This window comes from Lacerta agilis, chromosome 6, assembly GCF_009819535.1.
Source record: "Lacerta agilis isolate rLacAgi1 chromosome 6, rLacAgi1.pri, whole genome shotgun sequence".
NCBI lineage: Eukaryota > Metazoa > Chordata > Lepidosauria > Squamata > Lacertidae > Lacerta > Lacerta agilis.
The window spans coordinates 60,540,495-60,600,882 of NC_046317.1; the positions used below are offsets into that span (position 1 = coordinate 60,540,495).

General features: G+C 44.0%; 2 protein-coding genes across 3 annotated transcripts; one reads left to right on the top strand and one right to left on the bottom strand.

Moving 5' to 3' along the window:
• The first annotated feature begins 4,816 nt into the window (after positions 1–4,816).
• Positions 4,817–23,926, top strand: MOV10 (Mov10 RISC complex RNA helicase). The gene is made up of 21 exons (XM_033152960.1): positions 4,817–4,949; positions 5,989–6,113; positions 7,414–7,637; positions 9,372–9,612; positions 11,506–11,643; positions 11,951–12,110; positions 12,698–12,852; positions 13,542–13,718; positions 13,918–14,065; positions 14,362–14,523; positions 14,693–14,796; positions 16,025–16,122; positions 16,593–16,712; positions 17,525–17,627; positions 18,309–18,426; positions 18,510–18,704; positions 19,603–19,668; positions 20,373–20,498; positions 20,717–20,805; positions 22,345–22,469; positions 23,297–23,926. Exons 4-21 carry the CDS (start codon positions 9,434–9,436, stop codon positions 23,359–23,361), a joined length of 2,328 nt encoding a protein of 775 aa, XP_033008851.1. The 5' UTR covers positions 4,817–4,949; positions 5,989–6,113; positions 7,414–7,637; positions 9,372–9,433; the 3' UTR covers positions 23,362–23,926.
• A 4,071-nt stretch (positions 23,927–27,997) lies between these two features.
• Positions 27,998–59,079, bottom strand: RHOC (ras homolog family member C). Of its 2 annotated transcripts, none has more exons than XM_033152962.1 (5): positions 58,981–59,079; positions 34,266–34,423; positions 33,447–33,567; positions 31,514–31,644; positions 27,998–28,845 (listed from the first exon to the last, which is right to left on the bottom strand). In XM_033152962.1, the coding sequence occupies exons 2-5, from the start codon at positions 34,419–34,421 to the stop codon at positions 28,672–28,674; spliced, it is 582 nt and encodes a 193-aa protein (XP_033008853.1). In that variant the 5' UTR covers positions 34,422–34,423; positions 58,981–59,079; the 3' UTR covers positions 27,998–28,671. The 2 variants fall into 2 exon arrangements, with proteins under 2 accessions (XP_033008853.1, XP_033008852.1); XM_033152961.1 differs by lacking the exon at positions 58,981–59,079 and adding an exon at positions 58,911–58,977.
• Between the last annotated feature and the right edge of the window lie 1,309 nt (positions 59,080–60,388).

Consider the following 60,388-nt stretch of genomic DNA (forward strand, 5'->3'; position numbering starts at 1 on the left):
GCCGTGTTTTCTGTAAAGTACCAGACCTTCATAGCACATTCCCTTCCCCACCCAAAATAATAACAAAGGGAACTACGGGAACTGTAGTTTGCCCATCCCAGCCTGTAATTCACAACACCTTTAACAAAGACAGTTCCCAGGATTCTCCACGTGGCCACAGTTGGGTAGGCTGAGGTTAGGAAGGCGGGTAAAATAAATTCTTCCTATATTCCCAAAATAAAGCTCTCAATACACAGCTTTGTTCTGTTCACCTCACTCTCCCAGTTCTCAGGCTCTAAATTACGCAGATGAAATGAACACAAGTGCTCAAACAAACCCAACAACACCCAGGACTCTCTATGAAAATTGAGCATTTGTGGTTTAGCGGTGCAGTCTAGCTGATGGAGGTATTGGGCACTTGCAGACAGTCACTTTTTGGGGGTGGGAGCCAATAAAGTACTTGCAAATTCAGGCTTTGACACTTGCGTGTGACCAGAGTCCTTACTCCACCAAAACAGGACATTTTGCAATGAGGAAAATGCACTGGAAAGTGTGGGGTAACAATTTTTTGATGCAACAGCCCAATTCGCTGGCATCTAACCTCCCCACAAACTTTATGCAAAGAAATTGGGGTAAATTCTTAATAAATAGGCCATCGGGAAGTGACCATAATAGGAAGTGGAAATGGCAACTCAAGAGTTCTCTGTAACAATGAGGCCCAGTCTCGGATGGTGAAAAGGCAGAAGATGCTAATGATTGTTCAAAGATTTTATAGATGAGTTAGATGGGATGGAGAAGCCACATAGTTTGGCTCATTGGATACAAGCCAATTTCTTCCTCTTGAAGCTGCTTACAGTGACTGTTGTGTTCCTATGCATCAGATAGAAGTGGACTATTGCTCATAGGCTGACAACTGCTTTTTTAAAAAAAGCAATTTTCCCTCTTTGGGAGGATTTTCTTAAATGACCATTTTGGATGTTGGCACTCACATTTGTATTGGGGGGGGGGGATGGAATGAGAAGAATGTTTTATAAGAATACATTCTGCTCAGAAGTCTTAAAAGAGAAAGGGATAGTGTAGGCATCCCCTGAGAGGGTGTTTTTAAGAATCTGGGAGCACAAGAATGTGGCCGGAGAATTAGAGTTTGGTTTGGAAATTGGAGAACTTGTTGGAGGAGAACCAAATGGTCTCCTTAAGATGTTGTAATTTCTAGGAGGAGGAATTTATTGTAGAAAAAGAGCAAAAGGGACCAAGCTGTGCCATGCCTTAAAAAGATTAATGATTAGTGTTCCTCAGAACAGAACCCTATCTGTGCAAATAGCATTGTTTGTCTTACTGGTAGGAAGGCTGTTATAAATGGTCAAGGTTTAAGCTGCTAAAAGTATGCGAGGGTTGCGATTGCCATTTCTAGTCTGAGGTAACTGGGCCTAGGACAGCAATATTCTTTTGACCTCCCTTCTCCTTTTCAGCAATGTGGAGGTGAAAAGGAGTGGGGTACCCACAGACAAGATAGGCATTTCTGCATTTTTGGAGGGCTCTTCATGGGGGGAGGGCTTCCATTGAGCATTGTGTATGCACAAAATCCTCCCCTATAAGCAGAGCAGAGCATTAGAAAAATCGAAAGTAAATCTGAGCAACAACCTACTGGGAAGAAGAGAAAAGCTAGTCAGCCTGATGAGAGCTCACTACCTCCAGCTGAGGTAGCCTTTTAATCCCCCAACTGCCATCACAGGCTAGCGAAAAGCCATTTTACCCTGAAGAGAGGACAGAGAAACCTGTCAGTTAACCTGATTGAAGAGAGCAGCATGAAAATATCAGGTAACAAGAAGGAACCGAGCTGCTGCTTAGGAAACAGTTTGTTGTTTCTTCTGTTTATTGTATGCTCACAGTGGAAAGGTGTGAGGGCAAATTTTCTCTTCCTCCAAGAGCTTTCCCAGGCAGCACAGGAGGAGATGCTCTGCAAGGACTTCCTTGCTCTATTTCATGGTCTAACCCAGAAACATTTCTTGTCTGTAGCTTTCAGGTGTCAAGGAAATACAGTAAACAACTATCTGGCTTTTAGAAGAAATCTGAAGGCAGCCCTGTTTAGGGAAGTTTTTAATGATTGAAGTTTTATTCTCTTTTGAATGTTCTGTTGAAAGCCGCCTAGAGTGGCTGGGTAGAAATAATCTATTATTATTATTATTATTACACAACCTGCACCTCACTTTTGAATACAGAGTGCATATTAATCTTCCCTCCCTGCACTCTTTCACTCAAGTTGGGGACAAGCTGGCTCATCAAGCCCTGAAATCTCCCCCCTTCGCACCTCAGTGTTACAGGCACTTTAGCACTCAAATTCAGGGCCACTGATACAGCATGGGGAGCGGAGCTTGTAAGAAACAACAACAAAAATTTCCCATACTGTACTGTATTGCTCAGGTTGAGGACTACAGCCACCAGGGCTGTCTTACCCATAGTCGCTAGGGTTGCGGGGTGCCAGGCCAAGAGTCCGGGGCCCAAGAGTTGAGTCTGGGGAAGGGCCCGCCCGTCGGTCGGAGCGCTGCAGCAGGCTCTTCTGCGGGCAGCTCTGCGCCGCGTGTTCGGGGGCGACTGAGCCAGCAAGACGCTGAGGCGGCCGGCCGGCTCTGCACTTAGCGTGTCTGGGACTGGGCAATCGGGGTGTGCGTGTGTGTGCCTGGCGGATCTTTGCACCCCAGCGCCACATATGCTTCAGCCAGCCCTGACAGCCACTGAGCTAGCCTTCCCCATATATTTTAATGGCTTGAAGCAGCTTCTCCTAATTTACCTGAACTGTTCTGTGCCAAATGAAATACACTTCAAAGAAATACTTTGGTTAGCTCCTGGCAAGACTGTATGCACAGGATTTTCAGTGAGTAGCTAAGTTCAGATAACTGGAATGTAAAAAAAAAAAAAGTATGTGGGGTAGGGAGTTGCAGCACAGTAAAGAAAACCCAAAATGGCACAAGATTGCTTTTTTGTTTTGGCTGCTCCTTTGGAATCTGTCTGATAGGAAAAGGCTCGCTTTTCAAGGTCATTTGCAAGGGAGTTCTGTCTCGGCTCAGTAAACAAGGAGAGGGAAAAGTCACATTGAACTTTCCCAGGTTTTTATTCTGAGGAGCCTGGGAAGCGACTTTTACATTTCTGAATATTTGCCTGAATTGTCTGGTTCATGTTCTCCAGGCCTGTTAGCTCCTCTCTTCCCACCCTGTCTTTTTAAAAAGTAATGCTAACTTTTTAATTATCCAAAATGAAACAGTACAACAAAATCGGAATTCTAAAACAGTTGGTTAATCCTGCCTTTCTTTCCCAGAAAGTCCCAAGTATGCAAGACACAATTGTCTAAATTAACAAGTAGGACATGAGGCAAAGGAGATGGGTAAACAAAACAATAATGGTTCCTTTCTCCCCTCAGTTTATATGAAAACCGCCCAAGCTGTTGCTACAAACTTTTAAGTTTTTATTAAAATCCTAATGGAGAGCAGAAAGTAGTTTAACCAGGTATATGTAGACAGTCATCCCAGAAAATATAAACTGTATACCAAGATGCATATGCTGTTTACCAATTTGCGTTTTTTGTTCATTGATTTGAATGTCATGTGTTTAATGTATAAGCTTCTCAACCAAACAGGATAAATAAACAGATTCAGAAAATAAGCCAAGTACTGTATTCAGAAGTTGCACAGAAACTCAACAATTGCACAATGATTTCTGCAACAATTGAGCTGTGGAGAAATTGTTTCTGGAAGTGTGGAGCTTCCCTGGAACTTTTACAATTCATTTAAGCTTCTTGATGTACATTATATTTTAATGTACAGTACATATAACATATTGGAGCAGGGGTTAATTCATGTAGGGTATTTGCTCATTTCTGCCCCCTCTTTGTTCTGTACCTTTTGGGGGGATGCACTTCCTCCTTTTTATGTCTGTATAATATTTTCATGTATATCTCCAAAGACTGTAGGCAATTAATGCGTTCACAAATTAATTGTATTTACTATATTTTTCCATGTATAAGACTAGGTTTCCCCCCTAAAAAATAATGTCAAAAAATTAGGGGGCGTTTTATACACAGAGACATCTTTCCCCCATTTTCTTAAATCTGAGTCCCCAAAAATAGAGGGCTGCTTATACATGGGGGTATCTTATAGACAGAAAAATATGGTATACAAATCTACGTACACTTCACTCTTTTGAGCTATTGGAACAGAATAATTGGGGGAGCATTGTAGTGTCAATTGAGTCTAGGATTGTTGAGAAAAGATGGCTGCTCAGGGGAGGGGGCCACTTCTCTGATAAATTCCAGAGGGGTAGCTCTCTTGGTCTCTTCAGCAAAATTACAGACATACCTTGTGGTACCTTTAAAGATGAGCATATTTATGATCCCATTAATTGTGGATTAGAGTCCCCTTCATCAGGAAAGTTCACAAAAGCTTATTCTAGAAAAGAATTAGATGGACTTTTAGTTTACCACAGTACTCTCTCTGCTTTGATAACAAAGGAACTTTGTTAAGAGGAACTTTAAAAGGGGACAAAAAAACAGTTGGATGAACCCTGAAAGACAAATAGTTTCACACATAAATAGACAGCAGATGTATCTGGCCAGCAGATTAGTGACTGCCTGCACATTCAGGGCAAGGCAAGGCTCTTGTGCCTTTAAAATACTGTAGAATGAAGGCAGAGTACAGTATTTGTAGTTTTTCCTGCTGCAGTGATGCAAGAACTTGCTAGGAAAAAATCCCTTCTATCAACTGTGTTGGAAAAGGGGAGTCCCAATGTGTACTGAATTAGATGTTAATCCATCAGAATGGTCCTGCTCAGTTTAGCTTCCTTTGTTGAATAACGGTCTTCTTTCTGTTTCTTGTGTTGGCAGAGATGATATTAGAGGACCCAACTTCTCCTCTGTTCTCTATGCACTCAGTCGCTTTGGCCTTGTCTGGTTCCGTGGGGACTCTGTGATATTTGGAAGGGTGAGAGATGCTTATCTTGTTGATTTTTTGACTCCTCTTCTGATGCATTGTGTTGAGAAGCTACTAGGCCTGAGGGAGACTGAAACATAGGTCTCTTGAGGCCTGTTAAAGTGGGAAGTGGTATGGAGGCACAGTACTGTATATCTTTAGGGTCTACCCTCTCCCACTCTCTCTTTTGCTGTACACATTTTTTAAAATGTAAATCTTTCTCAATTCACTTGAACAATAACAGTGAGGTCCCCATATATTATTAATTCATCTACTTCTTTAGACAACAAAATTAACTTGTTTGCCTGTACCATGTAGGGAAAAAAATGGTTCCATTTTGCATTCTCGGGAAAGAAGAAACCAAGCCACCTTGTACCCCAGATTTTCTGTGAGAGGGAAGCCTCAGAAGCCACAAGCCCACAGAAATTGAGGGAACATAGAATTCATGCAGTTAATTTACTGGTGCCTGCCATTGACACTTGGAAAGAGCCTCTGCTTGAGACTCCGGGAAGCAGCTACCAAATAGTGTAGACAGGGCTGAGTCAAATGCACTGTTGGTCTCACTTGGCATCTAGCAATTCCTTCTATACAGGACAGGGGCTGGCTGACCCAACAACTTTTTCTGTTCTCGAGTCTGCTTCTCCCTTAATTGCTGTGCTCAGCCCTTTTCCATTGTGCAAGAAGCTGCCAAAAGCAGAACAAAAAATATATATGCAAATCAGTAATTTATACAAGTAGATGCACTTAAATTATTTGACATGGAATCAGAGTTAATCTTGCTGCAAAAGTCTTGGATTTGTTCTTGTTTGTTTTAAACCAGAGAGGATACACAGCCCTGAACACAAGTTTCCATCTAGTATGTAGAGATGGGTTCTACTGAAAATATCCCCCAGTGGTGGGGCACTTTCAGAAGGCTCCTTCTGAAGTTGGATTGTATTGAATCTAAAGTATGTTTTTTGACCCATTGTGAATTCCCTGCTTCCTGCTATGAACTTTATTCTCGGAGTCTTCCAGTTGTTCATGGTCACTACCTTTTGCTCCCCTTGTGTAGGTAAAGAAAAAAGTAAAGTTTACTGATCAGTACTGGAGACCAAGGTATGATGCTGGAGATCAGCCTAACCAGGACCAAAGCCCAGGTGCTCCCCCACCTCCTCGCAGGTCACGTGCTAAGGACAGGTAACGAAGGAGATTATGAAGACTTAAAAGACTGGGATTGTGTGTGAGCACAACTTTCTAGTACTCTGCATTCCAGAGTTAGGTCTTTGCATTCCCTGAGTCCCCAGTCCTACCACATAACTGAAAATCGGGTGGGGGTTGGCCCTTGTTTTCAGAATCTTTGGAGTTTTCATCTTTATTTAAGAAAAAGTTTTTGGCCCTCTTTGCTGTGGAAATAAACTTGTAAACATAAACACTGAGCTCACTTTGACTAGCTCACTAGGGGTAGATAATCAGAATCCATCTAGCCCCTTATTCCTTGCTTATGGCTAGAGCAAGTGCAATAAATTATGGGAAATGCAAATGTCCTTAATTTACATAGTGCAGGGTAAGTTATTTATCTTTGCATGGAATTGGGATTTGTGTATGTGTGTCATAGTAGACATGCAGCCTTGGGGATGTGGAAAAAGAATTCTGGTCTTTGCCTTAACTCTCACAAAAGCTGGGCAGAGCAGGGAGCTCAACATGGTCTTGCAAGAAAATAAAATTTGAAAGCAACATTTTAAATCCAAGATTCTCAGGAAGCCAGTCACATTGCCAATAGCAGGGGCATTCCCAGGAGCCCCTCAGCTGAAGGGTCTTATGAAGACAGAAGGGCCTTCACAAGTATCCTGGTCCTAAACTTTGAAGGCCTTTGAATGTAAAAAGCCAATAATGACTCAATACTTCAAATTGGATGCAGTGTGCTGTAGAGGCAAAATATGATAATAATGTCCAGTCCCACTTAGTGCTAGATGAAGTTGTTAGATTACTAACTGTACTTTCGAGCAGCCTTCAAAGACATGCATAACACTCTACCATAGTGTAACCTGGAGAAAACTTTGGCATGGATAAGTGAGGTCAGACTATCTGCTGCTATTTATTTATTTATTTATTTAATTTATTATATCTTTATCCCACTCTTCCCCCAAGGAGCTCAAGGTGGCATACATAGTTCTCCTCCCCATTTTGTTCTCACGGCAATCTTGTGAGGGTAGCTAAGGCTGAGAGCCAGTGACTGGCCTGAGGGTCACCCAGTGAGCTTCAGGGCTGAGTGCAGATTTGGTTGGCATTAAAAAGTGTTGCTGTGATGGATTCAGTTCCCCTTTTTGAAACCGGGTCATTATATCTACTTCCTGCTGTACAATAATGTTAGAATATCATAGATACCCCCTGAATAACTCCACATCAGAACTTGGGGCATTATCTCGGCGCAATTGCAGATGTGTATATAGGACAGAATATTTTAGGAACTTGTTACCCTACTGTTTCAATTCCCTAGAGCCGAATTCGTCTCCAAGAAGAATGGAGTGGACATTGTTTCCACGTTTGATGTGGAGAATGGTAAAATCAGTTTGCATGTGTCTCCAAATGAGGCAAAGAATATTGTAATAGAGGTAAAAAATAATGGAGAAAATGAAGTGAAGCTGTCGAGGTTCGGAAAACTACGTGGATGTCGCGAATTTACCTTTCCTTATGTACAGCTACCTGTGGAATTACAGCCAGGTAACTTATGTGCTTATTTGTTGAAATGTATTGGTTAACCCATTGAAGGGATTAAGTTGGGTAACAATGAGATATGTAAAATATCTCACTACCATCCAATTAAATGGTTGCAAGAATATTGTTGAAACCCCTTAAAACCCCAAAAGTCAGCTCAAAAAGTGGTTTCCATTCATGTGAAATATGCTCAAACTTGGGCTTTAGTGAGCCTCCAAGGCAAAGTAGTGCCAGTGCAGAGACAACCAACTTACAAATTATTCAAGCAACTTCTTACCCAAACCGAAAGGACCGTGAAAGGACTTCTCTAGCCTTCAGGTTACAGACTCCGCTCACCCAGAAATAGTACCTTGGGTTAAGAACGTTTATTATTTTACTAGAAATCCGGTATAGTCATTGATATATATTAACAGTATTGTTGATATATATTTTCTTGGAACTTTGAGAGTATGTCACTGAATGGGTGCTGGTGGGTGTGGGGCAGTGTCTGAAATGCCATTGAAGATGAATTGAGGGTCAGATTGAGTTAGACCCTAATTCAGTTTGCCGCGGTCTGAAGTGGTTTGGAGGCTACCCAGTTTGGCTTGGGGTCCAAGGCAGAATCTACTTCAGAAAAACTAAGCTTAATTCTTCCCCCTTTTCACTACAGTGGTACCTCGGGTTAGAACTTAATTTGTTCTGGAGGTCCATTCTTAACCCGAAACTGTTCTTAACCCAAAGTACCACTTTAGCTAATGGGGCCTCCCGCTGCTGCCACGCCGCCGCCACGCGATTTCTGTTCTCATCCTGAAGTAAAGTTCTTAACCCAAGGTACTATTTCTGGGTTAGCAGAGTCTGTAACCTGAAGCGTCTGTAACCCGAGGTACCACTGTATATGGATTTCACCTTTTTTTACCTTTTGACAGAAGTGAATGAAATTTGCAGGCATAGTAACCCTTCTGAGTAGAGAAAGCCTACCAGATAATAGAGATATAGATTATGGGGCTTTTGTGCTGGACATATTTTAAAATTTATATATTTTTCCTCCCTCCTGAGGGGATGAATCCTTCCAAATTACAGAAGGATAAGGGCAACCTTTACTGTTTGGAAGTGTTACTCTCACCTAACATTATTTGGGCGGTTGTTATGAAAATAACAGACATGAGAGGTATCCCTAGGTAAGAATCCTGCCAAATTGCAGCCAAATAGGTTGAAGATTTTTGCTTTGCACTTTTTAAAGTTGGTGGAGAGGTGCTTTTTAAAAATTGGTGGCAAAAACAAAAAGAGTCTTGCTCTTTTTTGGAAACAATCCCCCCCCCAGTGTCATGGAATTGAAACCACCATGTTGGTGAAAGAAACTTATGTTGAGAAACCCTATTGGCTGCCCCTCCTCCTCCTCCAGAATTAAAAAAAGATATTTTAAATTGTTTCCCAATCACTACCTTTAAGATGACACATAAAAGCACACAAAAATTCCTAACATGTTTTGTTTTTTTGCATGAAGCAAATATTTTATATTCTGCTAGATGAAATACAAAATAAGTTATCACAAACCATTCACATCTTCTGTTTACTTGATACATTTTAAAACCAGATGACCTGTTAACAGTTAATATGCATTACATTCTGGAGGGGTATGTATCTCAGTCCCCTGATTTCAGAAATTGTACAGTAGTTAGGAATTACACTAGAAAAAGTGAGAAACAAGCACCCTCCTCTCTCCTCGTAGCTTGTACTGTAAAGAGGTTTTGTTACTTTCAGGAGAAACGTATGAGATCCGAGTGCGCTGTCTGACAGAGGACTATGGATACTTTACTGTCACCATGGTGTTTGAGTTTAATAGTGAGCTGACTGGACCCTTCACCATTGGACGTTTCATGTCTGCTGTTGCTCACAGTAAATTAGAAGAACAGCTGGCTCCCTCAGCACCGTATAAGCCATACCAAGCCAAACTGCACAAGCCACAGGAAGTTGAGATAGTGGATGGCATTCCACCAGAAAAGTATGTGGGGATTCTCTGTTAGTGTTGTGTTCTTCTCTTGCTTCTCTCTTCATCAAACCACTTCTCAAATTTATACTCTTTAAGAATTCTGTCCTTAACCAGTCTTCCTGTCTCCTAGCTGTTTTTCTCCTGCCACCCAACAGTCCTACCTACCTACTTTGAATTACTCAGTCTCTTAAGTGTTTTCCTTTCTGATGTCTTTCCCAGCTGTAGATACTTAAAACTCTCACCTTGACGCTGTACAGCACCTAGCTTTCCATCAGTGCTAAATAAATACACTGGAAGTCGAGCGGAATCCGTTTGGAAGTCTGTCCGACTTCCAAAACATAAGGAAACCAAAATGCAGCTTCTGATGGGCTACAGGAAGCTGCAGCCAATTGGAAGCTGCATCAGACATTTGGGTTCCAAAGAACATTCGCGATCACTCATTTCCGGGTTTGCGGCATTTGGGAGCCAAAACATCTGAGTACCAAGACATTCAGGAGCTGAAGTATGACTGTAATAAGCAATGTCTGAGCTGTTGGGTGGAGCTGGACTTCAGATAGAGTTAGAACTCTTGTTTGTTTATGTCCTTCCATAAGCATTCTGAAGTCTTCACCTCATTCTTCCTCCTAAATCTTCTTTGAGATAAGTCATTCATGAACTACCTAGGTGAGGGATTGATTCATGCATGTGTGTATGCACCTTAGCTCAGAGCTTTCCAAACTTTTCATGTTAGTCACACACTTTTTAGACATGCATCATTTTGCGATATAGTAATTCAGTTTTACTAGCAAACCAGAGGTTAAACTTAACTTCTTTCCAGCCCTGGGAGAAGTGCAGGGAGTGTTCCCATGACACACCTACACACTGCAGCCGACACATTAATGTGTCGCAACACAAGAGTTTGGAAAGCTCAGTCATAGTTTGGAAAGCTCAGCCACTTCTCATCCAGTGACTCTCAAACATGTGAATGGCATCCACAGAAAGGGATAATATTGTGTCTGAGATGTCAGGTGAAATTTTAACTTATGTATTGATATATATTTTTTACCAAGATTTGCTCTCAAAGCAGCTTACAACTAAAATGCACAGAAAGGTACAATTATAATACAGATAATTTTTTTTATTGCTATCTCTTCTAGTCTCTGTCACTTGATGGCATTGTCCATATTCCAGGGTCTTCCTACAACGGAGCTGCTGGTTGTAAATATACCACCTCACATCCAGTTATCTGCATCACTGCATATCAAAGCTCGTGTTTGATCTATTGTTATTGTTCCACAAATGCTAGTAACCACTTGGTATAATCATCAAGAGGTTGACGTGCTTCTGTGAATTTGGCCATTCATGTAGAGCTTTCCTGGATCTTGCAATTGCCCATTCTGGGAATTTGTGGGGCATTGTTGAACTTGCAAGTAAAGGGTGCAGACTGCCTACAGGGAGACTGTGCAGAACCTAACATTCTATGCCAAGGATCAGCAGCCTTTGGGGGCCTATGAGCACATCTGCAAATTGAGGAAACTGTCACAGCCACACACATGTACTTACTGGTGGCTGAGGAGTAGGCAAGTGCAAACGGATGCAATTACCGTAATTGACTTGCCTCCTAGCCCACAGACTAGATAAGAGTGCTTCTGCAGGATGGCAGGCCAAACATGTAAGGGTCAAAACCAAAGGGAGGTGGTGGGTCACCAGAGGGTGAGAGTGCCACGCCCTTTGATTTTGTATTGTTGAATTAATTATCCTGTAAGAGAAAGTGAAGTATTGCTTGGTGGTAACTGGAATTGTTTGTTTGCTGCTCAGATTGACAGCTTACGTGCTATATGGGAGTTAGCATTTCTACAACTGGGGGTTGTCCTGTTACACGTGACACTAATCAATAAAACCTTGCACTGCTTTTTACCCCTCTAGCACTTTGAACTATGACCTTGAGCAAAGAATACCTCTGCAGCCCTACAACTACCCGCGAGACCTGAAGTATCAGGTAGAATGCATGAATAAAGGTCACACACCCAACGATGGCACCCGTGAGAAGATTGCACAGCTCCAGTAAGTCCACCCCCCTCCTCCAATGTTTCTTCCCTTATTAAGCGCATGTTGCTATATTTTTACAAACTGTTAAACAGTGGAACAAACTCCCTTGGAAGGTGGTGGACTCTCCTTCCTTAGAGGTTTATAAGCAGAAGTTGGATGGCTACCTGTTGGGGGTTCAGTGCATTTCCTGGTTTAGGATGCTGCTGCAGTAGTGGATTTCCTGTATTGATAGGAAGTTGGGCCAGGTAACCTGTGAGGTTCCTTCCAACTTCATGAATTGAGAAGGTTAAATTTGATTTGATACTATGATTCATTTCCATAGGAGCGACCTGAAAGCTGACTTGCAGTTTGACAACTACAGTAGGAAGTTTCATCTGCTCCTTTACCTAGAGGAGATCCAGATGGAGGTGGACATTCGTCGATACGATCAGTCCAATGTTTGCATGGAAGCAGACAAGAATACGCAGTTTCTTTTCCTGAAGGTAAGCAGCAGACAAAGAGTTCTCTTAGAGAAGAGAGTTTCTCATATTGTGTGGATCATGTGTAGCAGTTAGATCAGGGATGTGGAACCTTTTTGGGCTTTGGTTGCATGTAGTGTGAGTTGGGGCACTTGCTAGCAGGCCTGGGCTCTCCTCTCCTGCCATGCACACTAGCACACACACACAAACTTCCCCCTCCCAGTGCATTAAGATCCCAGCACATCTCCTGTGCTCTTCAGCTGATGGGCACTAGGAGCAGCTGAGAAATGCCCTAATGTGCACTCCTCAGCTGTTTCCAGTACCTGGGGAGGTGAGAGGAGATCTCAAGGACTTCATGGTGCCCCTTTCCTTTGGTGCTGAGGAGGAGCATGCAAATTCAGTGCTGAGCAGTGAAGAGAGTGGTGGAGGTAAACCAGTTGGAGAGCAGGAAGGGGGCAAGCAAGTCATTGTAGAAGTCAGCTGAGGAGCCACCAACGGAAAGGACCAGATTGTGTGCAAGATGCCACCTTACCCTCTTCAGGTAATTATTGGGAGCATGAAGATAAAAGGGCATGGTCGTGTCTCAGGCTGGGCTCTGTTTTCTGCTCTAGGCACCTGGTGTGGCCGAGAACCGCCCATCAGTCCTGAGAGGTGATCATATTTTAGTAACATTGGCTGAAGAGCGCAGACGGCACCCGGTTGTCCAATACAAGGGCTATGTCCATGCTGTGGAATGGGATAAACTCAAGCTGGGCTTCGCTAGAAGGTGAGTCCTCCAGCCTGAGGCTTGGTTTAGACCTCCTTCCATTGAAAATGGAATTAAGATTTCCAACTCAGGTGTGGTTACTTGTAATTTTGTGTTTGTGGACATGAAGCAGATGTAATTCACAACACTGCAGAACCTGCTCTGCCTTTCTTCATCACTTGGCTGTTAAAAGCAAAGGGATATCCTTTGGGTCAGGAGCTGTCAAACCTAGATTATAGGGATTTTCACTTGCTGGAGACACCATCGGATGGACAAAACTCAAGAGATGCAATGTTGTAGGCAGGCAAAAGAAAGAAGGGAAAACAAAGCCCAGGAGGTTGGCAGTCAGTATTGGAAAGCAAATTAATTAGTTCCAGCAGATGAAGTAGAGCAGTTTTTGTCTGTAGCCTTTTAAAGAATGGCTGAAGCAGGTTGGGGGTGGGATTGCCCTGAAGGTTAAGGGGGAAATGGAAGAGGTTGAAAGGGAAAGGGAAGCAGCGCAGTTGGATAGTTTGACTCTATGATTGGCCTGAATTGGCAGGGGGTGGCTCTCAAGCGGATGGATTCAGCAGGTGGTATTGTGTGTTTGGAAGGGTATGCAAGTTGGAGCTAGAAAGGTTGATGGAAATTGGTAGCCTGCATAAGTGACCTGAGATCAGCGATGCCCAGAGCTTGTTGGTAATTTCTTCAGCACCCTTTCCTTTTCCCAGGTTGACATCTCGCTTCATCGATAAAATGAAGTTTGATGTGAACTTCACCTTCAATCGTCTCCCGTTACGAGTCCAGCATCGTGCCGTTGACCTTGCCCAAGAGAGGCAACTTCAGAACCTACTATTCCCATCTTTCTCACTGGGACAATCTCTACTCAGTGCCGGTCAGCAGCTCACGTGAGTGTACGGAAAGGAAGCAGGGAGAGATTGGAAGTGGGCAAAGGTCCGTTTCTGCTATGGAAATGCCCCAACAGTATGGAGGTCTTAGAGCTGAGGGTTCACATGAGTATGTGGTATGAACGTGCCATTTTACTTTCTCTTTGCCCTGCGCTTTGACACCTCTTCTTTTTGCTCACTCACACTTCCCACCTTTCAGATTATATGACCGGAATCTGGAGAGCAACAAAGAGCAGGTGAAAGCTGTCCGTCAGGTGGTAGCAGGCCTCTCCAGACCAGCCCCATACCTTATATTTGGGCCACCAGGTACAGGCAAGACAGTCACTATGGTGGAGGCCATTAAGCAGGTGAGGAGAGAACTTGATCACTGTGATAAGATTAGCATTCAGTATACTGTTAAATGCGGGAGAGAAATGGACTTGCTTAAGAGTATTGGCATGATGGAACCGGGATACTCACCTAATTCAAGAGTCTTGCAGAAACCTAACTGGTTTGCTGTCATCCCCATATTGCATCCTGAAAGTCTGGACCAGTCTCAGGGTAACTCTTGAGCCCTCTGAATGCTACCGTTCCTTATAAGCCTGGAAGTGTTTTCTTTTGGCTGGCCACCAATCTCCCAGTATTATTTCCCTATCCTACTCAGGTACTACGTCATGTTGAGGGTTCCCACGTGCTTGCCTGCGCCCCCTCCAACAGTGCCTCTGACCTGCTCTGTCAGCTCCTCCTGAAACATGTGGACAAGAGGGTCATCTACAGGATGAATGCTAGCAGCAGGGATTACCGCACCATCCCTGAGGATATCAAGGTATATACTAGTTCCATCTGTCCAAGCTAAATGTTCTGTCCTGCCTGGGGTTCTTTATTCACACCTCTCAGGGCAGTAAGCTTGTAGTACCCTCTTCCTGCTCAGAAACAAGGTGAACAAGGATGTTGCTAGAGCCCATCTTATGCCTAATGCTTGTTGTTGCTTCTAGCATGTCTGTAACTGGGACAAGACGCAGGAGTCTCCCGTCTTTCCTAGCAGGGAGACTCTAGGAAACTACCGAGTGATCATCACCACCCTGATAACAGCAGGAAGGTAAGAAGGCTCAGATACCATTCAAAAATGACATGAGAATAGGTGAGAAGTGAAAAACTATGTGTTTGCATATGTAGTGGGGAAGACATAATGTTTAAATGGAAAACCGTTTTGTTACCATTGTTGCCACAAAATTTCAAATAAACCCTTTCGCATTCTCTTGGCCGCGGTCACCACTGAAGGAGATGGAATACATAAATACATGCATCATTTTCTTTGTGTTCTGCCTTTCCATAGTTAAAACCATGCTCAAGGCCGCTTCCAACATAAAAAAGTTACATAATTACAAACATAAAGTAGTCCTAAGCAATAAATAAAACATTGAAAAATACACAACCAAGTTAAACATTTCCACATGAATCATAATAAGATCTAAAATGAAGACAGAAAAAATAATCAATAGCAGCAGCAGCACCCCCCCAAAAAATCCCTAAATAACAGCCCTCAGGTATTGCAGCTGGCATAAGTCAGGACTTTGCCCTCCCAGGCCAGGTAGAAATGGTCTGCAAGGAAGGGAGCAGGTATTCCAGGACTCGCAGCCAAGATGGTCTTTATTAGCTATTTGTGAGAGAAAACGTTTTAGTTGTCAGTTGATGCAATTCACCAGGACACCCAATCTGAAGCACAATTCATTCTTCTGAGCATGTTACATTGCTATCTGTGAAACCTAGAACAAGAATTAAGACCATAGTGACACAGCTGCTACTGAAGGCCCTGATTTAGTACTCAGGATGCCACATAACTGCTGTATGAAAGTGGAATTTTCATGGTGGCTTTTTGCCATCATGTGAATGGAATCCAGACCAAAACAGAAATGGCATTTTTGGTGGCAGCCATGTTACATAGAATCACAGACTTGGAAGGGACACCAAGGATCATCTAGTCCGCCGCCCCGCATTGCAGGAATCGCAGCTAAAGAATCGGTGACGGATGGCCATCCAACCTCTGCTTAACAACCTCCAGTGAAGGAGAGTCCACTTTCCAAGGCAGTCCATTCCACTGGCGAACAGCTCTTGCCATCAGAAAGTTCTTCCTAATGTTTATTCAGAATCTCCTTCCTTGGAATTTGAATCCACTGATTCTGTCCCTACCCTCTGGAACATCAGAAAACAAGCTTCTTCCTCCATCTTCCATGTGACCCCTCTATAAAGCTGCCACTTGATGTGGTTTTCCTCTAGCTGGGAAGTCAGATATCCTCCCTGTGCTCACTTTTGTTTCTCCTGGCTAGGGTGGTCTGTGCTCAGTTCCCTCCGGGACACTTCACTCATGTCTTCATCGATGAGAGCGGTCATGCTGAGGAAACTCAGAGCCTGATTGCCATTGCAGGTGTGTTTTCTACCCTGAAAAGGATTGTCATTTCTGTGGGAAACGTTTAGTTTTGAACATGCTGGTTTTTAATGGAACAGAACGCAAACTTTCAATTTATTCACTAAACTGATAGGGTTCATTGTGGGGCAGTTGCCTTGACATGTATGTTCTCGCTAGCATGTTTCCAGGTGTCACTATGTTCACCCCCCAGAGTTTCGGAAGGCCCTGGATCGAAATGTTTCTCCCTAAAACGTCCTTCACTCATTTTAAACAGCATTTAGCTTATCTTGTTTGCTTTCTGTATTTGCTTCCGCTGTTGATGATCAGGCTGCCTTTCCCAAAGCGCTTTCCAGGTCTAGGCAGTTCTGTAGTTCTAAACTTTATTCTGCTTTAGGGGAAAGAAGATTAAAGTTCAAGCCCCAGGACTCTGCTTATGGACCAAACTGAGCAAATGGCTAGAGCCCTGTCTTTTTCTCCTCTTCCTTTAGGCATCTTAGCCATGATGGACCCAAGGACTAATGCTAATGGAGGTCAGCTAGTTTTGGCAGGTGATCCCCAGCAACTGGGACCAATCCTGAGGTCTCCTCTGGCTATTGAGCATGGCTTAGGTGAGTAAGGAGCAGGTAGTAAAAATTTTTTAAAAAACCACTGACCATGTATTTTATTTTGCTTTGCGCTGGCATTTCATGCAAGTTGAAGTATCTGTTCTTAAGGTTGGGAGGAGGAGGAGGAGGAGGAGGAGGAGGAGCATAAAGCATTTGAGCTCTGTGCCTGAAGTCTTCCAAGTGGGTTAAGTGGGCAATGGTTGATTCGACCAAAGGAGTCTCTGTGCAGACTCCTCCCTTATTGAAAAGTCTGCTTCTAGGCTCAATTCATGCAATGCCAGCAATGCAGTTGTTGCAGTGGATGCAACCCATGTGGCAAGTTGAGGAGAAACCAAGGCTCAGTGATAAGAGAATGTGGGTTGCCTGCAGAAGGTCCCAGGTTCAATCCTTGGCGTCTCCAGATTAGGGCTGGGAAAGACGCTTGCCTGAAATGTGGGAGAGCTGCTGCCAATCAGTGTAGACGATGCTGAGGTAGATGGATCCTTGGTCCAGGCTCAGTATGAAGCAGCTTCCTCGGTGCTTCTTGGGCTGTTTCTGCAAAACTGCACCATACAGCTGGCAATTATGTTAAGTGCATAAACAAAACACTCTGAAAACGAGAGATTTTTGCAAGTTGACTCAAATTGTGTGAGCGTGCTTCACGCAAATGGCTTGCCCCTCCCTCTTGAGGTTGCACCCGCATCGTTCTTGTTCTTAGCAGCAACTGTGCTACAGGACAGGTGCATGAATTGGGCCTTAGTGCTGTTCTGAAAAAAGGGTTTAGAAAAGGATAGATAAGAGAATTCCCAGCCCCAATCCCATCTTGGCTCTTATAGGACTTTCCCTGCTGGAGCGGCTAATGCATCAAAACTCATTGTACGCAAAGAAGGATGGGAGCTACAATCCAGAGTTTGTCACTAAGCTGCTGCGGAACTACAGGTACATTCACTGCTCTGCCTCAGTATTCCAGCAGGTGGCGCACAAGTGTGCCTGTATGCCTTTTGCCTATTTAATTTAATGTAACACAGGTTACACAGCCTAGGTTGACTTGAGTGGGATTCCTGTGTTCCGTCTTCCCAATTCAGGTTGATAAGTGGAGTGGGCCAGCTTCTTAAGGGACTGTAGCAGAAGTGGGGGCTGGGCCAACGCTTTATACTAATTTTGCAGGAAGATTGCCAGTTACTGTTAAACAATGATCTTCTTGCCCTAAAACACAGACAGAATGTTTATTTTACTTGGGGGGTAAGATATCAAAAGAGTGACTTGGGCATGTTTTACAACTACTACTACCCTTTCCTTATCAAAGGGATGGCCTCCACACAGAGGCAAGTTTTGCCTCTCCCACAGCCTGTTGGCCCATTTCCAAAAAAGAAAAGCACTCGCTCGCCTTCACACACTCAGCTCCTGCCAACTTGTGACAGTTACTTACAAATGGCATGGCACGGAGGCCACCCATTTACCATTTGTATCTTAAGTGAAAAGGATCAAAAGCTGCTACAGCATCAGTGGGCCTGTTTTGTGTAATGTGGCATTGCATTATTATGAGCGTAAGAGGAAAGCGACTTCCCACGGTCCAAAGGAGCTTGTATGTGCTAACATATGGTCTTCCTTGTCCCCCAGGTCCCATGCTGCCATCCTCAAGTTCCCCAATGATAAGTTCTATGATGGGGAGCTGCAGAAGCATGGCGACCCCCGCATCACCGAGTCCTACTGCAACTGGAAGGAGCTGGTGAAGCAGGTGAGGAGCGGTAGGCCCCTGGGAATTCTGCCATAGGCATGAGCACAGCTGAGTCGACGTGTTTTCTTCTATTATTCTTGCAGGGGTTTCCCATCATCTTTCACGGAGTCTGCGGGGAAGACCAGCGTGAAGAGAACAGCCCTTCGTTTTTCAACACGGCCGAAGTTAAAGTGCTGACTGACTACCTCAAAAAACTGCTCCTGGAGGAGCAGGGTAAGAAAGGCATGTCTCGCATTTCCGCCAAAGACATAGGAGTCATCACTCCCTACAGGAAGCAGGTGAGATTTTCTGCTGCTCTCAGCTCACTGAACAAGATTCCCTTCCAGCAGTCATGGAAACTTGGAGCCTCTTCACTGGCCAAATTGTCCTCCAACTTACGTGGTTGCAACTAGTTATATGCATGCATGTGGTCACGTGGAAGGATGCACTCTTCTGTAGACAGATGCCACGGCTGTTACGGTTGGAGCAGCTAAAAATGTGGTGTGGCAGTCATATGCCTTGCTTTTGGGTGGTTGCAGCTAGTAATGTGTGGCCCAGGTTATGTCTTGCATTCTCCATGTGGATGCTGTGAATAGTTGTGCTGTGTAACCCCAAGGCTCCATCATGTCCTGGGTTTCTGCTAAAGGTAGCAGTGACTGCAGGGCCAGTGTAGTACAGCCTTTGCCCAGGGTCTGAATCCTTCCTGCACCACTCCCGTCATCTCTACCAGGAATATCAGACCAGTTACTCCCACTGCATCAACAGAATGAAACGTTACTCTGCCCATTTGCGGCTGGGAAGATTTCTGAAGCCACCACCCCTATTTAGTGGCCCAAAGGAATTCGTCCATTTGCTAAGGGCATTAGACCAAGGGTCAGCAACCTTTTTTAACTGTGGGCTGGTCCACCGTCCCTCAGACCATGTGGTGGGCCAGACTATATATGGGGGGGGGGTTGTACAAATTCCTATGCCCCACAAATAACCAAGAGATGCATTCTACTCATGTAAAAATACTGATTCCTGGACCGTCCATGGGCCGGATTGAGAAGGTGATTGGGTCGCATCTGGCCCCCGGGCCTTAGGTTGCCTACTCCTGCATTAGATTGCGGGCATGCAGCATTCTTGCCTGCTAGAAACTGAATCGGACAATAAGAATGAAGGGGTGCATGAATAACTGGTTTTGCTTTTCTCTCCCAGGTGGAGAAGATAAGAAAAGCCATTGGTCTGGAACTAAAGGGTGTGAACGATATCAAGGATCTAAAGGTGAGACTTAAGTTTTCCTTCCAGTCGTGCCAAGGGAGAAATGGTTTGGATATATATCCACATCAGACGTGGTGCATCTTAAATTAAGAATAGCTTTGTTGCACCTGACCAAGAATCCATCTGTTCTACCACTTGTGCTTCCAGCAGTGGCTAATCGTATGGTCCAAAAAAATTCACAAGTGAGGTTTTGTATGATGAAGTATGCCTTCTTCCATCACAGTGCTGTGAGAACAGAGTAAGCACTGCATCAAGGACAGAAACACAGGAAGTTGCTTTATCTGGAATCTGACCATTGGTCCATCTAACTCAGTATTGTTTACACCAGGTCCTTCCAAATTTGGCTCTCCAGCTGTTATTGGACTACATCCCTAGCTAGCAGGACCAGTGGTCAGGGATGATGGAAATTGTAGTCCAAAAGCAGCTAGAGACTCAAGATTGGAAAACTCTGGTCTACACTGATTGGCATTCAGGCGGGAATTTTTCTAAGCCTTCCTGAAGATGCCCTCCAGATGGTGATTGACTTACAACTACAGCATAGCCAATGATCTACGTTGATTGGAGTGGTTGTCCTGCAACATCTGGAGGGCAGCAGGATCAAGTATATCAGTACTACGAGGAAGAAGGTCCCCAGCCTTTCCTGAGTTTGGGATTTCAAGATTTATTTTCCTAATCCTTGTTATCTGGCTATTCTTCTCTCCCTCCAGGTTGGCTGTGTTGAAGAGTTCCAGGGCCAGGAGCGACGTGTGGTGCTCATCTCAGCAGTGCGCAGCAGCAGCAATTACTTCAATATTGATGCGGAGTTCAGTATAGGCTTCATTCAGAATCCCAAGGTACAAAGTTGGGCACATCATCCTATAATCTTCAGAAAGGCCCTTGTCGCCTTTGGGACCCGGGACATGTCCAGAACACACTACACCTCCCCTCCAGAGATTGCGAGAGAAGCAGTACCATTTTGTGGCTTGGTCATAGTGTGTTTCTGAATGGCATCTTCACTTACTGCCAGGCCAGGTGTATTAATTTTTCTTCTTTTTACTCTCTCCTCTTTCAGCGCTTCAATGTGGCCATTACAAGAGCCAAGGCACTCTTGATAATTGTAGGAAATCCGGCTACTCTCAGCAAGGATCAATACTGGGGCGAGTAAGTGTTGCCCTCCAGCTCCTACACCCGCTTGCCTGCTTCCATCATCCCCCTCAGCCATTTCAGCCCGCAGTCTTCTCTCCCTTTGTTCCTTTGTGGTTTGAGCAAATAGGGCTAAGGATTCCCTAATGATTCCGCGAGAGTTTGTGTTGATTGGCCTGCATGTGGTGCTCCTTCTGTTCAGCTATTGACCCGAGTGCATTTATGACTATTCTTGGACCAAAACCCTGCCAACAGTAGCAACAAATTCACCCCATAGCCTTGATATTTCTCCATAATGTGTGGGCCATGCAACAGTGCTTAATTCAGCAGCTATTGTGTAATGTTGTATTGTGTGGCTTGGCTAACCGAAGTGAGTTACCCAAAGCCATTGGTTCTGCCAGCACCTGAGGTGGGCCTCGTCACTCTCGCTTTCTAACAGTGGTGCATTGTGATCCAGACTGCAGAGTGTTGTGCCTGTACCCTGGGCGAATAGATCATCCTGCCCCTGTCAAGGTGTTGCATTTATATAATAGACCTTTGGTTCTTTATGAACCAAAGTATAGCGTCTAGATCAAGGGAGGTAATAGTACCACTATATTCTGCTCTGGTCAGACCTCACCTGGAATACTGTGTCCAGTTCTGGGCACCACAGTTCAAGAAGGATACTGACAAGCTGGAACGTGTCCAGAAGAGGGCAACCAAAATGGTCAAAGGCCTGGAAACAATGCCTTATGAGGAACGGCTTAGGGAGCTGGGTATGTTTAGCCTGGAGAAGAGAAGGTTAAGGGGTGATATGATAGCCATGTTCAAATATATAAAAGGATGTCATATAGAGGAGGGTGAAAGGTTGTTTTCTGCTGCTCCAGAGAAGCGGACACGGGGCAATGGATTCAAACTACAAGAAAGAAGATTCCACCTAAACATTAGGAAGAACTTCCTGACAGTGAGAGCTGTTCGGCAGTGGAATTTGCTACCAAGGAGTGTGGTGGAGTCTCCTTCTTTGGAGGTCTTTAAGCAGAGGCTTGACAGCCATCTGTCAGAAATGCTTTGATGGTGTTTCCTGCTTGGCAGGGGGTTGGACTGGATGGCCCTTGTGGTCTCTTCCAACTCTATGATTCTATGAATGTGCCATATCTTGAATCAGACTGTTGGTTCATATAGCCTGGTGTTGTCTACTCTGACTGGCTTCAGCTTACCAACACCTCAAAGTAAAGTCTTTTCCAGCCCAGGTATTTGAAATGCCAGGAACTAAACCTGGGATCTTGTTGTTGCAAAGTAGGCGCTAATCTCTGTGGCTCCCCGTCCTTGGAATGTATGTTTCTAATCACAGCACACTCTTTAAGCAAGAACTGATGTTGAAATATACTTCATAGCCAATGGTTACTTGAGAATTAGGACTTGGGCCATTTCAGGCAGCAGTGAGCTACGTCTGAGCAAGAATCCCCTCAGCTATTCTGGTTTAGCGCAAATATATACTTTTAAAATTATTCTGACTTCCTCTAAAGCTCATGGGTCAGGCTGGTGGCATTAACACTACTATTTTATTGGCATCCCTAGGTTTCTCAAGTATTGCAAGGACAATAATGCATACCGAGGATATCGGTATGAGGCAGATGAGAATGAAGAGGATGAAGCGCTGGTAGAAGTAATCTCTTCTCTCTCCTTGAATAGGCAGCCAGAAGGTAAGAGGCTAAAGTGACCTAAATTGGACTCGTTATAGTAATCCTAAATGCATAGCAAGTATCCTGAAAAGCCTTTTCAGAGTTGGGGCAGCCCAAGGAGGCTGCTCAGTTGACATTTGTAGTAATTCTCTGCTGGGTTCCATCTGTGACTTGGAGACTGGATGAGCAGTTACCAAAATAAATGCAACCATCTGAATCTTGATGAAATACTTCTATGGCTGTATTTTATTTTTTTCAATTCCTGTGTGCTGTACAATGAATAGGGTTGCAGAATCCACCTTTTCTACCTCCCAACTTTATTTAAAAAGAGAAAGATCAGCATTTATTTCAGCCACAAACCCATTTGACCAAAGCCAATATTCAATTTTATTTTATTTTTGCACATTTTCAGCAAGGGCTCAACATCAATTTTCATCCAAAACATTTTTCATCCAACACACAAATGTGGACTTTCACTGCCAACTCACTTCATACATTTTGAGGAATAAGGATTGCAAAATAACATAGCGTAAATGATTTTTGTTGGACAAAGTCCTGTGTATTTATTTTAAAGAAGTGCCTATCTTTTAAATACCCCCTGAAGGCTGCCTTGTCATTGCAAGGGGCTGCACACGGTCAAGGTGATGGGTGCTTGAGCAGAGGAAAGTCCTGGCAGCTGGAGCTTGGTAAGTGCTCACAATGCAGCACAGGTCCTTCTGCTATAACATATTCCCCACCAATAAATTGGCAGCACTGGAGCATGTCAGATCAATTTGGAAGCAAGGGCAAACATAAGGAAGCACTTTCTTTTGCTCTTCACCTCTTCATCTGGTTTTCCTTCTCTGCAGGCAACAATTCTGGTGAGAGTCACATCCAGCAGCAAGCACATCCAGAATGGAGACATGAGCACTGAGGACCTGTATTGTCTTAAATCTTGGTACTGCTACTGCAGCCTGCATTCTTGAATAAGTTATTTCTCCTGTTTACATACTGAAAAAAACAGATGATGGCCCAAACTATAAATGAATCACGTTTGAGCTCCCTATTACTATTTATCAGGGGGTTAAAGCCAGAATTTTATAAAGAAATCCTAATTGTGTAAGAGGGAATGCAGTGTGCAGTTACCTGCATCCACCTAATGCAGTGTAAATTCACTTTATTGTTGTGCAAGACTTCTCTGCCTTCCTTACTTCCGTGTCCAGCGGTGTATGAGAAAAGACTGGGGAATGGGACCGAGTGCAGAGACTTAACCTCTCCTTTTGAAACTGGCAGGAAGAGCCCCCCCCTCCCTTTTTTGCAGTTCAGAGACTGACAGCTAGATTTCTATTTTCAGCTGCATTTAAAGTTTATCATGAAATTGTCTTGGGGGACCAGGAGGAAGATGAACCTTAACTCTTAAACCCTTCCCATTTCCAAGACTATATCAGATTTTATCAGGTGTTTTTTCTACTGGATTTTCATTAAAGCTTCTAGAATTTGCAACGTGTATTATGTTATTGAATGAGACACTGCCCTGCTTTGACTTTCCATCCACTTTCCTGTTGTAGTACTGATGGAAAAAGAGAACAGGGGCAGAAGGAGAGTAGGTCAAGTACACATTATTTTAAGTTTCAAAATGCATGTCTTAGCATGTTATTGGGACTGCCCCTGTCGTCTTCTTTGCAAAAAAAAAATGTTGTGGCTCTCAGTCTGGATCAGTCACAACAATGTATGCAAAGAATTAATTTAGCCTGCACTTGTGTTATGCTCTTTTCCTAACTTCTGCCTCTGATGCAGCCTGGTGGAATCTGGAATTTCCAGCAACTAAGGTATTGGGTTACCCCATGTTTGAGTATTGAGAGGGAAATAAAACAGCCCCTTGGAGAAATATTTTTCCTGCAGCAACATGTATTGTAAAAGGATGTTATGCTGTAGTTTACACAAACAGGGGTCCATTTCTTCCAGGAGTTGGGAAACGTGCCTTTTTCTTCTTCACCCCATGCATAAGTAAAAGCTAATCTCAAAACACTGCTCAGCTGAAGTGGCATTGTTCCTCCCCTGGGGAAAGATTATGCTTTATTGCCATTGTGCCATTTATTATTTCTGCCTGCTGAGGAGATGACGCTGTGAATGGTACAAATAGCAACTATTATTCACTAAGCCTTTGGAGATCTGCATGTTAAGGGAGCAGCTGGTACAGTTCGCAGATTGGAGCAGCGATGTTTGGCTCTTTGCCTGCCTCTGAAGTAAACAGAAGAGTAAGAACGTTGGTTTCTTCTGCAGTTCCTGGCACAACTGTGGCCATAAATACTGACAAGGAATTTGCAACTAGGGGATAACCAAAGTGGTGCAGCTCTGTGGAGAGCTGTAAACTCAGAAGTCCTACTTGAGGAAGAATTCCCTAAAGGTTGTGGCTGTTTTCTTTCATTCTAGTGTAGTCTTACTGCTGTTGCTGCTGGCGGCGCATGTGCAGTTCCTTTTCTTGGATCGCGAACTGCTGCCATAATTGGTAATTTCAAAATACAAAAGAAGAACCAAGTTTACATCCAGAACAGCTGTGACCCATTGCAAACCAGTAGCACGGTCAGGGCTGCTAGTGGTACTCCAGCAAGCATCTGGAGGCCCATGGCTTCCCACCCACTCCGAAGTCTTCTCTATGCACCAAAATGAAAGGATCCTGCTCGCAAAGCTCCATCTTACAGTAGCAAAATGCAAGGAACATGGTCTTATCTGCTGCCTCACCTTGCCTAAAGAGGCCAGCCAAACTGGCTGAAGCTGCAATCCTAAGAATGTCTACTCAGAAGTAAGGCCTACTGAATTCAGGGGCTTACTCTGAGATAAAGGTTTAGGGCTTCAGCTTTAGATTGCTGTGGTCTAAACCACTGAGCCTCTTGGGCATGCCGATCAGAAGGTTGGCGGTTCGAATCCCTGTGATGGAGTTAGCTCCCGTTGCTCAGTCCCAGCTCCTGCCAACCTAGCAATTCGAAAGCATGCCAGTGCAAGTAGAAAAATAGGTGCCGCTGTGGCGGGAAGGTAAATGGCATTTCCTTGCACTCTGGTTTCCCTCGGTGTCACGTTGTGCCAGAAGCGGTTTAGTCATGCTTGCTGGCCACATGACCCGGAAAGCAGTCTGTGGACAAACGCCGGCTCCCTCGGCCTGAAAGCGAGACGAGCGCCACAACCCCAGTCGCCTTTGACTGGACTTAACCATCCAGGGGTCCTTTACCTTTACTTTTACAGACAACCCAGCCCATTCCTTCAGGGAACTCAAGGCAAGGCACATGGTTCTCTCTCAATTTTATCCTCCCAACAAACCTGTGTGACAGGTTAGGCTGAGAGAGCAATGGGCCTAAAGGGGAGCTTTGTGGCTGAGTGGATGTTGGGACCACCATTGCTGTACTGACGGTTGCTAGGAATGTTGCAAGCTAAAAATATAGTTTATGGGAAGCTATGTTTGGCGAGTTCCAAGTCTATTAAACTAAACACTAGTGATCTAGAGAGTACAGCAGTGTGCAAAGCAAGGAAGAGTTAAAATAGATTGTTTTCTACTTTTTAAGTTACATATTGTTGCCCACAGAGGCAGATAACTTGGTTTATCTTCTGTAAACATAGGCAAGGCAGTAATGCATTGCTTGTTCCACAGCAATGGATTTTGGAAACCTATTGTGTTAAAGCAAGAGAACCCACGAGGAGTTTCAGTTATTTAGGAAAATCATATTTTAAAAATATAAAGTCTAGTGCCTGCTATATGAATTCTCTCTCTGATCGGGATTAAAATGTGAGAATTTTTTTTAAAAAAATAAAAAATAAGAGAATTCCATTGCTGTTCTCAAGCAACACAAAATTCATCCACCAGATGGCACCATCTACAGTTTACATGCTCAATAGTATTTGAGGGTTGCTAATGAAGGGGGTTCCTGTCCCATGACAACAGAGGTAAAAAATGCACTTTAGTTCCGATTGATGTGTATAAAAAACAATCGTTTCTCCCTCCTCTTCTCCCCAGAGCCTGCTTTTTCTATCTGCAAAAATAATCTGGCCAGTGTTGAGGTCAGGGGGGAAAAGCCATTCAAGCAGGATAACCCTACCAACTTTCTCACCTTTTGCACGGGGGGGGGGGGGATTTCTATGTTCCCAGCAATGCTTCATTCTTATTGCTATGTGCTCCTTGTTCCTCCCTCCTTACCTGCGAACCATAGAATCGCTCACTCTGAAAGGAATGCACAAGGTCAGTCTACATGAGAAACAAAGCAGTTGTCGTGAGGTGATAAAAGCGTTGTCCGCCCGCCGCTATCAGAATAGGCTGCGCCATGGTGTCAGATTGCAGGACTGATCGCTTTTAAGTTTCTAGCCTCCCTTTTCCCCCCAATGGCAGGTGGTACACATGGGAGTCCCAGGCAATCTCCTATGCAGTGTTTGAAACTTCCATTGTTCTAGGCGCATTTTGCGACAGGGAATGTCATTAGCGTGAGCAGTTTCTGAGCTCTGGGCGCAGTACTGTGCCTAAGATTTCAGATTAAAACTGCAGTGGAAGGAAAGGAGGACCTTTTTCTGCCTTCCCACTTTCAGCTACTCTCTGAAGACTGCAGAAGAGACCCTCTTAAGAATATTGGGGGGGGGGCATGAAGAGGACTAGACCATGTGAAAAATACCATATTTTTCTGTGTGTAACATGCCCCCATGTATAAGACGACCCCTATTTTTTGGGACCGCAACAAAATTTGGGAGGGGGAGATTGACCAAAATTGTTGAGCTTTTTTGGGGGGAGATTGCCAACAGTTGAGCTTCTTTTTGGGGGGGTCACCGCCGACAATCGCTCTACAGCAGGCGTGGCCCTCCAGCTGTTTTGCGACTACAATTCCCATCATCCCTGACCACTGGTCCTGTTAGCTAGGGATGGGAGTTGTAGTCCCCAAACAACGGAGGGCCAAGTTTGGTCATGCCAGCATGTACAGCATGCCCGCAATTGCACACATCGCCCATTATTTCTAAGAGGAAAATATCTTCTTAAACACGGAAAAATACAGTAATATTTTAGCTGCAGTTCATTCATTTTCGGCTTTGTATTCTTGTTACTAAAAAAAGCACGCTCAGACATTCTGTTGTTGTACCTATAACCTCTGTTTAAGGTGCCATTTAGCTCTTAGCTTTCATATCTCAGTTTCTAACACTGCTCCTATCCCAGCACTGGTAAAAGAGCTGAAATGGAACACCTTCCCCCCTACTCTGCTAGCTTTTGAACTACTTTAAGGTGTGGATGCATTTTTTAAAAAAATGGTAGCAACTATCTGGACTCTGAAGCAAAGCAGTTCATCATTCTATGACCTTGGGATTCCTAATACCCATCACCACCCCTGTATTAATAGATTTGCCCAAAGATATGGAGCTGAGTTGCTACACTTTATGGAATTGTGAGGGAGAAGGTAACAAGACTCGGATATGATGAAGCAGCTGAGAAATTTCCAACACAGGTTGACTGCCCTAGTGATGCTCAGCAGAATCAACACAGCTTCATACACTTCAATGTGCAGATGGACAGCCATATAGCATCCACAACAAAAGAGTCGAGCTCAAGATTGAATTAATTTAATGAAGTGAGAATACAGTGTTGCCAAAACACAAGGCACTGCTGCTCCAAAGAGAAGCAAAGATTATTTCTGACCACTACAGAGCACAGCTCCTTAATGTGAATACAGGAGGCCATTTTGGCAAGACTAACCCCGCTTGCTTTAGCACATTTGTGGAGAGAAGCAGTGCATTCATTTGTAAACCAGAGGGAGGCTCCACATTCTCAGATTGCGATATTCAGAAATCTAGCTTCCGTAATTTGTAAGAACAGGAAGACAAGGGTAAGCACTGGTGAATCTGTACAAAGCACTGAAGAGTAGGATTAGTATAAAATGGGAGCAAAAAACTACAGTTAGTTCAAGTACACTGCCTGCCCAATACAAAAAGGACATTGTTTATAAAGAGGATTCAAAAAGACACCTCTGGCCCTTGAGAAAGCTGGAAAAGGCAGCATGGGCATGCAACACAGGAAGAGACCGTGTAGATGCCTATATTTTGTGTCCCAGGAAGCTTTACTGTGCAGAGGGATGAAGGACATAGCCAGCATGTTAAATTTTTTATTCTAGATAGAGCGAATAGCTCCACCTCTCCACCTTGACCCCATCTGTGGAGTCCATGGGAAAGGGAAAGATACACTTCAGACAGCACAGTCACATCATCTGCCAATACGCCCCTTTTACAGGAGGGGGCAACCTTTGCGCTTTTTGTTCTTCCTGACTTGCAAGGCGGCTCGAGTTGCCATTTCGAACACTTCCCGGACACCATCCTTCGTCTTGGCTGAGCACTCAAGGTAGCCAAAAGCATTGATCCTGTTTGCCATGTCTCTCCCTTCCTCTGGTTTCACTGGCTCCTTACAAAGACAAAGAAAAAAACACAATCCAAATCAATGAAACTTCTGCAAGGCTCGATTTAAGGAAGGACTCGAGTTAGCACAAGTGTAACACCCTATCCAGCACAGCTCCTTGCAGAAATATGGGTGGCCATTTTGGCAAGACTGAAAGGACATTCTCACATGAATTGGGCTGGGTGGGGGAAAGAAGACAGTCCACATATAGAAAGGGTCAGCAAGGCCTTTTCCATGCTCAAATATGTACTCCGTGTTTGGAAGGCCAGAGGGCTGGGCAGTGCAAACTCGGGGGCAGGGCCAGTGCTGTGGCCCCATTGGCGCTTTCTATATGTGGACCCCCTATTCACACAATTAACACTTGAAGCAGATTTTAGCATCCTTCTTATAGTCATACAGGGTAAGATGGGGCTTAATCTTTGTACCAGAGAACTTTGTACCAGAGATCTGTCCCAAGCCATCTGGATGCAAGGGAGAGAGGAGAGCGAACATGTACACGTCTTAGCAAAATTTGTTATGGGCTTCTGCAGTGATCAAATCTCCTCTGGACCGCTATGCCCTGCAGGAGACTGCCCCATCATCAATCTGCAATCTCTTTCATCTACCTTTATGGTGTCTCTGTCTTGCCCAGGTGCTAGGCTTGTGGTCCTACTGAAAAGATCAGGGAGTCAGTCCCTCCCTAGCCAGGCTCTGACTCCACTGTAGGTTTTCTGTATCTCATAGGGCTTCAGGAACCCTGCTTCCAAGCAGTAGTTTTCCAACTTTTAACTCCAGCCTAGACCCATCATCTTCTTGTTGCAGTACAAACTGCCTCTCTTCCCTTCTCACCCCAAAATCCTTTAATCCACTTCTGGGTGTTAACCAAAGATATTGCCAAATTCAGAATTAGGAAGATTGGAGTTCATTTAGTTTTTAATTCCTTCAGCTCAAAATTCCCTGCACGAACCCCCTCTGAAGTTCAGTTCACAATGGTTTCACCACCAGGTAAAACCACAGAGCAAGGAATCTTGCACTCTGCACATGCCAGTCCACCCTTTCCCCCTTTGCGTTGCATATACACCAAATGTTTAAAGCACATTTCATCCCCCCCCCGGCAAAGAAATTGTGGGGACTATAGTTCACCCTTACAAAACTACCCTGCACCCTTAAACTACAATTCCCATTATTTTTTTTGGGGGGGGGGTGCTTTAAATATGTATGTATGTAGGAGAGACTTTTATCATTACAGCCTGAATATTTGATAACGCTCAGTAGCACTGAGCTATGTGAGTTTTAACTGTCAATACCTCCAGAAGCAACTCCTTATGCATCCCTGCCTGGAAGAGATTTTATTGACCCTGCTCAGAGGCAGCTTCACTACCAGTCCTCCCCTTCTGCAAGGGTTGCTGTGTTTGGGAAAGTGGAAGTAGGAGCAACTTCCCATGGACTTCTGTCTTTCTGGGCTTTCTTGTAAAAGCCCTGAATATCCTCCCAAGAATTATGAGGAATGTCAGATCAGGTTAAGAGCACCACTGGAGAAGGGCACTATCTTGCAGGTGGACCAAAGATTGAGAGCATGTGGCTGCAATATCAAGAAATAAGGTAACATGAAATCATAATGAAAGATGGTAGAATCAGAGTTGTAGAGTTGGAAGCTACTCTGAGGGTCATAAAGTCCCAACGCCCTGCAATGTAGGAACTCAGCTAAATCCATACGTAATATTCCAGAATTGAGACGCTTGCATTAACCTCCTAAAAGCAACCCAACATCTTTCTGGGAGTGCTCCACTAAAGAGCAAATTATTATTCACAAGACATTTTGTTTTCTTAATCACCAATATAATATGAGATGGGAAATTGGGGGGGGGGGTTAGTATAACAATTCAAGTACTGACAAATCATTCTACAGTTTTGAAATAATATTCTGATCTCCCAGAAAGAAGAGATTCCCTAAATTTCTTGTGTGAAAAATCCAGAGCTTTTACAAGTTTCACCTAATACTTCAGAGTAGTATTTTATTTTATTTATTTTATTTATTCAAGAAATTTTATTACAGATTAAAAATGCATATAACAAATAATTACATATTACATTTCCATTAACATGAGATATGAATTAAATTCGAGATACAGAAATAAAAAGAATGAATACAGAAAGTAAAAAGTTACAGCATGAAAGAAGAGAAAGAGAGGAAAGTGAGACAAAAGAAACAGAAAAGATAGAAAAGTAGATTTCCTACAGAGTAGTATTTTAAATAAGATCCATGTATACTATTTAATTGCATTAACTATCTAATTCTCTTTTTTACACTTTTAAGTTTTTAATTTACTTTTGAAGATTTCTCATGCAATCCTGCTTGGAATAATGCTCCCTAGTTTGAGAATACACAAAAGGCACTAGTTTTATCTGAAAATCTTCAGTTATATCACCCATTTTAAAGGGTACTGGGTGACAAAAGGATAGGAGGAATATAGATTCTCCCCAAGATCACTTTACTGCTTAGCAGCAGCCATCAGAAATTCTGGTATGAAGAGTTCTCCAAGCTGTAGCAACAGCGGCTGCTGGTATGAAGCCTCCCCAGAAACAAAACAATGACACAAAATTATGTAAAACAAGTGAATTATTTCTCGCTTCAAAAACTCCACCAAGCTTTTCTTTTTTAAATAAGTAAATAAATACAGCAGGCTCCTCCTACCTGTTTCATCTTTGCCAGTTCCCTGCGGGTGTGATCATCATTCCGCAAGTCCTTCTTGTTCCCCACAAGGATGATGGGCACATTAGGACAGAAGTGTTTCACTTCAGGTGTCCATTTCTCTGGGATGTTTTCTGGAAAGGCCAATCACATTCTCATGAACCAGGTCAGGCCATGAAATTAAAACCCTCCTCCCAAAGAAGGGCAGATTCACAGGTATAATAATCCCATGGCACTTAAAAAGGAAGCTGTTTGAGACCTCTTCAAAACAGGCCACCCCCAGATCCAGTTTGTTGCCAAAAGCAAGACTGGATACAATGAGAGTCCTATTTCCAGAGCCCTGGCCAGCACATGGCTGAGAGCCTGCTCTCCCCTACCACACCCTGTAGCAGCTGAAAGGGAATACTGAACTCCCTATGCCAATGAAAGAAATAAAGTGACTTTGAATATGGGAAAGCTCTCCTCACCCAAATCCCAGAGCCACAGCAAAAAAAAAAAAAACACCATCCCTGCAGACGTGAGCAAGATCGGTTTCAGAGACAGAACACCACACAGAAGGAGCTGTGCAGAAAAGTTCAAAGCATCTCCCAGCGCACACACTTCTCTGCAGATTCCAGCTATGACAGATACGGTCACCATTATTAGAAGGTCTATAGCAGGCTTCCTCAACCTCGGACCTCCAGATGTTTTTGGCCTACAACTCCCATGATCCCTAGCTAGCAGGACCATTGGTCAGGGATGATGGGAACTGTAGTCTCAAAACATCTGGAGGGCCGAGGTTGAGGAAGCCTGGTCTATAGTGCTAGCAGATGGCCAAAGAGTCAACGCAGTTTAGTAGTTGTGTAAGGCCCAGTTAACTGTTTGCCCTCAAATGCAGAGGCAGGATCCTATCATCCTCCTCCAGCCAACAAGATGCTGTTTAATTCCTGTACAGAACTGCTCTAACATGGGCCTTGCTGGTTATATCCTGCATCACCTGCCAAACCCTGTATTCTTTTGAAGCATGTATCTATGTGTAGAGGCTGTTTAAAAGTGTCACTACCTGGAGTTTTAGAGGCAAAGTGTTATCTCTTAAAATGTGACAATACTGCGGTCCATAAAGTCCTATGAATAAATTCATAGTTAGAAATAGTGCTCCTGATTCTCAATTGTGCATTCGAAAGCAGTGGTTACTGGAATAAGGCTTCCCCCTTTTCAAGTGAGAAAAATACTGCAAGCAGCCAAACGTGTTTTCAAAAAGTCACTGGATGTCAGGGCAAGGCAGCTGCTTTCATGTATAGACCAGTAGACCTTTATTTATTACCTACTTATCTCATTTTTAACTTGTCCATGGTCAAACAAGGTGGGGTACCTCAAATAATATAAAATAAAACCAGCAATTCCAACAAAATCATTAACACATGAATCAGCCAGCATAACCTGTTCTTCCTTGTTTGTTCTACGGAGATCCAAACTTGAATCCAGGTCTTTCATTTGGAGGGGGGGGAAGACACAGGCCTACTCAAAAAAACGTGCTCTACATTGAGCTATGGCATTTCCCTTGACATTCTTAGACCAGCTGTGGCAAATCCTGGGAACTGTAGTTTAAGGGTGCTGGGAAATGTAGCTCTGCAAGCGACCTCCTAACAACTCTAAGCACCCTTAACAAACTACAGTTCCTGTGATTCTTTGCAGGAGGCTATGATCCTTAAAGTGTGCTTTAAATATCTGCCGTGAATGTGACCAATGTTTCCCAAAATAGCCATTTGCTTATCTGAATCCTGCAGGGACTGGAAGAATCACTACTTTGAAAGCTAAATTAAGTGTTTCAGCTTTCTCAACCCGCCTGCCCACAGAGTCCCCTTGTATCCTGTGGGTGTGACCATGAGCCAGCATCACATGCCCTGTGTACTCATGGCCTCTTACCTCAAGCCTAGAGTTTCTGTCATAGCCTTACCTAAACTGTCCGGACTATCAATGGAAAAGCACATGAGGATAACATCTGTGTCTGGATAAGAGAGGGGCCGTAGCCTGTCATAGTCTTCCTGCCCAGCCGTGTCCCAAAGGGCCAGCTCCACCTGGAGAGACAGAAGGAAGTTTATATCAGAGAGCAGCAGCATCAATACCACTCTGGATAAGAAATCGAAGCAAACAGGAACACAGACCCTTTTTTTCTTTCTCTCCCATAGTACATCTTTGTTAACAGGCAGCTTTAAAGGCAACCTGGCACAACATCTACCCTAATTAAACTGGCTGAGCCCAGTAATTGATTATGGCCATTATCCAGTGTGTTTTATAGGACTGCAGCGCTACCCTCAAGGGTGCCACCAAATGGTGTCAGATGATCATGAAGCTGTCAGGAGAGGCCAGGTCCAAACACAGCTCACAGCAACTTCTCTCCCAACCAATGTGGGATGGTCAGTTACAAGATGTGCAGACACGCAGAGATAACAGCATGACATCGATACCACGTTAGAATAGTTCTACTGAAGTTGCTGTAAACCTTTATTGAGTATTTATGAAATGGACAGTACACAGGTTGACCCAAAGGGAAAACTTAACTTGAGGCGGGAGTGGGGGGAGGAATAGGATGAAATCAGGGTTTTGGCAACAGGTGACAGAGCTGGGCGAGAACATTTTAAAGGGATTGGGTCAGAAGGACCAGCATGAAGTTCAGCATCCAGGGATGAACTGCAACAGAAACTGATGTGATACTTAGTTGGGGTTAAAAGCAGATGTAAACTCCAAAGGTGCACCTACTAGCAGAGAGAATTACCTGTTTCCCATCTACTTCAATGTCAGCAATGTAGTTTTCGAAGACGGTTGGCACATAGACCTCTGGGAATTGGTCCTTACTGAACACAATCAGCAGGCAGGTCTTTCCGCAAGCACCATCTCCGACAATCACCAGCTTTTTCCGAATCGCCGCCATGCCTGCAGAAAGGGAAAGAAGGCTAGATATGAAACACAGATCACAAAGACGCTGGAACCCTACAATAGGGGTGAGCAGAAAGTAGTTTGGGATCTACTGGTAAATTTCTCAGTGATTTGTAGGGCATTGGCAAACTTTTCTTACTCCCCATTGTTTAATGATAAGCAACAGCAAAACAACTTTTTTCTACCCAAGTTAGGCTGCTAAAATGAAGATAAGCTAATAACGAGGAGTGGACTTTCATGTGATGGGTTGGCGGCCTCAAATCAGTTCCAATATTGGAGGTAAATTCCTTGGCTCAGAAAGCTCTCAGAGGCACCTTGTTCTATAATTCTGTTTGTTTTCTGCACTTGGCTCTGATAGGTAGATCTTGAGGCTCTAATAAAAGCCCAAAGCAGATTGGACAAACCCCAAGCCTGCTCGCCCCTATGCTACTGGATAGCTCATAACTCCTCCTTGCAGGCAAGGCATATTCTGTGCCCAATATATGGCAACTGTTTATCCAGAAAAACTAAATCCTGCAATCGCAATGAATTATGAGAAAGCAAACAAGTAACCAGGCGCTATAGCACCCTTATATTTCAGAGTGGCCTGAAAATCCCTCCTGCTACCATGCAGCCTAAGGAAGTTCATTTTAAAATGTCACGAGTACTTTTCCAATCACCTCACAATTCAAAAAAAGCCAGCTTTTCTTGGACTGTCTCGCTGACTTCACTTGCAAGAACATGGCTGGGCTACATTTCAGAACAGATGTATAGATTAGCTACAAAAACCACAAAAATGTCACTGCACACCAGACTTTCTGCTGGTTTCAATGCAGCGGAAGATATTTTAGAAACCATAAAGTGCGCCCGGAGAGCACAGTGATGCAACAGAAGCAACACTCAACATGAATAAGCATTTATACTCGAGAAAGGTCCAGCTGAAAATTTCAAAATATTTAGGACGGCAATATTGTGCAAGCAAGGAAAAACAATTATCCTTATGACTTGTAACATGTATCACTGCCTTTGCTGGACAAACATTGTGAATACTATATATTACTGCCCTTCCCTTCCCCAGCTTCAAATTTTTGAAGCTGACCTCATTCATGAAGTTTTTTGGGGGAGGGGGTGCTCTAATATGTAGTTTCACAACCCCAAATCTGCACCTATTGGATTTTGGGGTATTATGCTAAAGGCACTGGTGGACTGTGCTGGGGAGTATGGCGGGGAGGGGGGGAGAGAAGAGAGGAGAACTTTGCTTTTTGGAGCAGAGCCAACAAAGGGATTTCATGGGGAATTCCAAGGGATGTCTGTAAGCACATTCGCAGCACAGGAAGCTGCAGCCACTTGCAACATTTCACCCTGCATATACTGTATGAGCAATGCTCCAAGATAGAACTGGTGTGGGCTCCGAGCACAAAGATAGCCAGAAGTCATTCTGAAGGCTGGAAGTCCTGTACAAATGCATTTCAAACCCAGAAAATCACACAGGTGTCTAAATTAGGCACCTGTAAACAGAAGGGAGATCAGTGATGCAGCAGAACACCTGCCATGTAATGAAAAATCAGGTTTAAAAAGGCGAAAACACCTGGGATATGAAGGCTTCAGAAGCTTTGCATTCAAAGTTCAAAGAACTATAGTGCTCGATTTGTCTGGATTTGTCTGCTGGATTAAACACTCTTGCAACAGAAGCCAGTGTACTCCCTGGCAATTATACACACAAACCCCAACAGAAACTCCCACCTAGAGATGTAAAATTTCCGGAAATTCTGAAGCTCAGAAAAAACCCCGGGTATTTTTCGGGGGGGGGGGACGGAAATTTTTGGAAAAATGGGGGGGGGGATGCTACATTAGCACTTCTTTTTTCTTTTCCAGATTGAAAGTCATTCTGTTACTTTAGAAACATAAAATATAGCTATGGACAATTTTAAGGGGCATAAAATTATCACAACTAGCATATTAAAAATATAGTGTATCCAAACAATTATTACAAACAGAATTTACTTTTAAAATAATATTTATTTTAACAAATGCAGCAACAATCTCCTGAACTGTTTACTTGTTTATGTGGAACAAAAACAACAACAAAAACCATGAAATTTAATCAGAATCATTTTCTGAGCTGTAATGATCAGTATCAGTTTCTGCTTCTGCATCTACTCTGTTGTGTCTGTCATTATCACAGTTATTATGGACTTCTAAAAACAATGTTTGCTCGGATTGAAACAATTTTTCCATTTTTTCCAATTTTTCGGGGAGAAAACAAAAAAGGCTTCAGGGAAAAAAACGGGAGGAAACGGTTTTTTCCAATTTTTCCCGTTCCCCCCCCCCCGGGCCTTCACATCTCTACTCCCACAACATAGGGGAAAGCACAAAGTATAATCAAGACTTGTGTCATAAATAATTAACTAATTAGATTCAGCTTCAAAAAGCAAGATGAAGTTCTCATCCATTTGTTCAGCACTCCTCCTACTCTGCCTGAAGCCAAGCTGACTATCAAGAAGGTTGCATCTAGAACATTTTGCCATAAACCTAGACCTCCAGAATACATGCAGTACTGCACTCCTTTCTCAGATACCAGACTTCTCAGGGGCAGCAGTGGTACAACTTTTATAATCTCCGGGGTTAAGATGACTCTGCTGTTTAGCATTCTGACAGTAAAAAGAGGGTGGAGTATTAACAGGGCTGAATTTAACCCTTTCTAGAGTCCCCAATTCTTCAGAATTAATACCTCGATTCAGCCAGCAAACACAGAAGATGTCATAAGACTTGCCAATTTGGAACAAACCCTGCCTGATGTAATGTCACAAGCCCCAACTCAAGACTATACAGTGGTACCCTGGGTTGCGTACGTAATTGGTTCCGGGTTACAGTTCACAACCCGAACAAGGGCACGAAACACCCGGAAGCAGCGGTTTGCGTATGCGTGAACTGCACAGAACGCTTCTGCGCATCCATGCACCACACACGCTCCGGGTTGTGCTTCTGGGTTACCGGAGTTCGTAACCCGAAAAGTACGTAACCCGGAGCATACGTAACCCGAGGTATGACTGTACAGTCTAGAGGTAATAATCTACACAAAGGCACAAGCATCAACCCACATGAAGGGGGGAAACACACCCAATTCTAGGTTTTTAAAAAAAATAAAACTAAACCTGAATCTAGTATTCAACTATCTGAGACGTTTCTCCAGCTCCCCAGTCATGAAACTGTTAATACTGTAATTGTTGGTTGCCATCTGTCTGTCTCAGGATACAATGGAAGAGTGCGCCTTCAGGGGTGAAGTCAAGCTGTTGGAGAGCTACAGCGCCTGCTGTGGCTGTAGAGACCGATATGGGAGAGACATGTTTTGTTGCAGCTGGGGCAGATGAAGGCATCCAGTTGTGCTGATGCAGATGTGCCATGGTATTTCTTCTCTCTGTGCTCCTCCCAGCAGTCATTCCTCCTCCTCTGGTCACTGCTATAGATATACAACCTGATTGTCTCCAGGTGTGTGTGTGTGTGTGTGTGTGTGTGTGTCATTTACAAACAACATTTCTTGGGTAAGAAGAACCTGTCACACTTTTGTCTTGGAATGGAGACATTGCCTGGTTCAACAGACCCCCGTCACTCCTTGAATGGATGTACACACCATCTTCAGTCAAGCTGAAGGCATAGAGTAACATGGAGAAGAATATGCTCAAGAGAGCTGAGGCAAGAACACTGTTTCACACCGCTCTTTATAGGGAAGGCATCCAAGGATGAGTCGTAATGCCTTTATACAAATCTATGGTGATACCACACTTGGAATATTGTGGACATTTCTGGTTGTCCTGTATCTCAAAAAGGGTGCTATAGAATCAGAAAAGGACAAGAGATGATCTGGGGCTAGAGTTAATTCCTAGGGAGTGGGAAAGGTTACAACTAAGGCTTTTTAGTTGTCTTGCTTTTTGTTTGTTTGTTTTTAAAGACAAGAGGATATGCTCGACATTTATATACATGTTTTAAGTTTACTAACTGCATTTATATGTTCCCCAACAACAAAATGTTTTCTTGATGGCTTCCAATAAAGGAAAAACAAATGCATATAAAAATAAAAACGAAACCAATAACCATAAAACCTAAGAACATAAAACCAGCAGCCAGAGGATAAAAGCAACGTAACAAAAACTCACAGCAATACCATAATTCTGAAAGTTTTAAAATGTGCGATAACATCGAGTCATAAAAGACACTGAAGATAAAAAGGTTTAAGAGCTTGATAAAATAGAAAGATCTTAACCTGGTGATGGAACACTAGAGCATAGCTGTCGGGTGAGTTGAGCAAGCATTGTGTGGAGAAAGCGCATAGAGAATAGACATTTAGTTCTCCCTTCTCTCATAATACTAGAACCTGGGGTCAACCAATGAAGCTCAGTGGTGGGTGATTCAAGACAAGCAAAAAGAGGCACACAGCACAGAACCAAACAATGGAACGCTCCACCACAAGATGGCTTTTCTACAATCAAGTGGTATACAACGTCACATAAATTTATCATAAACCCAAATAAAATACCTCCAAACAGGGATATTCCTAGATTATGCAACACTCTATTTCGTACCTTGGCCCTGATTCATGTTTTCTACTGTATCATGACTGGATAGATCTGTAATGTTGCTTTCACAGTGCAGCATATTAATATCTGCCTTTATGCTATTTTGCCTTGACAAATCAATTCAACACAGGTTGTTCTAGGGTGCAAAAACAACAACAACAAAGACCTCTGCTAAGATCTCAGGAAAGACCAGAACTTTATGTGTTTGCTCTAAATAACAGCATTTTGCCATAATTCTTCCATAACAGGCTTTACTTTAACTGATGTGCTTCAAATTAGGACAATCTCTTGTGTCCTTTTTAAAAACATACATACATGCATGCTTCTGTATGTGGTGGGGAGAATTAGCATGCAGACAACTATACAAACATGAATACTCCCCTCCCAAATCTCACAAAGTTGTTTGAGGTGTGGTGGGGGGAAACAGATGCAGGTACTGTTCGCAACACTTCACCTGACTACTTTGAACCCGTAAATATTGAATGGAAGGAGGAGACTTCCAAGTGTGATGTTGGCAAAAAGAGGGAAGACTTGAAAAAGTCAGAGCATATCCATATTGATAAGCAGCTTGTTCTCAGAGACAAAGCCAACAGGAGCTAAATATTTTATTCATCACATTCAGCCTGCAGTCGGTGGATAAGACAGATGGGATCATTGCTCTTAAGATACTGCCAGTTAAATGTGGAGAATTGAATATCATTCCTTTTCATCCAGCCTACTGCAAGAAATTATGCCAGAGATGGGTCTGACATTTGTCATCCATATAACACTTTTATTGAGCAAAGTGTTTTATAAACCTCATTTCATTCGTCCTCGGCTGGCCTTTCAGGGTGGTTATTTACATTTTATGGTTAAAAAATGCAAGCAACTTTATTGCTTAACCACTGGTCTTTACAATAATAAAAATAATAAAAACACAGTTTGCAGCACACAACATAAAGCCTTCTTAAAAACTCATAAAAAGCAGTACAGTGGTACCTTGGGTTAAGAACTTAATTCGTTCCGGAGGTCCGTTCTTAACCTGAAACTGTTCTTAACCTGAAGCACCACTTTAGCTAATGGGGCCTCCTGCTGCCGCTGTGCCGCCAGAGCACGATTTCTGTTCTTATCCTGAAGCAAAGTTCTTAACCTGAAGCGTTGTTTCTGGGTTAGCGGAGTCTGTAACCTGAAGCGTCTGTAACCTGAGGTACCACTGTGGTCTGTTGTAATGCACTCATATGAAGGGAAATTATGGACACCGCCATAGCTATAGCAGAGAATCTATGACTACCCTTGGGACTCGAATCTGAATCTTCAGTGATCCAATTTATTGGAGGTTTTAAAGCAGAGGTTGGATGGCCATCTGCCAGGGATTCTTTAGTTGTGCTTCCTACATTGCAAGGGGTTGGACTACATGACCCCTGGGGTTCCTTCCAACTCTACAATTCTTTTATTCTATTATACTAATTTTAGAGAAATAGGAAGGGGTAAGATGTTTAGAAGAGTTCACCTATTAAAAAAAGAGTTCACCCTGTGAACCAGATGTCGAAGAGAAAAACAACTACCAGACTTTTAGAAGACAACTGAAAGCAGCCCTGTTTAGGGAAGCTTTTAATGTTTAATATATTGTTGCATTTAATATTCTGTTGGAAGCCGCCCAGAGTGGCTGGGGAAACCCGGCCAGATGGGCGGGGGTATAAATAAATTATTATTATTATTATTATTATTATTATTATTATTATTATTATTATTATTTTATAAAATATCCATTTTAAAAAGGTGATGTGCTATATATATATATATATATATGTGTGTGTGTGTGTGTGTGTGTGTGTGTGTGTGTGTGCAGTGAAACACCATATCAAACAGCTAATGCAGATGCAATGACAAAAATGTTTTAACTTGCCTTTTGGAGGGTAAGCAGGAGAGCGCCAAACAGAATACATCTTGACACTGTGAGGGAGACAAACTGGGTGAAGGAGACAAACTGGGTGAAGAGCTAAAGACACTTTTGTTGCTTGGGGTGGGGGAGCTGGACAGATCTGGCAAACATAGGTGATATGTTGCTATAGGAACTCATTGTTAAATCACTGTCCTGAATAACTAGGCAATAAGTGAAAGCAGGCAAGAGGCATGTCTCTCTCCTCACCCCTTAGCTACAGAGGATGTCATCTACCTGCTTGTGTGTTTAAGTAAGCACAGCCTGCAGTTAGGAATTTTGGCTTCTGGAAACACAGGGTGCTGGCAGTCTTCCTCAAGATCTGGTGTGGGAGAAGTGGGGTGCTGAAGTGCTTGAGCTTTGTGCTTCCACCCATGTCCTCAACTTGTGCACATGCAAACATTACAAAGATCTCCTTCCTTTCCTTCATTTTGTTTGACCCCACTTTTTACAATCCAACCCACCCAACCATATATGGGGATATGGGTAGCCATATAAATTTTACTAATTACTAAGACTGGTAAAATGAGCTGCTATCTTCCTGGCACCTCCTTTAAGGTACATATAGAACTGAACTAGGACTCCCTAGAGGTAAAATAATAAATCCCCCCCCCCAATAGTGTTTTTGTGGCATTGATTTGCTATCCTCTTTTCCCTTAGCTCATGATCCATAGTGCAAGTGAAGCAAGTTGTATTAGTAGGTCTCTCTCTGCTTATTTTTTGCACACATGGAATGTGGGAAGCACCCCTGGGTTGCTAAAAACCACCATGTCTGAACATTTTGTTGGTTGGCATTTATAACAATACTTGGAGCCAAGATACTGGGGCCTTTGACTGGCACACTCATAAGACTACTCCTTCAGAGCAGCTATGGGACTAAACCAGAAAGGAAGCAGACAAATCAAGGGTTGGGAATTTATGAGTCTGTTCAAGCTGGAGGTATGGGGTGGCTTAAGGGATAACAAAGGGTTATCTCGAATGAACTCTATGTAAGTTTATTTGACGTTTTCAGCAATCCTTTATCTGTGGTGGTTTGGTATAAAACATTGGCCAGAGGTTGAAGACAAATGTCTTTGTTACTGATAACTTACATGTTCCCCCACATCCTTAGCCCCATTCCTGGTGTTGGGGGAAGGGAGAGACAAACTGGGTGAAGAGCTAAAGACTTGTCTTGCTGACAGATTGCTCTAATAGCAGACACAGCCAAAAGATGGATTATCAGAAATGTAGTTAATCGCATATGGGTTCTACAGTGCACTATGCATCTAATTAGAGGCCGTGCACTGCTCTGGTTCGCCAGAAGCGGCTTTGTCATGCTGGCCACATGACCCGGAAGCTGTATGCTGGCTCCCTTGGTCATTAACGCAAGATGAGCGTCGCAACCCCAGAGTCGGACACAACTAGACCTAATGGTCAGGGGTCCCTTTTCCTTAAAAGGGCATGGCACAGTGAGAAAGAAATCAAGGAACAAAAGGTTAGCAAGTGCAGGAATTACATGAACCTTGACCAAAGAAAAACTGAGCAGATCTTAACTCATCTCCCTGATGGGTTTTCAAACCTAATCACATTATTTTAGTCCAAGACTATTGTCCTCATGCTATCAATGACAACATAATCATGTTGCAGGACATGCAACAATTGCGATAGAAAAGCTCCCTTAGTGTCTCCAGAGACCATTAACACTTTTTTGGGGGGGGTGTGCAAGGGTCACATTCACCCTTACCCACCTCTCCAAGGGCTACATGCCAGTGGGAAAGGATCAGAGCAAAATAAAAATAAGTGGGGTCACTAGTCCATGACCAGGGAGAAAATAAATATTCATTAATGATTGATTCATGGTTTTATACACCCCAAAGGAAGGCAGAAAAATTGTACAGCAATTAACCAATCATGCTTCAGAAAATGAAATGATTTTATTCACTTTGTGTTGAATCTATTAGAAAATGGAAGAAGGCACCCATATCGCAATGGACTTGAGAACATTGATTGGTGTTTGCTAGTAGGAATGATTAATATGAGAGTGCCTAAGCCACATTCATTCAGTGCTGCAAAGTTGATAACTGGAAACAATCCAACTCAGATTCCAACACTGTAATTGACTGTGTACGCTTGTATGCATTGTGAAATGCCAGCCAGCCTTGAGATAAGCCAAATTTGAACAATTCTACCCCTAGAGATTTTGTTACCTAGGTTATGTTTATAAAGAGATGGCCTTATCTACAAAAGAGGAATTCCTAGTTATATATAACTGAAGATAGATAATAAAGGTACTCTACAAGGCTGATATCTTAAATTGTCATTGCCTTCTATCCTGCAGACACAATATGTTGGTCTTCAACACACTTAAGGAGCATTAAACAGTAGATCGGAATAATGTTATCAACACTTAGCGTTTTATATAGCACTCTCATGCACAGTACTTCATCATATACAAGATTTCAATAACTGTTACAGACAACCCTGTGAAGCGTGGCATTAGCTCGTTTCATGTGTGCAAGAGGTTCCACATGAAGAAAGAAACAGCAGGACTGTACTGCTGGTCCTGTTCCCAAATGTGGCATCTCCCAGCCCCATCTCTGACATCAGCACATCAGGTATGGACATCCTAGCTCAGGAATCCCCACCTAACGCCATGCATGTTTGGGAGAGGCAATGGCTTCACCCATTTTACACATGGATACTCACATGAAGGAACGTTTTGAAGACTGTCCAGAAACTTCAAATGGTCCAAAAATGTATCAGCAAAGGAAGCACACATAGGAGCACACCACAACAGCCCAGTACATGCTCACAGTGCTTAAAGAGATAGAGCAGCTACCAATTCATTCCTGGGCACAATTCCGAAGTGCTTGGCTTGGTCTACATTCACGTTTCCCTTTCCTCCGAGGCTTCTATCTCCTTTCTCCAGGAACCTGGGCAGCCCCTGAGTTGTTGGTTCTTCGGTGGTGGTGGTGGGGAAGCCGTGTGCCTTGGGTCAGGCATGGAAGGCAGAGAAGGAGGGCCGAGAGCAGTGGAAGCCCCAATCCCACTTCTACTTGTGTGCAAGCAGGAGGGGGTGGGGATCCCTCAGCTGGGAAGGGAGGCTTCCCATTGCCTAACTGTGAGATCCCCTCCTGCTTGCACCCAAGCTCTGATAGGCAGCATGAAGCCTCCCTTCACAGCTGAGAGATCTCCACCCCGCTCCTGCTTGCACCCAAGTAGGAGTTGGGAGGCTGCTCCAATAGGCAGCATGAAGCCTCCCTTCACATCTTAGTTGCTGGGGTCAGGGAAGGCTGCATCTTAAAGCCCCTGCACCACCATCATATGGGGACTTCCGAGCAGCTCTTGAAGCCAGCCACAGCCAACTGCTCCGGGCTGCTGAGACTGCCACTGCTGCGTTTGCCAGGGACATTAGATGAAATCTGGGGACATTCCAAGGGTGGAATTTGTCCGATGACTTATTCGCAAATCTGGGGACTGTCCCCGGGAAACGGGGATATCTGGTAACCCCAAATTATCTAGCAGTACCTTTGAGGGATTTCACTAAGCCCAGCCCTACGTGATAATGGAGGGTCAACGAACCACCAAAGGATGTGCTCTGCCACTCAGCTATTACCTCAAGATATGTGAAATATTAAACACCCTGGCTGTTAAGATCATCTTCAAAGTGTCTCTCCACCTTCTGAGGTGCAGCAAGCAATGCATGGAAGGGCTTCTTCAGTAATGGCACCTAAGATCCAAGTCATTCAAACAAATACAGTGGTACCTTGGTTCTCAAACTTAATCCTTTCCAGAAGTCTGTTCCAAAACCAAAGCCTTCCAAAACCAAGGTGCGCTTTCCCATAGAAAGTAATGCAAAATGGATGAATCTGTTCCAGACTTTTAAAAACAACCCCTAAAACAGCAATTTAACATGAATTTCACTATCTAACGAGACCATTGATCCATAAAATGAAAGCAATAAACAACATACTGCAGTCACACAATCAATCAATCAATCAATCAATCAGTTGATGAACTGGGTTCCACACAGTCACAAAAACGAAACAAAAAAGCCGCAAAAACACAAAATAAGTAGCAAAAACAGGGAGACTTCAGCGTAACACTCAAATCAGAAGCTTAACACTCAAAACGGAGCACGTTCGGCTTCTGAAAAAAGTTCGCAAACCAGAACACTTCCGGGTTTGCAATGTTCGGGTTCCAAGTTGTTTGAGTACCAAGGCATTTGAGAACCAAGGTACCATTATATTGCCATCCTTGTATTTCAGATGGAGTCTGCGAGAAAGTGGTACTGTATACCTAAGCTCACCTACTGGAGTTCATGATACTGGAGACAACTAGGAGAGCTGTTTTGTATAAGGGTTGGAGTGTCACACTGAGACCTGCTGTGTAAATTCTCTGGGAGACATTGGGCAGTCTCTCTCTCTCTCTCTCTCTCCTGTCTCACAGGGGGTGTTGCAGGGTTAAAGATTAAAGCTGAGGAGGGCCATGCAAAGTGCCCTGAGCTCAATACAATCTGAACCAAGGATAACCTGGTTTACAGCTCAGCCTCTTAACCTCTCCATCACACACCAGTTCATGTTTCAAAACAATTAAAAGCTGCAACATTATCACAATAACTCTGCACTATCACAGTTAGCTGCCTGAGCAGCACGGTGTTCTTAACTTGTGTGCCAGACATTCAGAGGTGTGACCCAAACTGCGGAAAGGGAAATAAAAGTAAGATATAGCAAAACAAGTCAGAGGAACTGGCATTCTAAGGTCAAGATGGTCCCTGCTATTGGGACTCTTTGTTCCTTTAAATATTATTATTGACGGGAAGCAGCCCATGTTTGTATTTCATCTGTCAGTGCAGGCCCCGTTTTCCCTGCTGTCACCTTATCTTAAACACAGGGCAAAGGGAATTTGGGAATGTGAAGCATTCTCTTGCAACACCGGAAAGGAGGATTTGGAAAGAGCAGTCAATGCTTTCAGTCTGCCTGTTACTTGGAACTACCAGTATATATTCGGGGAGGTCAGTCAGGGAAAAAAAGATTTTGCGTATTTTACAAAAGGTCAGCAATTGCAAAACGAAACGAAAAAGCTGGCTGAATGCAACCTAGTTATAAGAGACATGCATTGCAATCTATCTGCATGCAAAACAAAATCAAAAATTCTTTCCAGTAGCACCTTAGAGACCAACTGAGTTTGTTCCTGGTATGAGCTTTCGTGTGCATGCATACTTCTTCAGATACACATGCAACACACCCTGTGCTTTGAGAAGGGTGTAGACTACACTCTTCGCCAACCTAGTGCTCTCTAGATATACTGCACAGCAACTCCCATCAGCCCCTGCCGAAGTGGTAGAAGCCAGCAGCAAGTTATTTTAAGGAGAGACCTTCATTTGAAGGACCAAGAAGCCACCACTGGAAAGACAAGAATTCCACCCAACACACAGGAGAGTCACAACCACAGTAGCAAAGTGTGTAAGTTTATCTGATCTCTTATCAAAGTCTCCCACCACTTACTTGCCAGCTGCTAAAGCCAAGAATTCCTGGCTGTGCAAACCACACCTATTCATATGTCATACATTATGCAGCTCTCAATTCAAAATTACCACTGGCCAAATTCTGGTTTTGCTCACTCACCAGAGTTTCAAATGATGCTGCAAAAAATATTTAGACATTAAGGTGCACCTTGGAAAACTTAGCACCTTGGAAAATAGCAGCTTGCGGCAGAGGGAGAGGAAAATTTTAACCCTTCTCAGCCTGTTGTGGTCCTAACAAACATCAGCCCAAGTTTATTTACATTGGAAGTGAAGCCTCCCCTGCTGCTCAAACACACTCACAACTGTTTACATGTTTAAAAATATTCACATTAATCGCATTCAAACAATTACCATTGCATCTAGTTTGACCCTAAGAATGTACCTAAATGCATGATTTCATAATAACTGCTCTGAAATGTGCCACAAAGTAGTTTTTACTGAGGGGTGTGTGTGTGCGCGTGTATCACATTCTATATTCCAGCCATATTTCCCCAATTATAAATCATGAGCTTCTCAACATGGCCTTGTAAAGGTTTCCACTCAATAATTAAACACTTAATGCAAGATTACTCATCCCACTGAAGCATTAATGCATGACAGTGATGCAAGTAGCTACTTGTTAAGTTCATCAGTTCAGTAAGAGAAACCAACCAAGGTTCACAAAGAGTAGGAGACGCCCTTAAGCAATACTTTTTTTTTTTTTTACAAGCAGTGGTGGAGAATGTGATTAAGCGCTTGCCTGCAGTTTATTTCATTGCTAACACGGTAGCAGAAGAAATCTTTACAAGATTAAACATTTAGCATGATGAAGAACTCTGTACAATATACTCACATACAGTGGTACCTCTAGTTGCAGACACGATCTGTTCCGGGGTGCCGTTTGCACCCTGAAAAGTCCGCAACTAGAGCGGCGCTTCTGTGTAAGCGCGGAGCACAATAGAGCGCTTCTGTGTGTGCGGAGAAACCCGGAAGTATACACTTACGGGTTTGCCGTGTTCGCAACCCGAAAAGCCCCAAAGTGAAACAAACGCAACAAGAGGTATGACTGTACTGCTATGGGAATGCTGGTTTATCCTAAAAAGGGTAATGATCTACTACCAATACATTTTGCACTGATAGTCCAGCAGTGGGGAACCTCCAGCCCATAGACATAATCTGGCCTGCCACCTTTTCTTTTCAGCCCACCAGCATTGTCACAGAAGACCACACCTATTAAACAGGCCGAGATGACAACAGTTTTGATCCCCTTATTAATATAACATTTATCTCAAATCCGTGCAATCTGTGTACACATCAGCAATGACCCACATTAGTTAGAAACTAGGATGACAACCTAATGACTTACCTGGTAGCCACAGGTGACTAGGAATTTCATGCAGCCAAGTGTGCAGGCTTGTAGAGGAAAGATGGACTGCTCCATTCCTCCTCTACCAGCCTACTAGGTTTCCATGTTAGCTTCTTCCTCCTCTACCAGCATGGAAACCCAGTGGTCAAGCAGATAAGGAACAAACCTGCCTACTCCCTACCAACCCCATCTCCTCCCCATTTACACCTCACCAACCCCCTCCCTTTAAACCTGTCCAAACTCACCCTCACATCTCACTCAAACTGTGGGGCCTGCTCACCTTACAATTCACCCAAACCCTGGCACGGGCGAGTCACAGAGGATCAGGCAGCAGAGGCTGGGCTAGCTCTCCAGTAACCATTCTGCTCTGCTGCCACTTCTCTCTACCTCCAGCATTGTCAGTTTGAGGGGCAAGAGAGAAGGAAAGTTGCTAGAGAGCTGCTCTGGCTTGTTCTGGCAACTCAGCTGGGCTGTCTACCTGCTCATTCAGGCCATTGCCACGTTGCAGTTCACATAGACTGCAGCATGGCAACATCCTTACACTTCTATTTATATAGAAAGATTTACAAGGCTGCATAAGGGAGCACATCATTTGGAACTAGGCAAACAGCTTTTGAAAAGGGACGGAATTGAGACCAGCAGAGCTGCCCAATCAGCCACAGAATCCAAAACCAGGATGATGGGTGGTGTAAAAGCTGCCTGGTAAATCTACCAGGAAAATTATGAAAAGAATCTTTCTCCTTTGTCTCGGTCACTGCATAGGGTTCTAAACAGGCTTAGAAATTTTGCATTGAGAAAAGGACTTTAAACAAGCAATTTCAGAAGCAACACAGAAAATGCATGAATGAAAAGACACCTCTGCTCAGGGAGCTGAAAGAAGCAAATAAGAAAGCACCAAACAAGGGATCTCTTCAGAGCAGCACAAAACACATAGGAACATGCTCAAGAGGTCAACTTTGCTGATTCAGTAAATGGATTGTAGAGCTGGAGCCAACAGTGACACACAGCAGACCAAGCCAAACCAAGGAGACCCAAGACAACAACAAAAACCTGCAGGTAATGGCAGCTGCATGCACTGAGCCCTCCAAGTTAGAACAAGGAAGGAAAAGAAGAAAAGAACTGGGTATCGAACTGCAATCTAGGATTTCAGATACAGTCAGCAGGAAGCTTGACAAACTGGCTCAGACAAGAAAAGCAACAGACACAGAAGACTATGCTTCACATCTTGCACAGCTTTTATATCGATCTCTGCTTCCTGACATCTGATCCAGATGAGATTTTTGGCAAAGCAAGCAACTGTACATTTGTAAATGGGCAGAAAAGGCTGCCCAATACACAAAAAGATATACGTCTGTGGCCCATTTTGCATGGGTATTAGTTCCAACCAAAATCAAAGGGGACCGTCCATGCACATATTGCTCAGTCTGATTTTGTGGGAGAAAAGTCCCATTGAACACAATGGAGTTTATTTCCGACCAGCCAAGTACAGGACTGCAACACATCAATTCCCACACAGAATATCCTATCATTCTCCTTTTAGCTTTTCCTTTTCCTTTTTTAAGTGTTTCCTTACTTTTGAACTACTCTGCCCAACGTCAAATGCAAGTTCAGCAGAAACTCTCTTAGTTTCTGTACAAATCAACAAAGATTTCTGTTGGGAATCTAGGGTGAGATACCCATGTAGAGAAAGTTGCCCCAAGTGCCGGTCACCACACAGAAGCAGCTTAAGGTCCAAATGCCACTCCCCCTCTCCTGCCAAGCCCGGCTGCTCATAGGAGCCAACTCCTAGGGCCCGAGGGGTCTTCACCCCCCAATAAAATATTTGAGGGGGCCGGGGGCTCCAAAGCTGATGGGAATTGCCATTCACACGATGTGTATGCACTGTGTCATGTGATTGATTATGTGGGGTGGGGCTTATCTGGGCCCTCCAAATATTTTATTCTAGTTGGCACCCCTGCAGCTGCTAAAAACTCCTCTCCCCTCCCCTACCAAACTGGAGGATGTGAGACATGAAACCAGTTCAACTAGAGAAAGAGAAACTAGGGGCATCTTGCAAGGGACAATAAGTGGGTAGAAAAGGGGGCAAACACCCACTGATTCTCCCTACCATCACCGTTACCTCAGCAATCACAGGTTCAGGAAACATACCGGTACTCTTCCTGCGGCAATAGGCAATTCCATCATGACATGACAGATGGAAGAGACATTTTGAAAGTTATCAAGTGACATTTTGGAGATCAATCCAAAGTTATCTGAGCAGACTGTTTTTGAACATGGTTGACATATCACAACCTATGGAAGTTGTATATATTGGGTTTCATTGTCCTCCGCTTTTAAGCCATTCACATTGTAAGATGGCGCAATAAAATTCATTCCCATTAATGTGCCACATCTTTTCTTCAGGTAGGCGCGAAACCTGGCTTTATTTCACCCAGGTCAAATACCCAGTTTGGCACACTTCCTCCCCCCACCACACACTTGTGTACACACACGCACACACACACAGGCTGGGAGCCTCAATACTCCTGGAGACTTCACCCGAGGCAAAAAAAACCTGGCTACCCCCCCCCCAGCTACAGCTCTGCTTCAGGTATCAGGTGTATTCCTGTACTAGCTAGGAAACACACTGAGAAGCCTGGAGCAGATCAACCATCATTGGGTCAAGCGAACCAGATAGGTGTATCCTTTAAAAATCTGTGCTGCCAAATTCCATTTAGCAGAATCAAACACAAAACTCCTTGCCTCCTGTTGCAAAATACCAAACAGCACATGTGATGTTGAAGCCCAAGCAACAAAGTAGAGAAGTTTATGCTTCGTTCATCTTCATGTTATAAAGTTTATTTTAGCACACATCAAGAGAAACAAAGACACTTCCTGAACATGAAAATTTCCTTTCTACCATTTATAGCACCGGGGGCATAAAGGATGAACTGGGAAATATATTCGGACATGAGCTTTCAAACAAGTACAAAACTGACTACCCTGTTCTTTATCAAAGCCCATAATGTTTGAGATGCAGTCTAGTAAAAGGTGATGCACTTACTGGGACTAAAAACCCTTCCTGTTACGGCAATTCTTGCAACTACTCAGTATGTCATTCCTGGCAAGGAAAAAGCAGCAAACAGAGGAAGCAAGTGCCCTCTACCCCATAAAAACCTGTGTCCTGAAATAATCTGAATGCATTTCACAAATGTCTGGAAACTGAGGAACACTCTTTGCTCAATTAAAACCAAGAAGCACACTTCACTCTTACATCCCCAAAGATTTACAGGTACTTTTATAAAATACAACAATACTTCAGACTCCATGACAGAGCAAGGTCTAGCCACTCAGCATCACTTCCTTGCCTCAGAGGATTTTGGTAGGAGCTACTGTCTGCTATCTCCTACCAACCTAGCAGTTCAAAAGCACGTCAAAGTGCAAGTAGATAAATACTGGTAGGTACCGCTCTGGCAGGAAGGTAAACGGCGTATCCGTGTGCTGCTCTGGTTTTGCCAGAAGCGTCTTAGTCATGCTGGTCACATGACCCGGAAGCTGTACGCTGGCTCCCTCGGCCAGTAATGCGAGATGAGCGCCGCAACCCCAGAGTCGTCCGCGACTGGATCTAATGGTCAGGGGTCCCTTTACCTTTTACTGCGTGCTATAACAGCAGGTAAAGCAAGGAGGAAGGCAGAAAATGCTGTCATGTGATTTCTGCATTAGATCAGAATGTGATATTATTGTAAGAATCTTCTGTAAGATGCTTTGAGAGCCTCTCGTGTGTTATAAACATCCTAAATAAAAATATATAGGATCTGCCTATGCTCTAAAGAGCCCAATATCCTATGTTCCTGTATGTGTAACTAGTCACAGGGGCGAAACTAGGCTTTATTTCAACCAGGACAAAGACCCAGTATGGCATCCCCCATACACATTTGCATACGCACATACAGCCTGGGAGCCTCAGTGGCACCCCTCTGGAGGCTCCACCTGGGGGAAAACACCTGGCTAGTCCCCCCCCCCCAGCTACAGCTCCAACCTGTCACCTTTTTCACAATAAACTGAGGCAAAGGGCAATTTAAAGTGTAATAAAGGCAGGTAGGAGAGGATGCTGAACCCTTCATCACCACGTCCTTTTTGAAAAACAATTTCACCCCAAAAATGAAGTAAGGAGACAGTGCCCTGTTCCTCTCTTCCTTGGGCTAGACTTTAACACATCCACCCCCATGAAGGAAAATCCATACAACCCACATTCTGATGGACAGCTTGCTCCTGACATGAAGGTGCAAGAGACAGGTTGCTGTGCTGCAGCAGCAAGAGTGATAGGATTAACCATCACATGGAATGCAGCAGAATTACTCACCCAACTAGCAAAAACCAAACAGAAGCAGAAAAGACCAGAGATCAGCAATCCATGCATAGATGCATCTGGCATCTCCTCTCTCCTGAGCTGGTTTCTCCAGGCTCTCAATTTATTTATCCATTTGCTCCTGGTGCACAGACAGTTCTTACCAGTACACAAGTGTGCCATGGCACACAATTCAGAACTACAGTAGTGATATAAGGGAAATGGGATTTAAGGGCCGAGCTAGTCATTTGGCAAGACAGCTGGCCCTGGGAATCTGAGTCTTTGTCTCTCACCTAAGAACTGGCAGAAAGAGAGAATGAGATTTGGAGAGAAGGCAGCTATTTACCGGTAACCTCCAACAACTGTGCAACAGTCTGCCTTGGGAAGTGGGGGGATTCACTGGTGGTGAGACTGGCGAGCCACCTGTCAGGGATTTGCAATGCCCTGCATTACAGATCCTGTGTCAAACAGGGGGTTGGGCTAGATGACCACCAGCACACTCTTTCCAACTTTAAGATTCAAACCTTTTCCTGCATCCCACTTCATCTTACTCCCTGGGAGATGCATCAACTGAAGAATTGTTCAGGTGCAGAAAATGTTAAGGAGCCCTTCCGTGCTTCCAGATCAGCCTTTATCCACTCTAAGGGCTCATCCACACTTCTGCTTGTCCTGTGCCTAGAAAGAATGGGGCAAAGACATTTCTGTTTGCCCTACTGTTTTTCCCAGGAAAGCCCACCCTTTAACATTGAATCAGATCAAGCATCAATCCATGGAAAATCCGACTGGATTCAATGAAAAAGATTGGGTTTTCCCAGGAGAAACTTGCAGGACAAGCTGGAGCCCCAAATTGCACTCTTTTCTCTAGCTGTGGCCCCCAGGTACATCTTTTGCCGTGGCTAACAGAACAGCAGCAGTGGGAGAGGAGATGAAAAGCTATAGGTTGGAGGGAAAGAGCAAGCACCTACCCTTTTCAGGGATTCAGTAGAGAGACAGGATCCCAGCCATAGATCTCTACCAAGTGTTTAAGTTGGCCCTACTATGGTTTGGATGGGTCTTGATCAACACATTACCATGCAGAGCTGAGTTTATGAATTTTATTTGCTGGTTGGTTGGTTGGCTGGTTGGTTTGTGTTAAGAATTCAGGATTCTCATTTGCGCATCCACAAAAGATTATTATTACTCCTTATGGAAAGAAGGTTTTAAACATGTATCAGCAGAGGAAGTTGTGGGATGGATCACAGTATTCACGAAACTTTGCATGTTTTGCCCAAGGTATAAGCCTGAAAGAGCATGTGTTAGTAAGTCACATGTGCCTCACAGTTCTGACTTCAGATTTACAGTGCAGGAACCTTGTTGGCAAATGTCACAGCAAAGCTGGGGACAAAGCTGATTTTTCAGAGCAGCCAAACCAGTCAGATTGCTTTGAGTAAGCATTTGTTTTGTTGTATCCTATACTTTATTTTTTAGAAGTATTTTTTTTTTTGTAGCAGGCCAAGCTACAATAAGTTAAACAAACACACACTCAGATGAACGCTCTCTTTTTTCCTCCCAGATTTACACTCCAGTCAGATTATGGAATAATTTCTCTTTCAATGAAGACAATGCCCACATTCATTCATTTTGGCAAGGCGACGATGCTACTGAGTATTTCACTTGTCGCCTAAGCTTCACATAAATAGATCTGAATGTCAGATCCCCCCCAAAAATGAATTCCTCCCTCCCCAGGTTTGCAATGGTTTTTATCTTTCTAGATCCAGTCATCTGTTGAGATGTGATGAAATCTTTGGAAAGAAGGGTTGCCTCTGTTACAATATCTGTGTGACTAAATGCAGTCTAAGCTCTGTTAACCAATTCAAGCTTGACACTGTCCACTGGACAGCAATGCTAGACACCTCCCTATGAACATGCTGAAAGGATTGCTGTACACAGGATGCAAGAGGACACATTGCTGTGGGTGGGTGGGAAGAAAAATTGAGAGATTTAATTTGGCCTCTGAAATAGTGATTCCTCCAGTCCCTGCAAGATACAGATAAGCAAACTGCTATTTTGGGAAACATTGGTCATATCCACATCATACATTTAAAGCACACTCTTATTTAGCAACCATGGTCTCCTTGCAATAACCGTAGGAACAGTAGTCACAGACCTACAATTTCCAGCAACCTTAACAAAACAAAGTTACCTGGATTATCCAACTGTTAAAGTGGTATAACAGCATTTTCAATGCATCATGGGGATCTGACCACTAGGCTTAAATACACACATAGACAAACACACAACACCAAGGAACATGCAAAAAAACCCTCAATTTTATTGCTACCTACCTACCCACATCTGATTCTGCTAAGGGGATGTATGATCTGCATTTCAAATGAACACACTCAAGTCCTAGAAGTGAACTTGGCAATTTATTTAAAATATCTCTCTCCCACTTAAAGCAAATGCATAATTCTGAGTTTCAAGTAGAGTACTTTACTGTTATTGGCCTGACAGTCATTCAATATTTGCCCAATACCATGTTTATTTAAATTTCTCTACAACAAGAAGCTACACTATTTACTTTGCAACAGTCAAATTGAAAACCTTTTGGGAAAGGAACACTCTTAATTCTGCACTTCCCCAAGTTTCAATGCAGATTCATTAGGTAAGTATAGAAAGTTGTGTTCAAGGATGCTTCCACAATAGGTAGAATAGTCAATACACTTTTTATGGAGGATCTACCAGAGAGATAGTTCCCAAAGAACACTAAGCCAAATCATGGCAAAGCACAAATCTAGGGTTCCTGGAGAGAAGAACCCGGGAGAAGAACCCAGAGAAGAACTCCTTCCGTATTCCCTCTGTTGCTGAGAGTTGTGATTCAGATTAGAATGCCATCCAAACCTGGGCTCGTGGTTTGTCTCCTCCAGACAAACAGAGCTGTATACCCAAGAATAAACCTTGGTTACAGCTCATGGTTTGTCTATATTATGGGTAGGCAAGCTAAGGCCCGTGGGCCGGATCAGGTCCAATTGCCCTCTGGATCCAGTCCCTGCCGCTCGCAAGATACAGGTAAGCAACCAGCGGGGCTCGTGGTGCTCTTGCATCATTTCATCCCAAGAAATATAGCCCGGCCCCCCACAAGGTCTGAGGGACAGTGGACCGGGCCCCTGCTGAAAAAGTTTGCTGACCCCTGGTCTATATCTTCCCAGGGAACCATAGGACTGGGCCCTAAATCAACTTTTTCTTTTGCATTAAAATGCCTTTTTGTCTTTAAAAAAGTTAAAAGGTTCAAGCAGAAGCACTTAAAACAAATAAGCCCTTCAGTCGGTGCTATTTCAGCACCAGGCTATTTTTTTTTCTTTCGCAAATATTTTAGAGTACCTTTAAAATAATTCAAAGAAAGCACACAGTGATGCCTAAATAAAAGGTGCTTTAGCACAAATTAAAATTGATTCATTTTTTTTAAAAGCATGCTCACAGTTGTTGCTTCCCTACTCAAACTGTTATGTCACACGCACTAGTACAATGGAACATAGTGGGATGCGCACACACAAAGCGCTATCCTCTGTATCCCCTGAAGTTAACAACAATTACACATAGAGCAATGATTGGGAAGCACAAAGTTCTGCCAGTTTGGAAGCAGCTTCGATAAAGAGCTTTCTAATCTCTCTTTCGCAGCACAATCCCCCAGAAGTGAATAGGAGTTGAACAAGAATTTATTTATGCAGTTCAAAGTAGTTTCAATAGTGCTTGCCCAGCAAAACCTCCCTGGTGGTTTGCATGTCCAAAGTCTGCTGGCAAGAATGGCCCCTAGTTTAAGAAACTATATTGGAACCCCCTTTTTGAAGCTACATACAAGATGCTTCTTCACACAGTGAAAATAAGACCCATCTAATAATATTCAAACAGAGAAAATTATAGACTTAAACAAGCTGCCTATTTAATGGTGTCTCATACATATATATTCCTTACTCCAGAAATCAAAGCTGCCTTTTATCCATTAACTAACAGATATGCTGGAATCCCACAACAGATACAAAAGCATCTGCCAGTCACAAATATCCCTGTGAAGCAACGTGACAATGCTACTGCCATTTTCAGTGGGTGTTTTCTAAAAGGCTGGGGCAGGATTTAGGGAGCCTGGTTTACAATGAAAGGACTTGGCTGCCAAATTCCAAGAAGAGGGAGGGGGAGGGGAGGGGGAGAGAGAGAGAGAGAGAGAGAGAGAGAGAGAGAGAGAGAGAGAGAGAGAGAGAGAAGCACTGTTCAGTCATGGTTCTGGAATGCTTTCTTGCTCCTAAGCTATTAGCACACAGCCTCCTTCCCACCCCAATATAAATGTCTGAAAGTGAGCTAAGCAAGCATTTAAAGGACACAGGGAATCACTGTCCACATCACATGGCAAGCCAGTTTCACAGGAATCCTCAAACAAGGAAATGCAACAGCCACACAGAAAGGTATGCAGCAAACAGGGAATGAGGAGCAGGGGTGAAAAAGAAATAATCACAGTGCCTGTTTGGTTCAAACCAAATTCTCCATATATGAATATGGTGTTCACATTAAGCACCCTTTAAAAAAAACACCATCCATTGGTGAGTATATATGAACACGAAAGCAGGGAGCAGTTAGAAAATGTGCTACTTTTCTTCCCTGACACACTGTTCCCACTTTTTGTTCCTTATCAGAGCTCCCACCCATCCTCAGTTACTCACTAGCAGTTGTGCTTTTCCAACTTCCTCCCAACAGATTCAACCCATCCCAATTCCTGTCCAAATCAGTGGAGAGAAATTCTTCACCTACTGAACACAAGGAAAGACGAACAGGATTCTCATTTTAAAACAACATTCTAGGAACATGACAAAATAATGGAATTAAAATAGCAACCAATCAAATGGAATTGTTAATCAGAGTCAAGGTTCAGCGCCTAAATCTGTGAACAAAAAAAAGTGCCTTACAGCATGCAAAGATTAATGTGACTCATTGACAAGGAAAAGGTATTTACTCTTCATAATTCCTGGATCCACTTTCAAGGCCAGAGCAGAGAACAGCTCCCAGCTAGGCTCAAAGCACAACACCTTGCCTTTAGAGATCAAAAAATAACTCTTCACAATTTTTGCCTTATGCTTAGCAAGTGAGGTGAGGCGAGGTACTACAAGTAGAGCCTTTTCTGGGGTAGCCCCTATATGGCTCAATGGTCTATAGCAAGAGACACGTGTTGCTTTCCATTGCTTTTGAAAGTAGGCTTTTGAATGAAGAAGCCTTTTTAGTCCTCCAGGCATTTAGGGATGGGGGGACACACACAAGGTGTTAAGTCCATCTCACCACTGTTTTTAAGATTCTGTGGGAATCAGAAATGTGTTTCATCTGTTAAAACAAAATAAAAAAATAAAAAAAATCATTCCAGTAGCATCTTAGAGACTGTATCTGAAATTCCTTCCAGTAGCACCTTAGAGACTTAGAGAGGTATCTGAAGAAGTGTGCATGCACACGAAAGCTCATACCAAGAACAAACTTAGTTGGTCTCCAAGGTGCTACTGGAAGGAATTTTTTAATTTTGTTTTGACTATGGCAGACCAACATGGCTACCTACCTGTAACTCATCTGTTAAAGTTACTTTCAAATAAATTATCTCCCCATGGCACAAGCCTAGGTCACTTAACACCTTCCAACCCATGTAGGAAAAAAATCTCAGCAGCTGCCCCCAGTTCTCCCCATTGCGCACTGGATCCTGTACACTGAAACTGCATGTGCCCTCCACCCCCATGCAAAGGACACAGTATCACACCCACATGCATTCAGATTGTGCATTAACCTGAAATAACTAGGCAACCCTCACTTGCTCTACTCCACCTCTGCCAACCACCCTGATAGCAAATACCACAGCAGAGTTTTAAAGGATGACTAAGGCTACAAGGTCTTTAAGGACGGATAAGTTTGATCTTTTTGCAGTCCGTGGGACTCTCAAGAGTCTCCTCCAGCACCATAATTAAAAAGCATCAATTCTTCGGCAATCAGTCTTCTTTATGGAAGTGAGAGGTGGACCGTAAAGAAGATCGCGGAAGAATTGATGCTTTTGAATTATGGTGCTGGAGGAGACTCTTTGAGAGTCCCATGGACTGCAAAAAGACCAAACTTATCCATCCTTAAAGAAATCAGCCCTGAGTGCTCACTAGAAGGACAGATCCTGAAGTTGAGGCTCCAGTACTTTGGCCACCTCATGAGAAGAGAAGACTCCCTAGAAAAGACCCTGATGTTGGGAAAGATGGAGGGCACAAGGAGAAGGGGACGACAGAGGATGGATGGTTGGACAGTGTTCTCAAAGCGACTAGCATGAGTTTGGCCAAACTGCGGAGGCAGTGAAAGATAGGTGTGCCTGACGTGCTCTGGTCCATGGAGTCAGGAAGAGTCGGACACGACTGAACGACTGAACAACAACAAAAGGCTATAAGGCTAGCCACGTTTACTAAGGAGTAAGTCTCATCGAACTCCGTGGGACTTGCTGACGACGACGCTCTCCCCCGCACCCCGCATTCACGTGAAACTAAACCCCATTCAACAGCGGGGTCTACTTTTGAGTAAGCATGCCTAACGAGTGGGCTGGGTTCCTTCCAAGGGCTGACTTGAACCTGCCCCACGTATATATCTACAGATAGAGATACATGTCGCAGGCACTTCCAAAACCTGCTACCCCACCCCGCCTGGTCACGATAGTCGCCGCTTGCGCGCGCCCCTCTCGCTTCCTCCAGCCCCGCCAACTCCTTTATTTCGCCCTTTATTTCATGCATTTCCCCCTCAGCTCCTCTCCTATCCAAGCCAGGCTACTTTATGGTCACGCCCCAAGTACACACTCACTAACCTACGGGAAAGGCGCTACGGGCCGGGCCGCCAAACCGATGCCGAGCTTCCCTCCTCGCCTTCCCAGCTACCTTAAAGCAGAGTCGGGCTTCGGCCGCCGCGCTCCCTCGCCTCTATGTCCGTCCTGACTAAGCGCGAGCCTTCGGGGAGCGGAGAGGCGGGACCGGGCTCGCTTCGAGGGGCTGACACAGCCGCTGAGGCCGCCTCCCGGCCCGCCTCGGGGAGGGGCCGCCAGGAGAGGGTCGCGCCGGGTGCCGCCGCCGCCGCCGGAGCCGCGTCTGGAACTGGCCGGGCGCGGAGAGGGGTCGCTGTTGCAAGAGCATCGGGGCGCGCGTAAGCTCGGCTCCTCTGAGCATACGTAGAGCGCGCTTCCCCACCCCATGATCTATAGAGTAATAGCGGACTCGAGAGGGGAAGTGGATCCTAAGCAGGCGGGGGCCTCGGCGCGATACTTCTTGGGGAGAAGTGAACCATTGCTGGCGTGAGAGCCACCCTTCGGTTCCGCAGCTGGTGAGAAGTCCCTGGGAGCCGCGCATGGGCGTAGGCAGGATTTATTGGGGCGGGGAGGCAGAACTGAGTTATCTGCAATGCCATTGGTCAGTTAAGTATTTTTATTTATTGACTTGATTAGGGAGGCAGCTGCCGCCGCCCCCGTACCCCCCTGGCAGCGCCTGGCTACGCCCATGGAGTCGCTGGAAGCCCAGTTCCCGCCGGATGGTGGCTTTGCTCCCCCAGTGGACGCGGGAGGCGCGGCGCACATGCTTCGGGAGGCCAAGTAGCGGCTGAGTCAGCGTTTGGGCACATAATGGGAGGGAGGCGTGTGGGTAGCTCAGGGGTAGGGGTAGCCCTGCGCGAGCAGCAACGGATGGACAGAAGAGCATGTGGGTTGGAGTAAGCGAGAGACTTCTACAGCAGGGGCAGCTGACCGGTGTTGTTTCAAACATTTCTATCATGCACTGCAATATAAAAGTTAACACTACCATGAAAACAAAAATGCAGCCTAAAAACTGTACTATAAAAAGCATATTAAAAACCAGAATTCATTAAGATAAACACAGTCTGATCTTATGGGTCAGCGAAAGCCCGGACAATATGATGGGTCTTTCACTGATGTGGCTGGTTTTTGCCGCTTCATGTATAGCAGAGAAAAGGGCGTTCCACACAGCAGAGGAGCAACAACAGAAGTTTTGGGTCACCACCCTATGGCAGTGTAGGTTGTGGAGCAAGGTGATGTAAATCAGCCTCAACCTGGTGCCCTTTGGATGTTTTGAACTACAACTCCCATCAGCCCAAGCCAGCGAGGGGAGTTGTAGCCCCAAATGTCCAGAGGGCACCAGGTTGAGGAAGACTGATAAAAATTATCTTCTGGGTCTGTATAAAGGGCTGGTGCACTTTCAGGTTGCCTTGTCCTGTGTTGTTAGGGAAGATCTTGGAACATGGCCTGGGAGCTGATTGCCAGAATGATTAAGGCTTCGCTGG

Bases quoted from the DNA above. Each gene is read 5' to 3' on its own strand.
- MOV10 (XM_033152960.1), top strand. From the start codon at position 9,434: ATGGTGTTTGAGTTTAATAGTGAGCTGACTGGACCCTTCACCATTGGA. The intron at 12,853-13,541 runs GTGAGTCCTCCA...TCCTTTTCCCAG, and splicing joins AAGCTGGGCTTCGCTAGAAG to GTTGACATCTCGCTTCATCG. The intron at 14,524-14,692 runs GTATATACTAGT...TGTTGCTTCTAG, and splicing joins CCATCCCTGAGGATATCAAG to CATGTCTGTAACTGGGACAA.
- RHOC (XM_033152962.1), bottom strand. From the start codon at position 34,421: ATGGCGGCGATTCGGAAAAAGCTGGTGATTGTCGGAGATGGTGCTTGC. The intron at 33,568-34,265 runs GTAATTCTCTCT...CTGTCTCTCCAG, and splicing joins TTGAAGTAGATGGGAAACAG to GTGGAGCTGGCCCTTTGGGA. The intron at 31,645-33,446 runs GTAAGGCTATGA...TGGCCTTTCCAG, and splicing joins TGATAGTCCGGACAGTTTAG to AAAACATCCCAGAGAAATGG.